The 62,273-nt window shown below is 38.1% G+C and overlaps 3 protein-coding genes and 1 long non-coding RNA gene across 4 annotated transcripts; 3 read left to right on the plus strand and 1 right to left on the minus strand.

Annotated features, from left to right (window-relative positions):
* The first annotated feature begins 28,181 nt into the window (after positions 1-28,181).
* Positions 28,182-29,417, plus strand: LOC118491606. Its single transcript, XM_035989503.1, has 3 exons — positions 28,182-28,353; positions 28,738-28,865; positions 29,276-29,417. The coding sequence occupies exons 1-3, from the start codon at positions 28,182-28,184 to the stop codon at positions 29,339-29,341; spliced, it is 366 nt and encodes a 121-aa protein (XP_035845396.1). The 3' UTR covers positions 29,342-29,417.
* Positions 29,418-31,262: 1,845 nt separating this feature from the next.
* Positions 31,263-35,533, plus strand: LOC110935162. Its single transcript, XR_002588914.2, has 6 exons — positions 31,263-31,508; positions 31,582-31,650; positions 31,847-33,884; positions 34,593-34,729; positions 34,827-35,018; positions 35,109-35,533. It is a non-coding gene; the product is annotated as an uncharacterized LOC110935162 (long non-coding RNA).
* Positions 35,534-38,783: 3,250 nt separating this feature from the next.
* Positions 38,784-41,240, plus strand: LOC110937540 (zinc finger CCCH domain-containing protein 1). The gene is made up of 3 exons (XM_022179969.2): positions 38,784-39,055; positions 39,142-39,989; positions 40,922-41,240. Exons 1-3 carry the CDS (start codon positions 39,013-39,015, stop codon positions 41,024-41,026), a joined length of 996 nt encoding a protein of 331 aa, XP_022035661.1. The 5' UTR covers positions 38,784-39,012; the 3' UTR covers positions 41,027-41,240.
* Positions 41,241-41,964: 724 nt separating this feature from the next.
* Positions 41,965-49,698, minus strand: LOC110937539 (phospholipase A1 PLIP1, chloroplastic). Its single transcript, XM_022179968.2, has 7 exons — positions 49,456-49,698; positions 48,970-49,043; positions 44,820-45,498; positions 43,887-44,339; positions 43,738-43,797; positions 42,749-43,165; positions 41,965-42,584 (listed from the first exon to the last, which is right to left on the minus strand). The coding sequence occupies exons 3-7, from the start codon at positions 45,453-45,455 to the stop codon at positions 42,150-42,152; spliced, it is 2,001 nt and encodes a 666-aa protein (XP_022035660.1). The 5' UTR covers positions 45,456-45,498; positions 48,970-49,043; positions 49,456-49,698; the 3' UTR covers positions 41,965-42,149.
* Positions 49,699-62,273: the final 12,575 nt, after the last annotated feature.

A 62,273-nucleotide genomic window follows, 5' to 3' on the forward strand; every position in this document is an offset into this window, starting at 1 on the left:
ATAATAAATAAAACACACTCATGGTGGTAAAGAATGATAAGGGAAACAAGAAACATGGCCCCATGCACAAGAACAAGGCCACCCGACAACAATTTCTCCATTACAGTAAGTTCAGCACGGGCCGTGCCCAGCCAACACGGCCCCGTGCTGAACACCCTGCAGAAAAATGCCCAGTTCAGGTAACTGGACACGGGCCGTGTTCACCGGACACGCCCCCGTGTCCAGTATTCTGTTTCTTTTCTTTAATTATCGTTACTGGCACCTGAACACGGGGCCGTGCCCGGTCACCACGGGGCGGTGTCCAGACCACCAGTAACATAAATTTTTGCTTTTAACACCATGTACACATTCAATCAACCTAAAAATTTATTTTTGGGACACATTGAGGACAATGTGTAATTTAAGTGTGGGGGGATGCTAAAACCTTGAATTTTGCAAGTCCTAATAACAAGCCTTACACAAAACTCTATTGGAACCGCTAATCACCCCAAATTTTTTCAAAACAATTTTCATTTTTTTACTTATCTAAAGTTTAAGTTGGGATTCTAAGACTAACAAGGTTATATTTTTACAAATTTACAACCGATAGCGTCGTGATAAAAAGAACCAACATAAGACAATTATGAAACGGCATGACAAGCTTAGTTAAAATTCGATTATATATACTTGATCACATAAAAAAAAAACATTCCCACAAAAAGTGAGTTTTGAGCCTTTATTGAGCATACAAATATACATCTTTACGCTAAATGCTCATTTTTCGTTTCTTGTGTGAATAGCCGCATGGTTCTTACGACTCTAGAACTTGCCACGACAATTCATTCCCGGTCCTTACCAACTTAAACCGAAGTAAGTATATGATGAAGGCATTAGGACTAACCCTTTTTTCTTTCAAAACCATTATTTTTGTTTTTCTTTTCACCTACCCAAAAAAAAAATCCCCCTAGTTAACCCCTTTGAGCCTAAACCTTTTCATTTCTTAACCCAAAGCCCTTTTTACCCACCCAAAACCCTTTTTATTTTTATCCTTTATTTTAGTAACTAGCTCGGTTTTCGTGTGACTAAAAAAAAACAGAGAGAGAGAATTTTACAATGAAGTTAGAAATAAACAAACAAAACTCCTAAAACAAAAGCTTGTTTGAAGAAATACTTCATTAAGAATAAAAAGTCACTAAAACAAAATGTTTTACGAAAACCGACGCTTTTTACGTTTTTCGCCCTTTTCTACTAACCACTAACCCAACTACCCACCTTTAGCCCAAGCCTTTACCCAAAAAAGTCCTCTTGATATTTACAAAGGTAACAAGTTAAAAAGGAGGGGGATTGATTGCTTGGCAAGCCTATGGTAGGAATAAGTCCCATGCCGCTCTCGAGTGATTCACTAAAACACACCTTCGGCCGAGTGTGAGTGATTTCTCCCGTGAGGTATGTGAACTTGTATATAAATGGAATTTTAAAAAGGCATGTTATGCCCAAATAAGTAATTTCTCTTATGAAACGTTCTAAATAAATCATAACGAATAGGATTGTAGATAAATAAAAATAAAACCCAATAAAGATCTTGGATTCCCGACACTCTATGACAAGCCAAAACCTTCTCTTCTACCCATTCCATTTGGGAGTGTAAGCCACATATTAAAGAGTTTTACTTGAGGACAAGCAAAAATTCAAGTGTGGGGATATTTGATGTGTGTAAAATGCAACATATAAATTACATCAAATGAGGCATAAAACTAACCCTTTTTAAGTACTAATGTTGGAAAAAGAGTGTTTTTGTCTTCCTTTTGTATTTTCAGGACTAAATGAGCTCAAATTAACAAAAGAAGCAAAAAGGCTGCTAAATCTAACATAAATACAAGAAAAGGAACATAAGTGGATTGCCCGACCCCTCGACAGCATCCTCCCAAGCAAAACAGAGAAGGCAGAAGACTGAACACGCCCCGTGCTCAGCCAGCACGGGGCCGTGCACAAGAAGCAGCAGATAAGACAAACCTATAGAAGCTTCTATTGCCTACCACGGGGCCGTGCCCAGTGAACACGGGGGCGTGGCGAAAGTACTGCAGGCGCATTAATTGTAATTGCGAATTACAATTAATGAGGAGAGAGATTGTCAGACAGGCACGGGGCCGTGCCCAGGCTTCTGTTCAGCCTATAAATAGGAGTGCTTGGTTTCATTGCAACTCATCCCTTGGCACACCACCTCTCTCACACTTCATCCACCACCCACCACCATCACAACACCATCATCCACCACCATCATCCATTGTCCATCATAGAGTGTGTGAGTCGTCTCGGGATCCAAGATTGATCATAAGAGTTCTTGACAATCAAAGGCCATGTTTGCCTAAGTCTCTTACATCACTTGGTGAAGACAAGTGTTTAGTATAATACTTTTTATTTTTAATCTTTTGCACTTTTTATTTGGTTTTGTATTAATGACTTTAATAACTAGTTGCTTATGTTGAAGGTGACTTTTCCTTATCGTTTGTCCATGGTGTCTCTCACACCCCCAAAATCCACCATGCGGAGTACCACCACTTGGAGGCGTGTCGTGACCAGGATCGAGCCACCAATCATATTGAACAACGTATTTAAGTAAATAAAACCAACCACAATACAATTGGTGACCAAAAGCCAGTTAACCAAGTTTTAAATTAAACAGCGGAAGCATAATACGTGATATCAAAATATAAGTTCATAGTCCATAAGTTTAAAGTCCAAAACGCAAGTTTAATAAGTTCATAAGGATTTAAATATTAAGCACGGAACATAACAGTCCGTACACCACAACGACTCCTTCCTCGTGCAAGCTCCAAGCATTTAACGACCTGTAAGGCATGTAACAACGAGTCAACAACAAAGTTGAGTGAGTTCACGTTTGGTTGTTTAGTTTTAAGTTGTTTCCGAAAACGTGGTTTGTCTTTCGTTGGCGTAATTGCCGTCGGGGTTACCCCATAGTTGAAAGTATGTTTAACCAGTTCATTCCTTATTACCCAAACCATATTCATGATTAGTGGGGGCTTCCCCGTGTGAACCACTAGATTGTACCATATCGACCACTAACGCAAATAAGTTGTGCCCTACATCAGTGTCTATCATCACTGACGGTTTGCCATAGTCCATTAGTACACGCCCGTCCGACTGGCACGGTGTGAGGTTTGTTAAACCTAATAGCGCTATTAACTAATGACCCGCTCGCCATTGGCCTCGGCGATTAAGTCGATATAAAAATGAGGGACTTATGATAGAGTTTTGTCTAGTAAGTTTTAAGGTTGTTGTCCTACCCAAGGAGGACGTACCGTACGTAGTTCTACCCAAGGAGAATACGCAGGAGTAATATTGGCATCCTACCCAAGGAGGATGGCCGTACATATCCTACCCAAGGAGGACATGTAGATTTAGTTTTAAATTCTTTAACCCATTCCCAAACCACCGGGAATCCCATACCTTAGAAAGTGTGTGAACTCACCTCGGTTTGCTCGGTTAGATTCTCAAAGATAGCTAACAGTCAAGGTCGGTCAGTCACGTCCTAGTATGATTACCACTTAATTTATTAGTGACTTCAAATAAGCACAAAATTCCTACACGCATCTAACACATAACATGCATCACTTTAACGGTTTATGCCCGTACAAGCCTCCCATCTATTCCCGTTCATAAGCAAGCATACGATATTGCATATAACACTTTTATTGACATATATCATGTTAGATTATTTACAGATAGCATACTCGACATTTAGACGCGCAAATTACAACTTATGTCGTTTCAGCTTAAATATTCAAAACTGGGCTGTTTTCGGGGATTTAAATAAAATAGTTAACTTGTTTTAAAAATTCCCAACTTTTTACAGAAGGTCATAAACGATCCAAATATTATTGTGTAAAAATCTCGGGATCCAATTCATTACCAATATTTTATAAAAAATCATTTACCGGACTGCACTCAGATTTATCTTTTTCTGACTGCAGTCTACGGAATAATTCATTGTAAGTCGGATTGACGAAATTCCAGTGGGACAATTACTACGACATCAGTGTCCATCTACTATACAGATTTCATGGGCTGATTCGACACATAACTCAAGTTATGACTAAAAACATATCGCTCATTTTCTGCAGAAAAATGCACCTCTAGCTGCTGTTACAAGTCGGGTCTTTAAAAATAGTAAACGAAGTCCAAAAATTACGATTCTAGTGCCATTAGAACCGTATTTCATAATACATAAATCTAGGCTTCAGAAAATGCATTTTTCGCTTTATTAAGGTTCGGTTACAGCCAACTGAAGTTGGCTGTAATCACCAAACAGCTTTCTGTTTTTCAGCTTTTACATTCTAATGCGAGTTATTTTGGTTTCGTTAACATGTTCAGCGAATAACAACATTTCTAGTAATCAATATTAACAAGTAATCAGCAAGAAATCAGCAACATTTCAAGACAACTTCATACTAACATAAATACATCATGCTTCATCTTCTTGTTTAAGCCCCTTTTTAGTGTTCTTGTAGATTTAACATATTAAATTTTTCTCTACACAAAATGGACATGAACAAGGGTTAAATAGAGACTTACTACTAGGTTGAAGCTAGGGAAAAATCTAGTGAAGAGGATGATAAGAAATGATGATGAACAAGCAAGAACAAAGATCCTTTGAATCTTCCACAAGTTGCAACCTTCTTGTATCACCCTTGAAGCTTATATGGAACTTGAAGATGGATGAATGGGGTGGTGGAAGGGTGGTGATGGTTTCTGTCACACCCCAACCAATGGCGGAAACATCGGGATGAGACGAAGTGTGAAGATTGCTCGAGACATCATAACGCTAATAATTGTGACAAGTATTTAAATAATCGTTTCATTTCATTTCTAAAGAATCAAGTACAAGGTTTTGAAACAAAATACAACAACATAAATAATAAAATGATACAATACAAATACAATTCTTTCTAAGTGTGTATCTAAGCATCCTACTAGATTCCATGCATCGTCAACATCCACCTGTAACATGTTAAAATAAAGTTCAATGCAAAAGCAAAGGCGAGTATACAGGTTTGATACGTATATAGCAAAAGATAAGTTTGAACAATTCCTCATAGCAAGCATGTGATTCAAGATGAACATTTAAATATGGTATGTGTCTAACATATCAAACCAAGGAAACGCAATATGCTCATGACATAACCGAAGATAAAGAGGCGGGTCGTTAATCCTATAGCGCTACATATGTCACGGTTTGGCTCGTACGAAGTTAATGATAAATTCAACACATAAGATAAATCCAAGTTTAAAGCATCAAGCAATCACGTATACAAGCATGTTATAGGAATGTTCATGTGTTTAAGCAAAATGTTCATGTGTAAGTTTGTTGATAGATAAACATGTTACACCCCAAAAGTGGTAAAAGTAAAAAGGGGAATACGAGTATACTCACGGTTTACAAGTTGTGACTTGAGAATCCGGGAGCAAGTTGGTGGTTGAATTAGCTAGTTGGAGCACCTTGTTTCTCTACACAAGGAAACAAAGCGTATGAGTTTGGGGAATTCGGAAGATTCGGAATTAAAGTGACATGAAAATGTTATAAAATATTATATCAAAATACTCATCTTCCCATATAACACTTGCATGACACTTGGTAACCACGAGGGTTATAATGATTTCATGAGTTGAACACTCATAAGAATCATAGCAAGGTTTAGGTCCTTAGATGATTATCAAAGATTTGAGTATACATAGGCATTATTTAGTTTGTAGAATATATATATTATTGGATTCGGATGTTTAAGTATTCAAGTAAGAGGTAGAAGATTTTGTCCTTCATTTAGGTACCTCAAGTTGAGTCATAGGTGTCATGGATGGGGTAGGAAGACAAGGCTTCCATTTAGGTACCCCTTTGATGTTCACCACTACACTTGATGTAAAAACAACCAAGGAGGGTCATGAACTAAGGTCATTACAAGTATGTAAAGTAAACTAACTAATAGAAATCATCAAATCACGTGAGGATTGTATGTTTGGGACAACCCAAGTTGTTCCATAATCACTCATGTATCAAAGGCTATGTTTGACATGATTTGTGGGTTGAAATCCTAGACAAAACACCAAGTTTATGAGGTTTAATCCTCTGATTTTAAATGTCTCAACCTTGTTTTTAAGCTTAACCAACCATGGGATAAGTTGTAAGCATTAGGACATAGGTATGAGATGTGTTGAACACAAGTTACATAGGTTTAAACAAGTTTTTGATGAACATAAAAACAAACAGAAAGTTTATGGACTATTTCGAGGCATTTCCAGGTCTGATTTCTCCAAGGAGAAGTCTAGGAATCGAACCCTATGATTATCCAAGCAAGTAGGAAAAAGAATCAAGTGAATCGGATAAGAATTGAGTGAGTTATGCTCATTTTCGTGAAGGGGTGTAAATCTGCTCGAACCCTTGCTTTCAGCTACGGTTTGGAGGAACTTTTGAGAGTTTTTAGTGTTGCAAAAGTGGTAGGGAGGCTGGTTATAAGTGGTATTTATAGGGGAAAGGATTAGGGTTTCAATGAGTTGGGCTTTGTAAGTGTTTAGAAGGGGTTACACCTTGAAACTAGCCCACAAACCCAACTATATGGGGCTGAATTTTGCTGAATTGGGGCTGCCATATTTCTTTATTTTTTTAAAACATTATAATGAGTAATTTTGTTAATTAAGTTGTGTAATAATATGCAACAATGTTTCCCCTAACTTGTAACAAGGTGAAATATGAAATAAAACATGATTTAACTAGGTAAAAAGTGTAATGTACAAGTATGTAACATGTTTGTAAGTGACAAGTATATGTCACATATTAGATGATTAATCATTGTATAAATAAGCATATTATTAGGGGTTTTTAGGTATCAACAATTTAAGGACAAGTATGGACATGCATCGTGAATAAGTATCGTATAAGTATGAATTACAAATAAGGATTCGATGTACAATGAATTCGAACGTATGAACATGTATGAATATGTAGATGGTGAATTTAAAGAAATACGAATTTTATTTATGATCCAAGTCTTGGATTTTACAACGAAAAGACGACTACAATAATACAAGATTTCCAAAAATAGCATTACAAGGCGAGCTTTCTAATTATGGAAAGTATGAAAAAGCAGGGCGTTACAGTCTCCCCTCCTTTAGGAAATTTCGTTCCGAAATTTATTTAAGAGGTAGATTTAAAGAGTTTTGGTAACAGTTCGAGACTTGAGATTATGAAACGTTTTGAAAAGTACGAGATTTTGGGAAGATAAAGATAAGTTTGTAAAATGATTTGTCGAGCCGAAATGGGTTTGAGGCATAAGCAGGGGTAAACATGTATAGGTAAAACGATTTGAAATGGCTAAAAATTAGAAAGTTCTAAGGATAATAAGATAAGTTAGGATTTGAATGCTTAAACGAGCTTGATTGTGAACGAGGTTCGTATGAAAGGAAGGAAATAGGAGCATGGGGCGAACAATTGACACTAAATGAACGCAAGTATACGAATGATATGGGCATTAGATAGATGAAAGTAGCATGTTAAGGATGAAGTCTCGTCATGGATAATCGGACATAATGTGTTTGTGAGTTGCTTAAAGCTTGTATTAGGTCCAAGAGGTCTGTAAAACACTGAATTTCCCATGGCACGTTTTACGAAATTTTGGTAACATGGTGAAAACACTTATATATAGGAAGTACCAGCGGCGTATCCACCATGTTTTGACCATGTTACGTCCGTTTCGTCTTCGGTGTCATGTTACGTTCCGTGTATTACCATACGCAGTAGCACACTCTATGGTTCTCATACGCCTATCACTATAATCCCGTGTGCACCCGTGATTATTTTGATCGTCGCATGATCCGCATAGCTTGTACTAGTTGCGTATGAATCAAGGTATACATAAATTGTGAAATTAAGATTGCGTGTGTATAGAAATGTAACATATAAGCATGTTTGCGTTCCAAATAGTACAAGACCAACGTAAGCGAATCCCTCGGGTTTCGCTCGCGTATAGGTGCGAAAGTATAAATTTCGAACATGAGCATAGTATAAGTTTAAGTATGAATACGCACAGGAGTACAAACATAAAACATATGAATAAAAGTTCGAGTATGAGTAAAAGTATAAGCATAACGTGTATGAAAAATGAGTATAAATGTGAGTACAAACATGAGTATAAGCATAAACACAAAGCGTATGAGTATTAATACAGGTATCAGTGTGAACATAAGATGTATGAGCATAGATGAGAACGTGAATATAGGTGTAAAACATGAAGGTTTAAGTATGAATGAAATATATGTGTATGATTATAAGTGTAGACAAAGTTGTACAAGTGTAAATGAAACATAAAATGTCTGAACGTGAATATGAATGTAGTATAAACATGAATGTAAGTACAACGTAAATGTATAATTGTGAGTGTATGTATAAATGTAAAACATATAAATTTTGAATCATGAGTATAACATAAATGTGTAAGTGTGCACATAAGTGAAGGCATAAAATGTACAAGTATGGATGTAGGAAATAATGATTTTGTTTATAGTATAAATCGAAATGCACGAGTTTATGCGCGTAAAAGATTAAAAGTTTTGAGTATGAAAGAAAAAGGGGACGAGTGACGCGCGTTAGATTGCGGTGAGATATTGACTAAAACGTGTAAAATGATATGCATATATAGTTGTTTGAGCAAAACGTGAAGTTAAAATAGATTGAGCTGTCATGGAGCGTAAAATCTAGTCTGTAAATGAAAAAGGGAGTATAAATCATCCATTGACTATGTAAATTTTACTTTGTAGACGAATGGGAATGCTACTATGGTTTTAGAAGAATTTATATAGTCGAAATTATTGGTTCCTACGAAGTTTCCTTACCCACGTGTTTCGAATTTAATTGACGTATCGAGTGAGATTTGAAAGGTTCTAGGGTTTAATAAGTTTGTATCGTTTTAAATAACCTTGTATATAAACAATTTTGAAGTTTATAGATTCTTGAGAAAAGTTGATCCCTAGAAAAGAAATTTGGTGCATGAACTTAGCGATTATTGAAAGCGTCTTTTAATAAAATGTTTTGTTGATTTTGAAAGAAGTTATAGTAAATGTTTGAATAAAGTTTTTAATATTTTATAGACGTGTGCAAAAAAGTTGGTTGATTCCCGATTAAAAATAAAAATCCCTAGTTTAATGTTGTGAGGTGAGCGTGTTTTAATAATTATGTTGAATGCGAAATTTCGTGGGCCATGGATTTTTTTTTAGACTGACTAAGTTGATGAGTAGCATTTCGTGAAATTTCGAATGTTGAAGAACAAGCGTCTATGAAAAAGTTAAGAATTTCGTGTATGTGAGCTATAGGAAAATAGATGGTAAGGTAAGAAATTCTTTTATATAAGTAATGCATTTTGAAATAATTAGAGGTTTGTAATGATAAACGATTTGGATATAAACATGATCGTATTTACATAAAATAATCTATTAAAAGAAAGCATTGGTAACGATCACCTAGGTAAGGGAAACACCCCTAATCCGTTGGTGAGGTCGTTATAAGATGAGAAAGGAGCGGAGTTAATCGTCAAGGTAAGGAAATCACTCCTATCTTGATAATATGTCTTCACTCGTTGTTACAAAAGTGTAATTAAAATTAAGTGAAATTAGGCATGCTAATGATGCATAGTCGTATGATGTATGCGCAAAAGTGAAATCTTAAAAATGGTTCAAAATTGACAAGAAAGAGTTTCATCATAAAAGATCGAAGATAATAAGGCGTACATCTGATAAAAAGAAACTTGGATGGTTCCAAAACGGAACGTTGACTAACCAAAGTGGTCGAAAGGTCTTTTGAATCTGAGAGCATGCTTTGGCCTAATAGGTGGCATACTCTTGCCGACAAGTCGGTTAACGGTATTCACCCTTCCGGTTACTACATGCTCCAATTCAATCGAAAATTCGAGACTTGGCGGGATTTATGTAAAATCAAGGAGTGGGACTAGTCGACTAGGTGCGGGTTTCACCCCTAGCTTGACGAGTTCGTACCCTAAGTGTGGTTGGTACTCGTTGGGTCAAAATTTAATTTCGACACGTTAACGAGGGTCCACTAGAAATTGAATTTGAAATTTGAAATTTGAAATTTCCATTAAGGTGTGGATTTCACTCCTAACTTAATGGTGTAATTTCGTGCAACAGAATGAAATCAAGCGGGATGAGAGTTGTTTACCAAATTGTGGCTTTCATGCCTATTTTGGTAAACTCGTCTCTTTTGTATAATATGAGTGTTTTCGAGTTTAAGAAAAATCGAGTAAATGCCTTAGGGAGAGCGTATGTTAAAAGGACAAACGAACAAGCATAAACACATAAGAAGGCATGTCGAGAGTAACACATAAGGATTAGAACAATAAAACAAGTATCAACACATAATATAACAAGTATCAAACATAATAAACAAGCATTAACACACAATGAAACAAATATTAACACATAAGGATGGCATGTCAAGTATTAACACATAAGTGACACATATGTTTAAAAGATCAAAGGCGAATAAATGAGAAGCGAGTAAAGTAGCATGCAAGTAGTTTCAAGCAATACATGAGAATAAAGCTCTAAAACTATAGACTAGGTTAAAGCATTCCTACTTTTCCTAATTCCCTATAGTTATGGCTCTGATACCAATCTGTCACACCCCAACCAATGGCGGAAACATCGGGATGAGACGAAGTGTGAAGATTGCTCGAGACATCATAACGCTAATAATTGTGACAAGTATTTAAATAATCGTTTCATTTCATTTCTAAAGAATCAAGTACAAGGTTTTGAAACAAAATACAACAACATAAATAATAAAATGATACAATACAAATACAATTCTTTCTAAGTGTGTATCTAAGCATCCTACTAGATTCCATGCATCGTCAACATCCACCTGTAACATGTTAAAATAAAGTTCAATGCAAAAGCAAAGGCGAGTATACAGGTTTGATACGTATATAGCAAAAGATAAGTTTGAACAATTCCTCATAGCAAGCATGTGATTCAAGATGAACATTTAAATATGGTATGTGTCTAACATATCAAACCAAGGAAACGCAATATGCTCATGACATAACCGAAGATAAAGAGGCGGGTCGTTAATCCTATAGCGCTACATATGTCACGGTTTGGCTCGTACGAAGTTAATGATAAATTCAACACATAAGATAAATCCAAGTTTAAAGCATCAAGCCATCACGTATACAAGCATGTTATAGGAATGTTCATGTGTTTAAGCAAAATGTTCATGTGTAAGTTTGTTGATAGATAAACATGTTACACCCCAAAAGTGGTAAAAGTAAAAAGGGGAATACGAGTATACTCACGGTTTACAAGTTGTGACTTGAGAATCCGGGAGCAAGTTGGTGGTTGAATTAGCTAGTTGGAGCACCTTGTTTCTCTACACAAGGAAACAAAGCGTATGAGTTTGGGGAATTCGGAAGATTCGGAATTAAAGTGACATGAAAATGTTATAAAATATTATATCAAAATACTCATCTTCCCATATAACACTTGCATGACACTTGGTAACCACGAGGGTTATAATGATTTCATGAGTTGAACACTCATAAGAATCATAGCAAGGTTTAGGTCCTTAGATGATTATCAAAGATTTGAGTATACATAGGCATTATTTAGTTTGTAGAATATATATATTATTGGATTCGGATATTTAAGTATTCAAGTAAGAGGTAGAAGATTTTATCCTTCATTTAGGTACCTCAAGTTGAGTCATAGGTGTCATGGATGGGGTAGGAAGACAAGGCTTCCATTTAGGTACCCCTTTGATGTTCACCACTACACTTGATGTAAAAACAACCAAGGAGGGTCATGAACTAAGGTCACTACAAGTATGTAAAGTAAATAACTAATAGAAATCATCAAATCACGTGAGGATTGTATGTTTGGGACAACCCAAGTTGTTCCATAATCACTCATGTATCAAAGGCTATGTTTGACATGATTTGTGGGTTGAAATCCTAGACAAAACACCAAGTTTATGAGGTTAAATCCTCTGATTTTAAATGTCTCAACCTTGTTTTTAAGCTTAACCAACCATGGGATAAGTTGTAAGCATTAGGACATAGGTATGAGATGTGTTGAACACAAGTTACATAGGTTTAAACAAGTTTTTGATGAACATAAAAACAAACAGAAAGTTTATGGACTATTTCGGGGCATTTCCAGGTCTGATTTCTCCAAGGAGAAGTCTAGGAATCGAACCCCATGATTATCCAAGCAAGTAGGAAAAAGAATCAAGTGAATCGGATAAGAATTGAGTGAGTTATGCTCATTTTCGTGAAGGGGTGTCAATCTGCTCGAACCCTTGCTTTCAGCTACGGTTTGGAGGAACTTTTGAGAGTTTTTAGTGTTGCAAAAGTGGTAGGGAGGCTGGTTATAAGTGGTATTTATAGGGGGAAGGGTTAGGGTTTCAATGGGTTGGGCTTTGTAAGTGTTTAGAAGGGGTTACACCTTGAAACTAGCCCACAAAACCCAACTATATGGGGCTGAATTTTGCTGAATTGGGGCTGCCATATTTCTTTATTTTTTTAAAACTTTATAATGAGTAATTTTGTTAATTAAGTTGTGTAATAATATGCAACAATGTTTCCCCTAACTTGTAACAAGGTGAAATATGAAATAAAACATGATTTAACTAGGTAAAAAGTGTAATGTACAAGTATGTAACATGTTTGTAAGTGACAAGTATATGTCACATATTAGATGATTAATCATTGTATAAATATGCATATTATTAGGGGTTTTTAGGTATCAACAATTTAAGGACAAGTATGGACATGCATCGTGAATAAGTATCGTATAAGTATGAATTACAAATAAGGATTCGATGTACAATGACTTCGAACGTATGAACATGTATGAATATGTAGATGGTGAATTTAAAGAAATACGAATTTTATTTATGATCCAAGTCTCGGATTTTACAACGAAAAGACGACTACAATAATACAAGATTTCCAAAAATAGCATTACAAGGCGAGCTTTTTAATTATGGAAAGTATGAAAAAGCAGGGCGTTACAGTTTCGGTTTGGGGGAGGCCGAGAGTGAGAGAGGGAGTAGTGAAGAGAGAGAGTGATCTTGAGGAAATGATGGAAGATCTAATGCCATGATTTTGTAGGATACTTATAACTATTATGGATACTTACACAAGCAAGAATCACCAATCAAAAGACATAAGATCTTCTTGGAAAATGAGCACTATGATGAGGTTGATATGGTGGGTCCATATGGGCTGAAAATCGGTTGGGGGGGGGGGTCTTGATTTAAAATTTCAACTAAATGGTAATTGATAGTTAGAGTGCAAGTAACTTGATAGTATATGTTTGTGTGATGATTTTTGGGTGGGTGTTATGGTACACGGGGATCATGACTAGCAAAAAATAATTAAATAATGTTCTTGACAAAATTTTAGTGTCCCGGGTAATGTCCGGTTGTCCCGTTAAATACTGTTTCGTTAAAGTGTTTAATTATTCCGTAAAGTGTCTAATATATATATTGTTGTAACACAACAAATTCCTAACACTCAGGAAAGCATACCAGACTATTTAGTAACTTTTCTGTATACTACTAGTATGTTAACACACACATGTAAGTATGACACAGTAACAGGAAACAATTAAGTAATTCAACACAGTTACTAAGCACTTTAATTATCATACATAAATTGTACGGAATACATGGAATTTTGAGGGTTGTCACATTCTCCCCTTGTTAAGAAAATGTGACACCCCGTTAAAACACGCTAGCTTGGCAGTGGCTGCCTTAACTTTCGGGACGAAAGTTCTTAAAACTTGGGGATAATGTGACACTCTAGGTTTTTCCGAACAAACACCTTGTAATATTTTGTGTATATATATATATATTATTAGATGAAAACGTGATCTTTATTTGCATAATGTGTGTTGTACGTACGTATTATATATATATATATATATATATGTATGAGAGTCGAGACCTAGACTCGAAACCATGACTCGCAACCACCCGGTTGCGAGTGGGCCACTCGGTTGCGAGTGGGCTCTTGGGCCGTAACCGGTTTGGGTCGAAACCCCAAACCCAACCCGAAACACCCCTTGTATATATATATCCCACCTTTCCTTATTTCCTTCATTTTACACAAACAACAAACACACACACTTCTAATCCCTCTCAACTAGAAAACCCCAAAACAACAACCAAACTCTTCCAAATTTTCGGTTCAAGTAAGGATCCCGGACAAGAAACTCGGTCAAGATCATCACTCGGACACTCCATCTTCTCGGTTCCTTTTTCCTTTGCTTCGGCTCCTTCTTCTTCTTCACAACCGGTTAGTATTATCCTTGTGCATAGGATCTATGTTATGTTGAATGGACTTGTATGCTTGGTTCATAGTGTTATGTATGATTTTAGGATGATTTGTGAAGTTTGAATATATATGTGATAACATGTTTAAATGGCAAGAAAAAGGGTAGTTTAAAAGTGTTCATAGCCAAACATATTATGCTTCATTATTCTTGCAAAAATGATGTTGCTAGACTTAAGATTTCGGCTACAAATAATATGTTTCTTGTTCTTACATGACAATCTTGTTTAAAATATATGATTTTTGGTTCAAAATGCATGGTTATGATTAACATGAAAACCCTAGAAAAACTATGAACTTGATGAACTTGTTGAAGATAGTTTGAAGATTTAAAATGGCAAAGTTTGATCTAGTTTTATTAATAGGCAGTTTAGGAAAAGTGTTAGTGCAACCTTATTGGTCATTTCCGGATTTGGGTCTGATTTCATATGTACAAATTGGACTGTCATATCTGCATCATCACGTGTGCATGAAAGGGACAGGATTACGACTCGCAACCGCACCATTGCGACTCGCAACCATAGCATGACAAGTCGAAACCACACGGTTGCGACTCGCAACCATAGCAGGACAACTCGAAACCACGAGATTGCGACTCGAGACTACGACCGTTGCGACTCGCAACCACAGCGTGATGACTCGAGACCACGCGGTTGCGACTCGCAACCATAACGTGACAAGCCGAAACCACCTGGTTGCGACTCGAGACCAACTGGTTGCGACTGGGCTGTCCACTTTGGTTATTGGGCCATTTTGTGTTAACTTGGACTATCTGTTAAATGGACTATGTGTTGCTGTGTTCTGTTTGACTGTGTTACTGATAGGGCCGGCCCAATAACCCCATGACTGCTTACTTGTATGCATGTTACGTGCCTGTATGTGTTTTTACGTGAATGCTTGTATACCGAACCTGACCTATACCGGTAACCATGTTAGGACGTGGTGACCAACGTGATTGACAAGTAACCTAAACCTACCGAGCAACCCAAGGTGAGTTCACAACTTAAAAGCATGCGTCCCGGTGGTTTGGGACACGAGACTAAAACAACCCTATCCCCTTGTAAAAGGGGGTACCATTTACATACCTCCCTAGTTATTGGGAACAAAACTTACTTTTCCTTCCCTGGTATTGGGAAACCTTTTGGTTAATTACTGTTTATACGGATTGCAACTAACGGCACTAAACGAAACTCTATCACTCAAGTCCCTACTACAAATACCGATTAGTCGCCGGGGTCAGGCGAACGGGTTATTAGTTGATAGCGCTATTTAGGTGTTTACCAGCCTCATACCGTGCCCTGGTTTGGGATCGGTCGTGAACTAATGTACTCAGACATCCGTCAATGATGATAGAACATTGACATCGGGGCATCCTGCGGATACGCAACGGTTACCTAGTGTTCGGTATTGGAAAAACAGTTTAGTCGCTAACTTTTTGGGGTAGCTCCCCAGGGCATGTATAAACGGATAAATTAACCGGTGAAACAAGTTTTTGGTAATTAAAACTGGACAACTAGTGAACTCACTCAGCATTATTGTTGACCCCTTACTGCATGCTTTGCAGGTAACCAGTGACGAAGGAGCTTGCAGCTTGGGAACGAGTAGTGTCTGTTCACCCTTGTGTTGGGTGTTACCTTATTTTGAAACATGAACTTTGTTTAAACTTCTTTACTTAAGCTTCCGCTACTTATTACTGTTTTGAACTTAAAACTTTAAACTCTGAACTTAATATTTGCTAAGCTTATGATTAGTAAGTATTACTTTTGTTATCAACTTAATTATTCAGTATAATTGGTGGCTGGATCCTGGTCAGTCACGCCCCCGAAGCGGGTGTTATCCGCAGGTGGATTTTGGGGGTGTGACAGAAAATTTCGTCCCGAAATTTAGCACGTGGTTACTGAGGAAGCTAGTTGAGTTGTGTGGTTTACTGGTTTTCCTGGGGTGTCACATCATCCCCCTGTTGATTTGGAATTTCGTCCCGAAATTCTGCAGTAGCTTCAACCTCAGTAGTGGTTGCACTTTTCTTAAACAGCTGGGGATACTTAAGTTCCATTTGGTCTTCTCGTTCTGAGGTATACTCTGGGCCACGACGGGAATTCCAACGAACTCGGACGAGAGGTATTCTTGTGTGCTTGAGAATCTTAACGTCTCGGTCAGTAATCTCTACTGGTTCCTCGACGAATCGCAGCTGGTCGTCGATAGTGAGCTCCTTTAAGGGAACTATGAGGGTCTCATCTGACAGACACTTCTTCAGATTCGACATGTGGAAAACATTGTGAACTCCGTTGAGTTCTTCAGGTAGATTCAACTTGTAGGCCACTTTGCCAATTCTCTCAATGATTTCGAATGGTCCGACATAACGCGGATTGAGCTTGCCTCGTTTGCCAAAACGAACTACACCTTTCCAAGGTGAGACTTTGAGTAGCACTTGATCCCCAACCTGGAACTCGAGTGGTTTCCTTCGCTTGTCAGCATAGCTTTTCTGACGATCACGAGCTGCCGCCATTCGCTGTCGTACCTGAGCAATCTTTTCTGTTGTATCTACTACGAGTTCTGGGCCAGTGATTTGAGTGTCACCAACTTCTGCCCAACAGAGAGGTGATCGGCGTTTATTTCCGTACAATGCCTCAAACGGAGCGGCCTGGATGCTGGTGTGGTAGCTGTTGTTATATGAAAACTCCATTAACGGGAGGTGCTTTTCCCAGCCATTACCAAAATCGTTTAAACATGCCCTAAGCATGTCTTCAAGGGTTTGGATGGTGCGTTCGGATTGCCCATCCGTCTGTGGGTGATAAGCGGTGCTCATATCTAAACGTGCGCCAAAAGACTTATGCATAGCTTGCCATAGTTCAGAGGTAAAACGCGCGTCACGATCAGAAATGATGGAGGTTGGCACTCCGTGCCTTGATACCACTTCTTTTAGGTAGATGTCTGCTAGAGTAGAAAACTTATCCGTTTCTTTGATAGGCAGAAAATGTGCAGACTTGGTCAGTCGATCCACGATCACCCAAATGGTATCATTTCCGCGTTGAGATTTGGGCAGGCCGGTAACGAAATCCATGGAAATTTGCTCCCATTTCCATTTAGGTATCTCTGGTTGTTGAAGTGGGCCTGATGGTTTCTGATATTCGACCTTGACCCTAGCACAAGTCAAGCATTTACCGACGTAGGTTGCTATGCTGGCTTTCATACCAGGCCACCAGTATGTGGTCTTGAGGTCATGGTACATCTTATCCGAACCAGGATGTACTGAATAACGAGACTTATGTGCTTCATCCATCACAAGCTCGCGTAGGTCTCCATACAGTGGAACCCAGATGCGTCCGTTAACATAGTAGGCGCCGTTTTCTTTTTGTTCTAGCCGTTACCTCGATCCTCGCAGGGACTCAGCCCTGATGTTCTTAGCCTTCAATGCTTCAGCCTGAGCATCACAAATCTGAGCGGGTAGGTTAGATTGGATGGTAAGCTGTAACGCACGTACACGCTTAGGTATAGTATCCTTTCGGCTGAGGGTGTCAGCCACAACATTGGCCTTGCCCGGGTGGTACTTGATAGCGCATTCATAATCGTTCAATAGCTCGACCCATCGGCGTTGTCGCATGTTCAATTCCTTTTGCTTGAAGATATGCTCGAGACTCCTGTGATCGGTGTAAATGGTGCACTTGGTACCGTACAGGTAATGTCTCCATATCTTAAGCGCAAAAACAACTGCTCCCAATTCCAAGTCGTGCATAGTGTAGTTCCTTTCGTGAACTTTAAGTTGGCGTGATGCGTAGGCAATGACCTTGTCTCGTTGCATCAACACACAACCAAGTCCTTGGATGGAAGCGTCGCAGTAAACTACAAAATCATCTGTGCCTTCGGGCAATGAGAGGATAGGCGTGCTACAAAGTCTATCCTTCAAGTGCTGGAATGCGGACTCCTGTGCATTACCCCAACGATAAGTAACACCTTTCTGAGTCAGTGAAGTGAGAGGTTGCACAATCTTAGAGAAATCTTTGATAAACCTTCTGTAATATCCTGCCAAACCCAAGAATTGGCGGATTTCTGTTGGTGTGCGGGGTGCAGGCCAGTTCTTGATCAAGTCAACCTTGGATGGATCCACATGAATCCCATCCTTGTTTACCACATGACCTAGAAAGTGGACTTCGCGAAGCCAGAAGTCACATTTCGACAACTTGGCATACAACTGTTCTTTTCGAAGAAGTTCCAGAATAAGCCTCAGATGTTGCTCGTGTTCCTCCTGACTCTTAGAATAGATCAGGATGTCGTCAATGAACACTATGACAAACTTATCCAGGTAAGGCTTGCACACTCGGTTCATGAGGTCCATGAAGACTGCAGGTGCATTCGTTAATCCGAAAGGCATAACCAGAAACTCATAATGGCCGTAACGAGTTCTGAATGCTGTTTTGGAGACGTCCTCCTCTCGGACTCTCAGCTGATGGTATCCCGATCTCAAATCAATCTTAGAGTAATAACTCGACCCTTGCAACTGGTCGAACAAATCGTCAATGCGTGGAAGAGGATAACGATTCTTCACGGTCACCTTGTTGAGTTCGCGGTAGTCAATACACATTCTGAAGGTACCGTCCTTCTTCTTCACAAACAAGACTGGAGCTCCCCAGGGCGAAGAGCTAGGACGTATGAAACCCTTTTCCAAGAGTTCTTGTAGCTGCGTAGATAGTTCTTCGAGTTCTGATGGAGCTAGACGATATGGTGCTCGAGCTATGGGCGCTGCTCCAGGAGCTAGCTCGATCTGAAATTCAACTTGGTGATGAGGCGGAAGACCAGGTAATTCCTCAGGGAATACCTCAGGAAAGTCGCGCACAATAGAAATGTCTTCTATCTTCTTTTCCTCTGAGGATGCATCAGAAACGAGGGCTAGAATAGCGGTGTGGCCCTTTCGCAAATACTTCTGGGCCTTAAGGAAAGAGATGATGCTCACAACAACACCACTCTTGTCGCCACGAATCACGAGGGGTTCTTTACCAGAACGAGGGATACGTACGATTTTCTCCTTGCAAATAATCTCCGCTTGGTGTCGAGATAACCAATCCATTCCAATAACGACGTCGAAACTACCCAGAACGATAGGAATAAGATCGATGGAGAAGGTCTGACCAGCTAGGACGAGGTTACAACCCTTAACTATGTGTGTGGCTTCAAGACTTTTACCGTTTGCTATTTCTACCGTGTGTTTGGTGTTCAAAAGTGTTGTAGTGCGCTTAAGCATTTGGCTAACTTTTAAGGACACGTAGCTAGTATCGGCACCCGAATCAAATAAAACAGTAACAAAGAAATCATCCAGAAGAAACTTACCCATCACAATGTTGGGATCGTTCCTTGCTTCTCCCTGACCAATCACGAACACTCGACCTTGGGCGCCATTGCCATTATTGTTACCTCCATTGTTGCCTCCGTTGTTATTTCCATTGTGGTTCCCGTTCCTTTGGTTGTTGTTCTGATTCTGGTTCAGCTGGGGGCAGTTCCTCTTAAAGTGGCCTTCAGCGCCACACTGAAAGCATCCTTTATTGCCCTGCTGATGCTGCTGCTGGTGGTTCTATGGAGCTTGTTGTTGTTGTTGGCGATTCTGATTCACAGGACGTGGGCTCCTGCAATCTTTGGCTTCGTGACCCAGCTTGTGACACCTCTGACAACGACCCTTGTTGCACTGGCCGCTGTGGTGCAGATTACATCGATTGCACTTAGGGTGATTTCCCTTGTACCCACCCTGACCTTGATTCCCAGAAGGCTGCTGACCGGGGCTCCTGTACTCGTCTGTCTTTCTCTGCTGGGATTGAGCCGAAGTAGAACCCTTGCCCAAATTTTCATCCCACTTGCGCTTATTGTCGTTGGGAGCATCAGAAGTAGTGGCGCTAATGCGTTTGGGCAGTTTGTTCTGCTCAACTGCCTGATCAGTGAGATGATGAGCCAACTTGACGATTTGCTGTATAGTGCCAAGGTTAGCTGAGGTTACGTGGCTTTGAATTTCTGGCACCAAGCCCTTAAGGTACAGCTCAATGCGTTTGTAGGGAGGGTCCACCATAGTAGGACACAGGATGGCTAGCTCGTTCGACCTCTTCGTGTATGCCTCGATCTCAGACCCCGTCATCTTCAGATTGAAAAATTCCACTTCCAGCTTGTGGATGTCGTCACGACTGCAGTACTCTTCTCTAATAAGTTCTTTGAAACCGTTCCATGGGGTGGCATTAGCAACCGCCAACCCAAGCAATTGAACCTGTGCTTTCCACCAAGTTAATGCAGCTCCTTCGAGTGTTCCAGTAGCATATTTCACCCTTCGATCTTCGGGGCATTCACACATCTCAAAAACAGACTCAAGCTTCTTGAACCAGTGAAGTAGACCTACAGCTCCTTCTGTGCCGCTGAAGGTGCTAGGTCGGCAACCCATGAATGTTTTAAACGTACACACAGGAGGCTGAGCATGATGACCTATGGTGCGAGGATAAAAGACAAGGTTAAGCACAAGAGTTGGTTCGCGAGAGTAGGATCTAAACATCCTAGGATAGGTCGAAATAGCAGGTTATACCTCCTGCAGGAACAGCTGCGAGTGCCTCAGCAATTCGTTCGTTGATCAAAGCCGTCAACTGGGCTTGAGTGAGGTTGATACGTCCTCCGCGTCCGTTCATGATCTTCATAACGAAGCAACATAAGTGAGGGAAGTGTCGTAAAAGTGCGTAAGAGTGAGATGATAGAAGAGAGCAGGCACACAAAGTTCAAATGGCAGTTATCACGTTAACTAATGCACAATGTGAACTATCTAACCGACAATATAACATAAACCATACCACCTATTGCGTCGACACTTGCACGTGGAGCGAAGCGTCGTTGTGGATCGTTGAGCACTGTACAGGTTATAGTCTGGTTTTATTAAAAAGCTTTTCCCTTTTTAAAACCGAGTTCACTATAACCAATGGCTCTAATACCAATCTGCCACACCCCCAAAATCCACCATGCGGAGTACCACCGCTTGGAGGCGTGACGTGACCAGGATCGAGCCACCAATCATATTGAACAACGTATTTAAGTAAATAAAACCAACCACAATACAATTGGTGACCAAAAGCCAGTTAACCAAGTTTTAAATTAAACAGCGGAAGCATAATACGTGATATCAAAATATAAGTTCATAGTCCGTAAGTTTAAAGTCCAAAACGCAAGTTTAATAAGTTCATAAGGATTTAAATATTAAGCACGGAACATAACAGTCCGTACACCACAACGACTCCTTCCTCGTGCAAGCTCCAAGCATTTAACGACCTGTAAGGCATGTAACAACGAGTCAACAACAAAGTTGAGTGAGTTCACGTTTGGTTGTTTAGTTTTAAGTTGTTTCCGAAAACGTGGTTTGTCTTTCGTTGGCGTAATTGCCGTGGGGGTTACCCCATAGTTGAAAGTATGTTTAACCAGTTCATTCCTTATTACCCAAACCATATTCATGATTAGTGGGGGCTTTCCCGTGTGAACCACTAGATTGATCAAACAACTTACAGTTCGAACTAAAATCTCAATGATAAAATGCGTGTGTGCGCGCATGTTTACATGTGTTTAAATGTAGATCATGGAACCCATAGTATATGATATACGTCATTAGCAAAACAAGTATCTTAAATGAATATATTGTTGGCGGTAATTCTCTACTCATCACAAGTCGGTGATAGGAAAGGGTGACAAAGGAGATCAAGTCATAAGTCGGTGAACTTGAGGGACCGAATTTGACAAATAAGTTAACTTGGTTAAGTTTCCTAATTACATTATAATTATATTTGGTAATGTGTTGGCCATCAAGTTAGTGTTAACCTATATAAACCATGTTAGGGTTAGACATTATTTAAAGAGTCAAGACTAGAGAGAAACCGAGTTATGGTTTATGAGTTATTGTAATCAAGTTTTTGAGTTATATTTTCTTGATTATAATAAAAGTTCTTGGAGAGTGATTCCATCCGTTCTTGTTCTTGTATTTGATTATTTGATTGGGACTTGATATATGTGTATTATTAAGTGATAATACATTGAACAAAATATTGGAAGGTCTGACTCAATATTTGATAAGCATTGCCCAACATGCATAATTTTACATAGTAGGTGATGAGGTCCTAACGCTCCATAACTGGCGCCTCGAAGGTAGCTTTGCATGTTGAGTTTTTAAGAGTGTCGTTGACTACTTTTTTGTTATATTATGCGAAGAAACAATGATACGTGTGGACGTTTTGGTGTAATAAGTAGTGTACTTCTGGGAGGTCAAGGTAGTTGTCTCGTTTGGTGTTTGTTTTGGGCAAGTAAATTGAGGCTTAGCACCTTCCCACGTTAGACGTACTTTATTGATCATGTTATAGTAAGGATACACGTACAAGCACATGCATTTGAGGGGGGATAATACATTTCAGGAGCATCTTATTACATACTTTTTAAACATTTGTTATCTCATATTAAATGATTTTGATTAGAAAGTGTGGGGTGGCTTAGTATACATAATATAAGGTCAATTTCACATGTTGTAGGCAATTGAACCTCTATCAGTGATATGTATCTCTAAAATGTACAAATAGCCTTCATGTTTTTGTAGTACAAGTAACATACGTTGGGGAGCTAAAGAGGTTATGTTGGCTCCCATCCCAATTAGTTTACATTAAATTTTCTAACATTGGACATTCATATTCGACCAACACCTTTTAACAACACTGCCATATATGACCACTGATGTGTGTAAAATGCAACATATAAATTACATCAAATGAGGCATAAAACTAACCCTTTTAAGTACTAATGTTGGAAAAATAGTGTTTTTGTCTTCCTTTTGTATTTTCAGGATTAAATGAGCTCAAATTAACAAAAGAAGCAAAAAGGCTGCTAAATCTAATATAAATACAAGAAAAGGAACATAAGTGGATTGCCCGACCCCTCGACAGCATCCTCCCAAGCAAAACAGAGAAGGCAGAAGACTGAACACGCCCCGTGCTCAGCCAGCACGGGGCCGTGCCCAAGAAGCAGCAGATAAGACAAACCTATAGAAGCTTCTATTGCCCACCACGGAGCCGTGCCCAGTGAACACGGGGGAGTGGCGAAAGTACTGCAGGCGCATTAATTGTAATTGCGAATTACAATTAATGAGGAGAGAGATTGTCAGACAGGCACGGGGCCGTGCCCAGTGGACACGGGGCCGTGCCCAACCTTCTGTTCAGCCTATAAATAGGAGTGCTTGGTTTCATTGCAACTCATCCCTTGGCACACCACCTCTCTCACACTTCATCCACCACCCACCACCATCATCCACCACCATCATCCATTGTCCATCATAGAGTGTGTGAGTCGTCTCGGGATCCAAGATTGATCGTAAGAGTTCTTGACAATCAAAGGCCATGTTTGCCTAAGTCTCTTACATTAGTTGGTGAAGACAAGTGTTTAGTATAATACTTTTTATTTTTAATCTTTTGCACTTTTTATTTGGTTTTGTATTAATGACTTTAATAACTAGTTGCTTATGTTGAAGGTGACTTTTCCTTATCGTTTCTCCGTGGTGTCTTGGCATTATTTTACTGTCTATATAAAATAAAAGATTTTCACCATTCATATCTCCACGGTCTATATGGAGGTATGTTGGCTACCTGGTCGGGGGTTAAGGGAACGGTTTGGTAAGGGTCTTCCCCTTGTTCAGCGTTTAGAGGTCCTGCAAGGGACCTGGGTCAAATTTAATAGGATCTCCTTCAATACCCAAAGGTATTGGATGGCGGGGATCCAAACTCTTTGACCCCCTCATAAGTTAACTACTATTAATACTATAACCCGGCTATTTAGGACTGTATCCCTGCTGACTCAGACTATTTAGTCGAGGGTAACGTCACCTCCAAAAGACGGGCCTACCATAATTTGCATTAATAACTTAATTCATTATCTTTCAATAATCCGACCCTTTAGGATTGTATCCTTGCTGACTCAAACTACTGGGTTGAGGGTAACGTCGCCTTCAAAAGAGGGGCCGGCTACAATAACTAAGATAATCTCTTAAACAAGTGCAAAAGTGCGAAAATAATCAAAGGTTATACTAATACACGAGTCGGATCCAATTGATTCATCTTGTCTATTTGTTTTTAATTTTATTTTATTTTTCAGCATTTAGTTAGTTTTATTTTCTTAGTTTAAAAATCTTTTTCTAACATTTTGATTTGGTTAGACGTTGAGGATAAACCGGTACTAAAAGCTCTTGTGTCCTTGGACGACCTCGATATCTTACCAACACTATATTACGTCAACGATGGGTGCACTTGCCCATATGTGTTAGTGTTAGTAAATATCGTGTTTTATAAATTTAAAACTTGGCTAAAAGTGTAAAAAGGGCTTAAAATATACATCTAAAATATAACACACTTCACGCACATCAACCACTGCCACCACACAATCATCCTTTTAAAAAACACACATATATGCACCAACACCATCGAACATTGCATTTGTAACACACACGTGAAGCACACTTACATGCCAATTTGGATTATAGTTCATTTTCAGTTGGGCCATTCATGAAACATACATGGGAAATTTTAGTTTGCGTGAAACATATATAGATAACATGGAACCTAATTTGGGTAAGGGTTCAATGTTTTGGCTAAGAACCACAAATTCAAATAATACACATGTTTATGTTGGTATAATTGATTTTTATATTGTATGTTCATGTGGTATTTGTTATCCCCTTAAGAGTGTATGATTATGTTGGAATGATTTGAACGATGCTATAGTTTTTGACCCACCTTGATGCCACAAAGCCAAGACAAAGAAGAGTACAGTGGGTGGTAGTTGCAATTGCATTAATGATTAGGAGTCTCTTGGTGATGGTTGTGGACTTGCACAAAAGAGTATATTGGTATGGATGTGACTAGTAACTCATATCAGTTCTGATTAAATGCGTAATGAATATAGCAACCCCAACACAAAATGCCAAGTCATTACTAATTCACGAGAAGAAAACACGTGTTGTTTATGCACAACCAACAACAATAAATGGCAAATCATTAATATATACAAATGTGAATGTTTAGTCTACATGAACATTACATGTGACAACATGGTAATTTTACATTTAAACGAGTTAATAAAAGAGATGTGATTGCAAAGTATTTGTAAAAGCTAAAAAGTTTAATGGGTTTGCTTTACTTTAATATTAACTATTAGGCCTGAGATCATTAGAATGGATGATCACCAAACACAAGTAATTGCCAGTGATGGTAATTACCGCTGAAAAAAGGTTAGTGTTGTGACTGAAAAAGTTAAAGTGTCACTACCGAATGTTGGAGTTGATACAAGTGGGTTACGTCTGATGGTGTAAGAGTTGATATTAAAAAGCTTTACTATCAAGCAAGCAAGCTGCTACGAATGGCAACCTGTTATGATTGAAGATCAATATGTTTTCGTGTTGAAGAACAATACTACCAACATAGCAATCTGTTGTTGATACAAATTATTGGTACAAGAATGCAATTAAATAATAATAATAATAAAAATAATTTATTCTTATAAAACAAAACATAAACATATATTCAAAAATCATGCATAGTAAAGAATAAATAATGTTTACATTAATAAAACATTAAATAGATCATCTAAAAACAAACCAAACATTCTTTTTAATGTCCAATAAAGCCCGATCACTCGGGTACATCCATTAGCAAAAACCCATGATCACAAACAGAGTTGGTGACCTGGCCTATCACCAATTCCAAAGGAAACCCATTGCCTAAAGGAACATTGTGGTAAAACCCTAACTCACACATAACATTTTGTTACGAACAAGATTCCAACCATCAACATTCCTTAGAGAAAATCAGCAGTATAACTCGGACCCTTTATACAAACCAAACATATTGACATGTAAGTATACAAATGTGAAATGTCATGTATTAAACTAAGGGGTTGTTTGTTTACCTCTGAATGGTTCTATTAAGAGGCTGAATCGGTCAGAGATAGGTGTGTTTGGTTCACTAAAACACCACCTCTTAATGGTTCCATTCACCTCTTAATGATTCAGCATATGAGAGAGTCTAAATGAAAAATAAGACCTCTATACTGTCACACCCTCAATTTCCACATGCAGAGTTTTACCGCGAGACGTGTGACTGGGCAGGATCTACCCACTAATCATGTTGAACCAACTATTTAAAATCATAAAACTTCACTAATAACATGATTAGTGATATAGTTTAATTGTCCTAAACACAGTTTATGTTGCAATGGAAAAATAAAGTAAAACCCATAAAAAACTTAAAACTAGAATTTTAATAAAATGTTCAAAATATAAAGTTTTAACGAACTACCCACTCCAGCCGATTGCAATGCCCGTCCATAGCTGTATCTACTGACCTGCAAAGCATGCAACTACGTGCCAACAATAAAGTTTGCAAATTCACAAAATTTAAGTTTTATCCAAAATAAAGTTCACAATGTTTTTGATTTAAGTATGACTCGGGTAGCTAACCCTCATCACATGACTAAATTGTGTACTGAATGCTGACGTTTTGTTTGTGCCCTCATTAATGTCTATCAACATTAATGCAATAACGAAGGTTATAAGTTCACGCCCGGCTTCCAACACGGTGTGAAGTTTGTCGAACTTAATAGTGCTATCAACTAATACCCCACGTATGCCCACCCGACAATCTAATCGGTAAAATGCAGGGACTTTTAACATAGAGTTTTTGTTTTGTCCCAGTGTACTATCTACCTCCAGTAGATAGTATGTTTTAGTGGTTCACACAAGGAACGCGCGCGTAGCCCCAAACAGGGCTACCGTAAAAAGAGTTGTTCCAACAAGGAACACATACTTTCGGAAAATGATTGTGAATTCACCTTAGTTTGCTCAGTTGTAAACTTGAAAGGTAATCAAGAATGTTAGTATCTTCATGATAGGTTTACCGTTTCAATTAGTTTAATTTATGAATTTCTACACTGAAAAGGTATGGTCCCAATTCCATATCCACATGGCAGGGACCACACCACTTTTCCTGTCCAACATGGCGCCTACATCAGCAAGTAAATCCAGAAGTTTCTAGAAGCTTCTGGAAGACGTCAAGGTGGCACCAAAGATGCTCCTTCCGACAGAAAGGACGACACGTGCCACCTGTAATCGAGCGCCATGTAAACCTGCGACAAATCTAGGGGCAAACCGACAACAGCAGTATGTTTTCTCCAGCATGGACGAATATCGGCGCGCCACATGGACCACTATCCTGACCACAGCAGAGGAGACCAAGGGGATATTCCCCTTGGTTGGACAGCTGGCGCCCGATAACAGCTGGCAAGGTCGCTCCTCCCTCCTTCACCCTCCGGCTATAAATAGGACCCTTCATCATTCAGGTTATTCATTCTATTCTCCTCACTTTCACTCATAACACACACTGTTTTCTTTCTCAGAGCAGTACTTATTCTCACGTCGGAGCCCGGTTAAGAGGGAAACCCCCATATTCCCCTCTTAACGAGCCAACGGTGTTACTGTTTTGCAGGACTCCAGTCTTTGGCGAGTAGAGAACGAGATTGAACCCACCTAAGAGACGACCCAGCTAGTTAACCATCGGTGTTAACCAGTGTTTCATCATATACGTAGTCTAACACATAGCCACGTAATCACGTTGTCATGCAATTACTCGTTTAGGTAAGTTTAGGCATATGATCATATCTATTATATATAATAAATGTGTTAAATTTTGCTGATGTGGCACAATATTAGACCCTCTCAATATCACATTCGGCTCCAAAATTCGGGTCAAAGATTTTTGTATGTGGGTTGACACGGGATCCGTTTCCTATTATTATGACCCGACTGTGTACGTTTCATTTTGTAAAACCCTAGATCTGAATTCTCCTTCTCGTGTACTCCTTCTTTCTCTCCATCTAGCGCCCAATTTAGTGTCTCCCTCCTCTATTCAATCATCGATTTTACATCTTGAAGGTACATTTACTCTTTCAATACATGACGTCGGTAGATCTGGTTGTTTTGGGTTTTTTTTTATGATATGTGATACATGTGGTTCGATTTTTGGAAGCAATCTTTAAGATTAAGGTCCCGGAATCAATCTATGAATGTTCTTCATTTTTCGATTCAGTTTTTACCATATATTTTCTTCGTTTTTTGAAATCAATATATGAATATCAGGGTTTCCGAAAAAATCTATGAATATTGGGGTTTATTGAAACCAACATATGAATATTAGAGTTTTCGAAATCAGTATAGGAATATCAGCCGTTCAATGTCTTTACATTATATGAAATCTCTGGTATAAATAGTTGTATTTTGTTTTTATATGCATCCGTCTAAGGATACAACAAAATGTAGGTCTGGTGGTGGTAGCACTTCAAACCGTGGTGCCAGAAGTGGCACAAGTCATTATGCTGGCCGTGGTTCTAGATGGTGTTTGGATGTCAAACAAGCATATTGTCGAAGAAGCGGCGGTGCAATGCAAGGTATGATCTTTATCAGCTAATTTAGATATTAAATTAATTTGTATACACTCTAAAATAAAACCTGGTAATCAAAAGTCAACTATAAGCAAAGCGGAATATTCTTATTTGTGTAGTGGAAGTGGAACAACACTTAATTATATTTAACACTTATCATATTATGGAACTTGGCTCTTGAGTGCATTAAGGTTTTTTTTTTTTTTTTTTTTTTTTTTTGAGAAAAAGGGTAATGTTGGTCTTGAAACTGAATGGTGTTACTTTCAATCACTAGATAACTTGATGCTTAAGTTTTAATCTATAAGCATTTGAAATAGCTAGATTTGTTTGATTTAATTTTGAGAAAAAAATATCATGGTTTAATTATCTATTTAAATAATAAGTTTGTTATTGTCAGTATTTCATAATAATAGCAGCTCAAGACCGGAAATGGTAGTTCTTCTAATTATGCAAGCTTCTCAATTGGGTTATGTGGATTATGATATAGATATAACCAAAGGTGAAAGGAACTGTAGTTTAGAGACCATTAAGAAGTTAGGTTCGATAAAATGTTTGTTAGTTTGTTTTTTCCATAAAATTTTGCTTGCCTTAAGATTTGTCATAACTGATTGCATGCGATGTTTTTTTTTTTTTTCCAGATCTGGGGTCTCTTCTACTGCATTGCTACCTAGGTTTCTTCATAAGGTGAATTGCTAGAAGAGTATAAACAAACCATTAGCTACCTAAGGCCCGTGAACAGAAACAATTTTCGATGGCAATGACAAAGGTCTAGCAAGTTGATGATGTAGGCAGCAGTGATGATTTGAGTTTGAAAAAAGTTGAATTTCATGCCCAGCAGAATGATTTGTTGTTTAAACAGAAACCTGGGAGAACGTAGGATGGATAGTATAATTTTATATTCACTTAATTAAAAGGTGTTTGCTCAAGTTGAAGTTGGATGGTCTCTTGTATCCCTTGAATAGTTGGTGAAGCTAGAGAAGAACTCTGTCATGAAAAGACACTGAATTTTGAAGATTTGAGGTGATTTTAATGATATGTTTCACTTATTTGATAGCATTTTGATCCTTTTTTATAGTTTGATTAGCATGTCAAGTGTCATGATTTGTAATTAGGGCCACCACTCACCAGGTCTCAGACTCTCAGTTTATCGGAATTAAAAAAATATGAAATCCAATAACCAAAAACAAGACCGATAATATAGTTTTGGGAGCATATGTTTATCCGCAGCCTAAACATTTGACATTTGCCATGCAGATCCTGTTTCATCCATTTGATTATCGAGGTGTTAGCAGTTGATGTATAGGCTTGGTTCTAATGACATTGAACTCGGGTGTGATAGCTAAGCAGCTAACAAATGTCTCTTAAAGTTTTGCCTAAGTTTGCATCTTAAAAGAATATCCACTAAACTTAATATTTTTAAACTTATCCCACTTTTAGCAAAAAAATAAAAAATTATTTGACCCGTTTGAGTAATGGGTCAAGATTGCCACCTCTACAAAATGGCTTCATGTCATATTTTTTTTAACATACGGTTTATAATAGTTTAAAAGCAATCTTTATTCATCTAGAATTAGGGAAGAACACAACTAGGTTTCAATCTTTATCATTGAATGCGTGATATTTCTCTTATCATCTTTAGACGAAGCACATTAATCTGCTTAATTATTTGGAGACATGCTATAGTGTTACAAAGACACGCTTCGGATTCGACGAATAGTTTCAGGTTAGCTTTGGTTCTTTCTTAGGTTTTAGTATCTTTGTTCATGTTTCATTGATTTTGACGATGATTTTTGTACTGTAGATCTGGTACAGGTGGTCTCCTGAAATACTCAAAATCATCTCAGGAAACACTATAACATCTTAGGTACATATATGGTAAAATTGAAGTTTTTGGTCAACATTTTATATGGTAAAATTGAAGTTTTTGGTCTTTACTGTGGACAGAGGGATTAGCAGACCATAGAGACTCATTGGGTGCACCACTTTTCCCTGCAGGTATGTTGCAATCCTTTTTTATTTTACGTCAAAAAAATCTCTCAAATGTCTCATTATAAACTTGATTTTAAATTGCGCTCTTCAGGAGTGCATAATGCGATCGCATGATGCGGTGAAATATCATCTATAAGTAATTTTTTAGTATTTTTTAATAATGAAGCCTTGCACACACGACGTGCGCACCTCGTGCATCGGCTTTTGGGATCAAAACGTATTAGAGCGTTACACGCCTTCTAAAACAAGATTATTATAAATCAAACGCGTTTTTGTATAGATCAGATAATATGTGATCTGGTATATATTAACAGGCACTATGATGACAAAGCAGCTGAGGCAACACAAGGCTTTTGGAATTGCCCATGTGTTCCTATGAGAGAAAGGTAACCGGCATTCTTTTTGCTACATAAAAATGGTAAATTATAGATTTTGGTTCGTTTACGACTTCAATTAGACATCGGATAATGGGATGATTTTTTTGGGTGAAATTTGGTGGTATTGTTTATAGCTTTAAGTTTTTTGCTGGCAAATATTTTCACTTGGGGTGTGCACGGTTTGGTTTGGTTTGGTTTATTATGATCCGTTTCCCTTTTCATTTGGTACAAGTGGTTTACTGAAATACTCAAAATCATCTCAGGAAACACTTCAACATCTTAGGTACATATATTGCTCTATAACTATTTGGCATATGTTACTACTTGGTTGTAATAGGTCACAATTTTCTTTGCAGGAAAGTGAGGTTAAATGGAGATGGTTAGGTTTGGGGCTTGGACGAGTTCCGATGATAATTGTACAAAAAGTATGGTAATTTATTTGGTTTATTTTATAATTTTGTATTTATCTTTTATATATAATTAGTTGATATATGATTATGGAAGTTCAAAGATTCAAAGGTTTTTGGTTAAATTGGTGAGATTTATGGTCTTTTTACCGTTCGTTTTAAGGTTATTTAAGGGGTTTGACAAAAGGCATACATATGTATATATCCTGTACAGGTGGTGGTATCAATCTATGAAGTAAAGGATGTCGGCTCCAACCGTGTATTCTCCACCAGCTCCTCCTCCCCTACAAAAGGTATACATATGTAATCTCTCCATCTTTGCAATCTCTCCATTATCATCTTCGCTATTTCTTTCCTTCAGATAATGGATTGTTGTTCAAATCGATTGTAAAAAAGGTATGATTTTCATTCTCATCCCAAGCCATACATAGAGAATCATCAAAGCATCAATCAATTCGAGGGTCTTGGTTATGCTCTGTAATAGGTGATGGCATATTAGGTGATGAAAGTTCAGATGTCTTTGCTGCGAACTCAAATCGACAGGATCTATTTATTAATTCTATATTGAATGATGTTTCGTAAATAAGTTAAGGATAAATTAATGCTTTTTTTATCAAACTTGCTGGTATGCTTTTTATCGAACTTGCAACTACATGTTAGAATCTGTTAAATTTCATGATGTGGTTAAGCTGGAAATTTTGACCCGTTTACTTATAAATGGGTTGCCATTTTCCTAACAAGTCAAATGGTACAAATATAATATTTACATAAAAAGCGAAACGGGTCGAGTGGGTTAAGATTAGAAGTCACCTAAAGTCAGGGGCGGAACCAATTAAGAGTGAGCCGTAGCACGGGCTACGACTCAACCCCGTATTCGCAGTGTTTTTTTTTCGGTTTTATACATAGCATACCCCAAAACATATACGAGGATACCCCTAAGAGAAAATTATGAAACTTGATATTATTCATTAAGCCCAAAACTTGTAAGGTACAAAGCCCAGATAATTAGGTTTATGATAATTAAGCCCAAATTGTAATAACTAATAAAGCCCAAATAATAAAGTAAGTAATCTTGCACGTCTTATGGTTGAAATGGGAACACATAGTTCTTGTCCTTTGGTTTATCGGGTAATGAAGCTAGCTTTGGTTTTACCGGTTGCAACCACAACCGTTGAAAGATGTTTTTTTCGAAGTTGAAGCTTGTCAAGACGGATTTACGCAGTTGAATGGGCCCATAATTTTTGAACAATGCCATGTTTGTGCGGTCGAAAAATATTTTTTTTTCATAAAGTAAAAGATGACGATGTGATGGAACGATTTCAAGCTATGAAAAAAAAGAGGACAAATCTATTATGTTTTTGTTTTACTTTATTTATTTATTTTTGTTTTTTTAATATTGTATAATTGCATGGTAAAATTTTTTTTGGGATACCCCTGATTTAATGGGCTAGTTCCGCCATTGCCTAAAGCAGTGGATTTTAATGCTTACAGCCTCTTAAATTATATTTAGAGTGAATTTCAAGGATTGTCCTTTATCTTTATACCCATTTTCAGGCGCTGTCCTTTATGTTTAAATTGACGAGTTTTGTACTTTACGTTTTCAAATCATACACGTTTTGTCCTTTAGGCCTAAGCCAGTTACTTTTTTCAGTTAAATTAAGTAACACAAGGGTATTTTAGTCTTTTAACCAACTTATTTTAAAATCCTTATCTTTATAAATAAAAGTCATTTATACATTTTAATTTAACTCCCATCCAATGTTTTCGTTTCCATTCCGTCATTATTCACTTCCTACTTCCAATTGCTCTATCAAAAACCCTAAAGCCATTGAGATGCACAACTGACGGCAACCGATTGATATTGTTTTGATTATCTACAATCCAATCTTTTTCAAATCAGTTGAGAAATTAGGTGATCTTTTTTATGGTGGTCTTCTTTGTAAAGAAAACAGGAGGCAAGCGATTGATGAACCGATCGTGAATCACTGCTTGTCGATTGAAGAACGGATGATGTGTATCACTGCTTGTCGATCGTGAAAACAGGAGGCGAGCGACTGATGAATTGGGGTATAAAAGCCATTAAAATGGGTGAAGAACTCACTGATTATGCTACAATCAATGGCCACCCCCACCTCCGACAAACTGGAAGGGTTTCAACCAAACAAAAATCGCTTCTGAAACTCTCTTCAACCAAACCCCCACCTCCGGCGAACTAGAAGGATTTCAGATCGTCGTTTTGGTTTGAGAATAAGGTTAGTTCTCAGATCTAATTCTATCCCTATTTGATTTGGATATTAGGAGTTGATTTAAGTAGTTCTATTTTTTTTATTGGTACTGGATATTTAGGGTTTGTGAAGTAAGAAGAAAATGATGGTGGGCAGTTGAAGTCTCGAGAGAGATATTGAGTGGAGAGATTTAATGTGATAATGTTTATAGTGAGAGAGATGATATATAACATTTTGTATTTTTAAGATGTTTTCTATTAAAAATAAAAATAGGGTAAAAAGACAATTATACCCTCATGTGCTTTGGTAATAAGATCAAATTGTCCTGAGTGATTAGATTTAACTGAAAAAAGTAACTGGGTTAGGCCTAAAGGACAAAACGTGTATGATTTGAAAACATAAAGTACAAAACTCGTCAATTTTAAACATAAAGGACAGCGCCTGAAAATTGGTATAAAGATAAAGGACAATTCTTGAAATTCACTCTTATATTTATTTATAAAAAATTAGATCATTACCATAACAACATATAACATAGTTTTTATTCATATTTATAAAAGAATATGATTATTATCATTAAATACTTTAGTCAATTTTCACCCTCCAAAAATGTTTCTAAAAGCAGCTTATTGCAGTAGTAATATAGAATTAACACATTTTTTGTATTTGTACTCAATCTAATGATGAAAATGTTTGTGTGCCACCGGAGCTGACGCGTTCTAATGACCAGTACAGATTTCATGGGTTGTCAGAGTTTGAGGGGAAGAAGAGGAGTTGCCGGCGGCGACTTTCCAACCACAATGCCCACTGCCGTAAGCCGTAGCAAGAAACGATCCCCTACAACCCGAGCATTCCGTCTTCGTCATTTTACGGTACTCAAATTATCTTCAAATTAATCAACCAGTTTATTTTCACCTTATGCTTTACCACATCATAAACATATAATTTACCATTCTTTTTCATTTACAGATGGGCAAGAACAATTATGGTTTGTGTTTAACAATGTTCCTTTGAATTCTGTTTGGGAAACCACATGCAACCCACAACAAACAACACCCTTAGTAAAAGCTGAAAAACCTGAAGCTTTTCATTTTCCAGATGCTTTTACTTTCAATAGGATTACGCCGCATAAGGCCACCGCAGCCGGCGCTTTTCATCAAGGTACTGCAAATTCAGAATATTTATCTGTACTACAACAGATATCAAGCGTGGTTGACTAAAACATTATTGTATGGTTTGTTTCTTATGTAGGTACGGATGCAGAAGCACTTGATTTTACTAAAAGTGGTGCTTCCTAATTTCCTTTTATTTCATTTTTATTGCATCTTCTCAATATGTATCATATCATATAAGGTTGTTCATGTATTATATATAATTAATAGTATGGTGCACATGATAATGTATTTATAGCTTATCGTTTTTTGAAGCACATGTTGTTTAATGTTTAGCTTCTTTTGACATATTATGGGGTGTGGCAACCTCTATTGCGACTATGGTGGACTTTCGTTTGACTCTATGACTCCGAGATCTTATTCTGTACCCCCATCCCCACCCTACTATCGGTGGTGTGGCAAGTTAAGACCTGAAACAAGTAACAATTGCAACTAAAGGATATTGTACTTGGGCTTTTTCAAGTATATTCATAATGTTTAGTACAAGCTGCAACTTTATTTTTTTATATGTGGAGTTTGGCGAACTATAGTGTTTTATGAATTTGATTTCGTTCGATTTAACTTTAGATTTAAATCATATATTTTTTTAGAATATGGACTCATAGAGTTCATTGTTAGTGATATATGTGAAGTCTTAAAAGCGCTTCCCAATCGTATTGCAACTTTCTAACTGTGAATCGGGGTGTAGTTATATTTGTAGTTTTAACTTTGAATTGGGGTTTAATCGAAGAGCTTGATCTATGTCAAAACTCTGTCATGCAACAAACATTGTTTTGTCTCGGATCAGGTGAAATGGTGTACGTAAGGCTTTTGGTGGGATTGGCTATGGAAAAGACTACCGGATTTGGATACGAAAGTAAATGAATTGGGTTTATTGATCAGCATTATACAAGAGGTGTGGATCAATCAAGGAAAATATACATGCGCGTGGGATCTGGATTCGAATGGGTTCTCGGTAAAGAGTATAAAAATAGAATTTGTGACATGCAGTAATGTTACTTTATTTGCATTATTTTTTTTGATGCACTTATGATTAATGTAATTTAAATTTTCCAACCCGTGTTAGTCAGTGGTTCTTTTTATTTTGAATAATCAAAAATAAGTTTTATTTTTTGTTTTATTAACACCATTTATTCATAATTTTCGATTTATAATAATGAAATATAAATGATTTTGTCTTAATAAATGACATATATTTCGTGATATTGTATCCAAACCCTTTTTGTTTATTTTTCTTATTTTTTTAGTTTTTATGTGTTATCAATTCTTATTTTGATGTTTTTCTTATAAATCACATAATTCTAAAATGGATATTACATATATTATATAACAGATTATAATAACCAAAAACCATTGACTTGCGTACCTCAATTTTTTTTAATCCAAGAAAACATTAAAACTGAAAATATTATTCAAACATAGGAAACACTTATTATTCCGAACAAACAAGCCATAACTCAAATGTTCCAAAAGACTAATTCTCTTTATCACCAATGTTGCCAACGTAGAACATACGTTTTGAAGAAAAGGTAGGCAATGTAGCATCAACATCATTCAGTTCACTAATAGTGCGTTTGCCATTTTGATTCGTCTGCACATCAGCACTGATGTTCGATTCAATTTTAGTCGTGTTATCTTCGTCCATTGCCTCATATTCTTCTATTTTTGTGCGATACATTTCAGGAGGAAAAAATTCTTTATAAACGACTTTATATAGCGACGGGCAATCCTCCCAGAGACTTTCCTGCGTCCATAAAGTCCAAATAATTTTGAAGTAAAAAAGAACAATGTTGATAAAAAGTAATTTAAATTTGAATGTAAGTAAAAGACAACTATAATATATTACCAGATAATCTTCAGCATAGTTAACGTGTAACCACACAAATGACCATGATAATAGCCCTTCATGCCATTGTCTACATACACATTTGTACTGATCAATGGATCTAGCATTGAACCTCATTAAAATCTCAAACAATATAATATCGAAAGGAATATAAACCATTATGTAAAAACTTGAAACCTATAATTCAAGATGCTATGTGTATCCTTTATATAATAGATTAACTTGGACCTAATTGAACAAAAAAAAAAAAACGAATTCAAATTCATATATGGTAATTCGATTATAAATGTTAATGTAGATTCTTTTTATGTTTTTTAATCATAATTCAAATATTGAACAAGCATAGTGATTTAAGTCAATCGAAATTTTTTGTTTATGAATGGAAATGAGATTTTATGTTTAAGAATTGATTTGTTATTTAAGGAATTTTCTAACCAACAAAAATGTTATTTTATATTTGAAAATTTTCCGAATTTATGTTTTATAAAAGTTAATTAACGCATTTATCTAAAGTAATGAATAAAACTAACCTAATAACTAAAACCGAATTATTCATTTGTCAACTATTTCAAATATAGAAATCACATATTTAAATTATTGCTAAGATATACATGGTTCAACATATTCAAAAATTCCAATATTTGCAATAACTTTGAACAAATATTTCAGTGATAATATACCATTAACATTGAATTTTCGAAAAACCTTTATATGACAATTAAATTTTATAATTTTCGAAATTATTGTGAAGTAATCAATTTCATATTTGATAGCGTGATTCTTATATAATACACCATAGACCCTTCTTATAAATCACTCATGCAAATAACATTTCATACAATGGTTGATCTTTCTTTTAAACTGATACTTTTCCAAATTTTAATCAAGATTGATACCAAATCAATACATTGATTCAAGTTGGTATCTAAACAATGGCGTGATGGCCTGTCATCTTCTGAATTTGCTTTCAAACGTGGCTGTTATGTTGAAGACTATCTGATAATATTTTATTGTTTTATACTCTTTACTCAACAATACTATTAGTTTTGTTAACAACTTTTTTTTTCCGATTAATTTCATATTTATATAATCTATTTTTTTAGGAAATGCTACAAGAACAAGGTTCCTTTATTACTTCGTCTGTTTTGCTGGAATTGTGGTCGCGTCAACTCATTGAACTCTATACGTTTGATGATCAACAGTTAAGTCAGACAAATGCAAACGTTTCTGAGGAGGTGGTGATAATTGAGAATGGTCAACGTACTGTCTATCAAGTTTACGATGATGACAAGTAACAGTGTCTTTAAAATCAATATTAAAAGTATTGTTTGCGTTGTTTCTCATTTTGAAATCAATGCTACTTGGTTCTCGGTTATAATCTAAATAATATATATCTATTTTTCTTCTTAGTATTAGTAATTATATGGTAATTGTTACCACTCATATTATATATATCCCACAAATTTTATAAAACGGACCATTGTAATAAAACTAATAAAATATTAATATCCTTAAAAATAGAGCGACCCGTGGGTACCACGGGTTATAACCTAGTTATTCGATATACGCATTCATTATCACCTACTAAGGGGGTTCGGAGTGGTGTTGGCAAAAGGCATCGGCACCGATGTCTTGCCCAATGCCCACCTTTTTACCGGATTACTTTACCGATTCGGGAAGAGGGATGAGAGGGGAGAGAGTGGGATGTGTGGTGGGGTCCATGCTATCTCAACTAATCACACATTTTTCCTTTAAAAAAAAATAGTTTAGCACTTCAGTCTAATCATTGCCAACATTTTGAGCATAGTTTACTACTTTGACATGACACACTCTCATTGGTTGATTTTTTAGTTTGTCACTCTCAATTGTCTAACCGCTCCCTACACCTACACCCTAATGTTTCTAGTAACATTGGACGCCTTTGATAAACGTTGTTCAAACTCTCAAATCAAACTGTTTTTATCAGTTTGATACTTTGATCAACCTAACCGACCTAACCCTCCTTCCACTCTATTGAAATCGATAACCCTCATCCTCCGGCCACCCTATCGACGGACGTCCGTCCAATCAACGGCGGTTCAATCGACGGTATTAAGTCACCCGCCGCATCCAAAACCCTAACTTCAAATCGACCAAAATGGCTGAAAAATCAGAACAATCACCACCAAAAACCGAACAAGGTATGTCGTTACCCTAATTTTCACCTTATTGCATAATTAAATCCGATTATTTGTTAATAACTTTTCAATTTTCCCAATTTATACAGTGTGCAACTTTTTTAGAAAACCCTCAAAGAACAAAAACATACGAAAAAGACCTCATAACGAACAAGAAGATGATTCAACAACCGAACAAGAAGAGGAACCTTCAGTTATAATCAACAAGAAAAAGCAAATTACACCGGATAATAAACTCCACTTTGCAACAGCTCCATCAAAACGGTCAATAGTTGACCAACAACATCCAGACCCAGCAGACACAAAAGCAACAATATTCCAATTTGATTCATCAAAGGAAATCCAAGTTCAAAACGACAGTCGAGCGACCGCAACGTTAGAAACGGAGACCGATTTCTCGACGGACGCGAGAGCGATAAGGGAAAGAGTGTTGAAGCAAGCCGACGAGGCGTTAAAGCGGAAGGGTGATGCGGGTAACGGTGAGAAGTTGTATAAGGGGATTCATGGGTATACGGATTATAAAGCGGGGTTTAGGCGAGAGCAGACGGTGGCTAGTGAGAAAGCGGGTGGGTCGCATGGACCGTTGAGGGCTTCGGCTCATATTAGGGTTTCGGCGAGGTTTGATTACCAGCCGGATATTTGTAAGGATTATAAGGAGACCGGGTATTGTGGGTATGGTGATTCGTGTAAGTTTATGCATGATCGTGGGGATTATAAGTCGGGGTGGCAGATGGAGCAGGAGTGGGATGAAGCTGAGAAAGCGAGGAAGAGGAAATTGGCGATGAAAGGAGATGATGATGATGACGAGGATGATGATCAGGAGGATGATGACGATGAGGATGGACTTCCGTTCGCTTGTTTTATCTGCAGACAGCCGTTTGTTGATCCGGTTGTGACGAAGTGCAAGCATTATTTCTGCGAACACTGCGCTTTAAAGGTAACTGTTTTACATAATGGTGCACTTGATTTTGCTGTGTGCTGGTTAAACCAATTATATTTGACGTATCGATATCGAGTTTGAAGTATATCCCATGAGTTTTCTGGTGACTGTCATTACAGTTACCAAAAAAATGTACCTTCTTTTGGCATTGTATTATATAGGAACTTAACTAATAATCATGCTGGTTTAGAACATGAATAATTTGTTTTAGGCCTGTAAATGAATCGAACGTTCATCAACTGTTCGTGAACATGTTCGGTGAGAAGCTTGTTTGTATAATAAATGAACGAACATGAACGCAGTTTTTGTTCATTTAACTAAACGGACGAACATGAACACACGTTTTGTTCGTTCACTTATGTCCGTGAACGTCCGTTTATGTTCGTTCATTTATGTTCGTTTATTTACTCTTGCATATGTTTGTTCGTTTATGTTCGTTTTAATTTAAATACATAAGTATTTATATTTATATAAATATTAAACATAAAAGGAACTTTCTACTACTTATATAAATATAACTAATTGGTAATTGGGCTCTAGTAATAACAATGGGTTTTCCAATGGAATCTGTCCTAATTATTCACTAATTTATATAAAAATTACTTTATGTTTGTTTATGTTTGGTAAATTATGCTCATTTGTCTTCATTTATGTTTGTTCAAGTTAGCTCATTTGTGTTGTATATTTTTAGTTAAAAAAAGTAAGTTTGTTTATGTTCGTTTCCGTTCATAAATAGTTCGCTTAGGTTTTAAATGAACGAACACGAACATGACCATTTTCTTAATAAACGAACATGAACAAAAATATGTGTTCGTTTAGATGTTCATGTTCGTTCGGTTCATTTACAGGCCTAATTTGTTTCATGTTACTTTTAAGGTATTCATGATTGTCTGCTAACAAGGTTTTCTTTTGGGATTTCTATTGTGCAGCATCATGCCAAGAAGAAAAAATGCTACGTGTGCAACCAGCCGACACTTGGGATATTCAACACTGCTCATGAAATTCGAAAGAGGATAGCTGCTGAGGGAAAATAGTCAACATGTAACTTTCAACCCTTCTTTGTTTTGTTTGCTGATGCATATGATGTACTTTGCTACTACTGATGCAATTTTTAGATCACTTTTGGAGTTGGTTTTTAGTTATGTGATGGATTTCAGCATTTGGGCTGTTGTTGTCTTCTTTATATTGTTACTAAAAGATTTAGGCTGGTGGATCTTGTTTATTTTGTTTAGCATGTCGCTTTTGGGCTGTTGTTCTCTTCCGTTATATTGTCACTACAAAGTGTAGGCTGTTGGATTTTATCTATTTTGTTAGGCATGTTGCGTTAGGAGTGAACATGTAGACCAATTAACCGAACAATAACCTAAGAACACGGCTAACGGATGGTTCAATGCTGAATATTTGGTTCAGTTTCTGGTTACAACCAACCACAAAACCAAATTAAGTAATGAACCAATCAAGTATTTTGAATTAAGGAAACCAAACTGAATATTGATTTATTTTTGAAGATTTAGCAACTAATGGATGGGATATATTGAATTTTTCTTTTTGCATTTAAAAAAAAAAATTTAGACCCAAAATCGTATTTAATTTGTTATTATATATATATTTTTTTTGTTGTGTCAAAGCCCAAACTTGTATTGAAGTATTAAACCTGCCCAATTGTGACAAGCCTAAGAAATGAAGCTCAGTAGTCTGTCAGTTAACCTAATCATAGCCGAGGCATTTTGTATATTTAACTGATAACAAAACACCAAATTAATCGAACAGACCGCTTAGGCGTATCTGATAACATAAACTGTCGGTTATGGTTCAGTTATTGGCCAATATAAACATTGCTAAAATGATTTTTATTTCTTACATGTAACACACTCCTTCTTATCAAAGCCTTATCCCTTGTAATCTTCTTAATTACAACATCAGGCTACAACACAATTCGCGTGATATGAACAGTGCTCCTAAGAGATTGAAATAATATATGAACAAACTAATCAACTATAGGGCTATTCACACTATGTTTATTAGTAAATACATAATATAATAACACAATTTACAATAATATAATTAGGTGAACAAATTTGAAGCCAAACTTCTTATGAACATCACCCCATTTAGGTTAGTTCTAGTTTCCACTCTCGCTACATAACGCATTTGATTTCACGCCACCTCTGTAGTAACCAACCTCCTTTGATCCGAAACAGTCAACTGCTTTTCTTTGACTTTTGTTTCTTGACTCCAATAATGTGGAGATTGTGAGGTCAGTAACGGCCACAACAAGTTCCTCTGTTGTTTAGGTTTCCTTATGAATGTTTTTGTGTGCTGTCTTATGATCCCGTTTACTGCCTTTAGGTAGTTGCTTGAGTCATGGTCTCTAAGGATTGTGCCATCTGAACCGTAGGCTGTCGGATGTTGTAGGGTTTCTATTGGATGTGGGGAATTTAGAAAGGCCCGAATAGCAGTTTTAGTTAAACCTCGGTTTGTATTCTCCATAACATATAACGCACTTCCAGCCGGGAGTAAAGGATGATGTGGTGATGACTTTTCATCTGGTTGGAGAATGAACATTTTTCCCAATGGTGTATATAGAATACTCTGCATGTGTCAAAGATTATATAAATGAAGTTAGTTTGATATAGAATGCATCATATGGAAACTTATGTAGTTAATATCGCCTTACCGATATGTCAAATATCGGTCCTTGACTGATATCTGATTTTTTACCGCATTAACTTCTAAGAATTGGAAAGTATACTTACATTTCTATTGAGGCATGGATGAGAGCGAAAGGTACCACACAACCTTTTAAGTAATTGAGCAACATGTTTTGGGTAATTGCATGAAAACGCTCTTGGAACAATGTCTCTATGCATCATGACACAATGAACGTGGTTCTCGTCAAGGCCCAATTGATCAAGAATCTTTTGACCATTACAGAACACAAATGGTGAACCAAAGGTGACTACTGGTCTTAGAGCCGACGGTTTGACCACCTTTCTGGTCAATAACATCAAATTAACTAGTAGAGAGAGACTCCCCCCTAGAGAATGACCTGTAAACTGGAGCTTTGCTCTTTCACCATATCTGTTAAGATGTTCTTGAATATGTGGCATGAATTGCTCGTATATTCCCTTTGCCGCCTCGTAAATTCCCCTATGAACTGGCACGCCTGTTTCCTGTAACAGTTCTAATGGTTAGTTCATATGTTTTTTGACGTGATTGCTATCACGAAGGTCAGGTGGCAATACAAAATGGTCTTAACGTGCGAGGTACGCGAGTGAAAAAATAACGTGCGTAATTAGGGTTAACCCAACCCCGTGCGTAATTATGCAAATAATGTGCATAATTAGGTTTTAACCTAATCCATGCGTAATTATACAAATAACGTGCGTATGTGCGTAATTCACTATTGCACCGTCACACGTTGAGGAGCAATTGTACGTTAACCTTCCCCTACATACAAATGGGTCAATTTGAGTTATTCTATATCTCTTGCGAGCCAAATGTGCTGAACTAAAAGATTTAATTAAAAAGGAAACGGGTCAGTTGGGTCGAAAGTCATTCCGATAAGTATTCAGTACCACAAAACTTCCTAAATCATTTTATTAATAGACCTTAGATCATTATAATAGTAATATAATTTTGCTACTGTATATCAATCATGAATATAAAAAGTGTTTGCGAGTTTGCCAAACACAACCCATTTTGACCCGTTGCCCAACCCGCCGTTATTTAAGAAACGTTGTACCTCAAACTTTGTCGGTTCAAAGAAGAGATTTGCCTGCCATGATGCCACCGAATCCGAACCCTAAAATTTCCGAGAGATAAAACAGTAAGCCATTAACGACTTCATATTAGGTTCTATTAATTAGCATGTCTTAGGGGATATTCGGGTACCTGGATGACAAAACACCGAGTGTATATACTCGAATCATCACAAATAAACCACTCACAAGGGGATGAATGAAGTGACTGAAGATCCCTTGCAGCCTCCTGTTTTTCTTTCTCAGGTGCTGCAACTACTGCTGTCATAGTAGAAGCCGCCATATACGCCGCCATTTCCGAATTATAAACTCTTGAAGAAGGATCTGTGATGTCATCGTCTTCCTCAGCGAGCGGGTCGGATTCAAGGTTGATCAGTCCACCTGCTTGGGATTGTACATATGTTGCTGCCGAGGCCGCTATTTCATACGCAGAAGTACGAGTTGTATGCTTTTCGGGCCTCTGGTTGTTTGTTGAAGCAGTCACCGGTACGCTGTTCAACTCGCGTGGAATCTCTTGGGCCGACACTTTCTTCTCCAATGAAGATGTTACAAATGTCAAGTCGTAGTATCTTCTCAAGTCGTCCTCCTACAACGTTGTCATACATTTTGATCTTATTAATATCTTTTCACCCATTATATTATATTATATTATATTATAAAAGAAGGGCAACCTCTACTTTTATATTATTTTTCTTCATCATATTTACAACAATGCCATCCAACTCATGTTTTTTCTTTCTTTTTGTATTTCAACCCTTCAACTTTTAGCATTGCCACTTACATCCCTTAGCTTTCTAAAAACTTTGTAAAATATCATTTTGACCCCCCTCGATTTTTACGTGCTTATTTTTATGTACGTTTTTTGTTGGTCTACGTTTTGTTCAGAAACGAGTCGGGTCAAATATAATACGTTTTCACTAGGCGGTGCGGGTCAAAATACTATTTTGTAAACAAAAACAAACAATGGCTTGAAACATGCGGCAACAACAACAAACAATGGCTTGGAACATGCGGCGGGTCAAAATACTATTTTGTAAACAAAAACAAACAATGGCTTGGAACATACCTCAATCTCTGGAATAACATAGGCCATGTTACAAAGGAAAGCCAATTGTGAAAACTGCTTTGTATCAGACCAAGAAACTTGTTTCAACATTCCCGAGAATGTTTCCTGATTAACGATTACGTTGTCTTCATCATCGCTATAATCTACCTCACAACCCTCTCCATTTCCATCTTCATCACATCCTTTCTCTTCTCCGTTTTCACCATCGAGTTCGTTATTTTGTTTCTGAACCCACCGGCTTCTAATTTCCACTAGCCTCTCAATCCAATTAGCCCGGTTTTTCTCTTCTTTCGTCATTTCAACGTCACTAACATCTGCCACTTCATCTCCCCGTTCTGTATCTGTATCTGTATCCATACCTGTGCTTGTGTCAGGATCGAATAGCAATGTCTTAAGTGAGTTTGGGATAAACGAACTCGATAGATTTAAGTTGAAAATCCCAACCGAACGGCTGTTTTTCAACTTGGGTTGATTCATCGACGCCTGAACATGATTAGCAGAATAACATAAATTGTTGTCGGAGTGTGCTCTTCGAATTCGTGCATGTTGTCTTAAGTTTTGACTTGAGATTGACCGGTTAAGGATGTTTGGGGTCGTTGGCTGGCTGGAAACGGAGATACTACTGCATACCATCATCACCAACAATAGAAGCGCGCTTCACGTTTCACGTCCAGATCGCCTAAGACATGTTTTCACTAGAATATGTTTATTTGGTTTCATAAATTAAAAGATTAAAGGCATTGAACATTTTATAAAGACATAGATTAAAGGCGACAAACTGGGACCTAGGTATCAAAGACAACGTGAGTTCATTCTAGATTATACCAAAAGTGGACATGCATTCTGAGGGATGCCCGGCTTTATAATTAGTATTGATGCTATAATACTTATAATAGTAATATAAACACGGCACAGCATCTTATCTAGGACTTTCGTGTATGAAATTTTGTTTTGGGTTGGGTTGCACACGTCATTTATAAACTTTGACAGGACTGTGTCAACCGGTAGAAACTAATATTCAGGACTTCAGGTACGAGGAATTACTCACCAATGATCATGCCACGTCAGATAATAATAATAATCCATGGAGCGTACTTGTTTAATTGGTGGTTGGTAACAACACAATTAAGATGAGGGTGTTCAATATTAGGAGGGTGTAAGGGGTGCACCCAAACCGTTTTAAAAAAACATGATTGGTTGAAAGATGCTAGGCCCTACCCCTCTCCCAACGGTCATAATCAATCCACCATCCATCTCCCCGCATGCGGCATACAGTCCCCGCATTTAGCCTCCCCCGCGCGGCAAAAGATGTTGGCGCCAGTGTTCCCTGGGTGGCAAAGGGCCTTGCCGCTTCCACCTCGTACACCCTTTCAACCGATAACTGTTTCGTTTTAATTGAACCGAGCTCTGAATTTGGTGTTCAAATCGAACTTGATTTGTGATTTTCAAACAGATTCCAATCCAATATTTGAATTATATGTGTATACTTCTAATATATATTACTTGTATATTTTGTTTCTCAATTTAGGGGCTGTTTGGCAACTTCTGAATGGTTGCTAAACCAGTAAAATGTCTGAATCATTAAGAGCCAATATAATGCTCAACAATTCAGAGGCAAATGTCTGACCAATTCAGATAAAAAGTCTTAACCATTCAGACTCAGTATAATGTTTAACCATTCAGACATCTACTCACGAAACAAATAGTCTGAACCATTAAGTGTTGAACTAGTAAGAAGTCTAAACCATTAAGAGCGCCATTAAGAACTAGACAATCAGCTCCTTAGTTTATTCGGATCAGCCGAATTAGAATCCAGTTTCAAAATTTTCAAACCCAAACAAACTGAAAAAACCGAAAACCGAACCAACAAACAACCCTAATTATATATGTATAATTGTATATGTATAATAATCAGTTTTTGCGTTTATGTTAAGTTCATCATTTACACGCTTCAACTTATAGGATTTCGTTGAATTGATCCAAGTTAAAAAAATAAAAAAGTCAATCTCGAATTGTGCATTTTGTCCTAAATTTTGTTGTAACAAAGCAAAACCACAGACCAATCAGAGTACAAGCATATGATATATTTGTCTTCTAACTGTCCCCTTGAGTTGATACCAATGCGAGGAGACTAGAGTTTTAACGTTCTACCCCAAGGCCTCTTTGTTTTAAGCATCTCTTCTCTTCCAATTTAAAACAAGAATTACAAATAAAAAATAAGCAATTATCAGTGACAGCTGTCAAACCCGAGTTGAGTCCTATAGGTTTTCTCACAGCAGATCCGTACAAGTTTCTTGAATACAGATATTAATCCGTAAAAAGTTGTTCTGTAAGAATCTAACTATACTACATCAATATGTCCCGAGAGAGGCGATACCTAAACTTGTCTCGCCTTTAAATGATAAAAGAGTATACAAAAAAGGTTGTACAAGTTTTCTCTTTAAAAAAAGTCACGGTGAATATTCTGACAAGCTATATTGTAGTGATAGATTTGTCCTAAAAGTTGTAACAAGATGTCCTAGTACATAATCATCTATAGACTTGAGCTAAATGTTGGTACTTTTAACTTAGAGAGAATACAAGTATAAGCATTAGCTTAAGGCTGGTGATGAAGATGAAAATGTAAGCGTTTAAATCTTATCCAGTTAGATGTGAGTATGTGATTTTATTGATGTCGAACACCAACTTTTATTCAACCCAAACTCGTTATCATAAAGCAGAAATGTAAATTTGTTAACTTGATTCTCTTTTTCCCAATCTACAAACTTCCATTTTATTTCTTATATCTTGATTCTATCTCCTCTGATATTAAAATCTTATGCCAACCCATCATTAAGTGGCATTCACATATTCATACCTCCAGGGATAGAGCCAACTTACGAGTAACGGGGTCAAGAATGAGAGTGAAAATTTATGCACTTGAGCTTGTTTTAAATCCTGTGGTGGACATAATGTGTAGATTTTAAGAGTAGGCTCAGAGAGTATATGAGTTGGCCGTTTTAAAGAAACAACTTGAGTGTAGCTCGTTTTAAGAGCTTTTTAAACTTAAGTTTGCAACTTAAAGGTTAGCTCACAAGTCCTTTGTAATAAGTGTACCCAAACACCTTCAAGGAGGACAGGAGGTTGATGTGTTTTGATAATCTTTGTAACCGTAAACAAGACAAATGTTTGATAATGTGACGGGGCTAAATTTTTAAAAAATCGTATTTACTCATAATATGCTTTAAATATGGTTCTTGATCACTCCCGCGTACCCTTTGAGAGCGCGTCGGTGATTAAGGAATGTGTGCGGAAAGCGCTTACACTTCTTGATGCTCAACAGATGCATCCTGATTCACAAAATAGTGTGGGTGTGTAAAAAAATGGTTGTTAACCATCTAAAACACATTCATGATGCTCAACAGATGCATCATGATTCATGCATGAGTCTTCATAATTAGGGCCCCTAACATTGTTTCTTAAATTATAAAACTGACAAGCTGCCACGAGGTTTGTGAGAATCTTGTCCCACTAATACTGTCACTGATCAATTTTCAGAAGTGATTATATAAAACCAATAAAGTAAGAATATACCAACTAAGCAATAATTGCAATAATCCAGATTATTTGCTCTGTCTAATAAATGATAATGAAATATAAAAATAATTTTCATGCTTTAAAACTTTTCTCAAAAATTGCAAATTATTTTGAAACATCTTTTAGGAGTATTTTCTCATTCTTTATAATTGGATTAAAAACTTATATAATATTATATAGCATGCAGTGTTAAATAAACATCACAGATTATAATATACATAATTCAAAAATAAGACACATACAATGAGACGGTGTATCTATTTTTTTTAAATATAACTACACTGTCAACTAAATAACCACACATAATTAACCCTAAACCAAGCCGTATATTCTGATTTCAGTGCCAAGGAGCAATAAAATATTATTCATTAAAATGAAGACATCACACAACTGCCATATTACATGAATATTTTATTAACTGTCACATTATATAAAGTAGATTTACATTAGCATGAGACAACCACAACAGAATTATTGAGCCGTTCTAATGTAAAAACAGTCTGTTGATTAATTAGCACGTATTCTTCAAAGCATTAATTTGACATAAATTCACAAACAGATAACCGAAACATACCTGAAAAACACAGATCGGCTATCAACTCCAGCGGTTTCTGTACCGTATGAGATCGGACTTCGCATCGAACAAATCTACAAAAAGAAATACACAACAATTACTCCGTGTTAAGATCATCTGGATCAAATCATTGATTCCTTTACAATATCTCAATGAATTGTTTGATTCTATGTTTTTGCATGTGTTTGTGGCTTCGAAAGCTCCAATCGATTGAAAACTCTTGCCAGTAAAATTTAGAAATATGAATAAAAACATTATCAATCGGATCAATTTGCTCCAAATCCTCCACAATTTAACTCGGAATTCGAATCGTTTAGTAGACATGACATTTATATGAATTAACCGCGTGTTTTTGTGTGTGTAATCACTGCTCAGTAATTAACAACGAAACGATCAATTTGCTTCAAATCCTCCACAATTTTACTCGCAATTCGAATCGTTATGTAATTGTGTGTGTGTGTGTGAGAGAGAGAGAGAGAGAATTACACATGATTTCTGCTGCTGCGAAAGCTCCAATGAATGGAGGACTCTCGCAGCAGGATTGCGAACGAATGTACGTATCTATGATGATTTGAATTTGATCGAACGCCTTTCTTCTTCCAACGATCTGATTAATCGGTTGTCTCACCGATTTCTCACACAGATTTTGATAATTCAACACATATTTATGTATTCTTTGAAGAAGTAAGAGAGAGGAGAGGGTCACACTCTTTGGGTGGTTACTGAGATCTGGTAGGACTTGTTATATGGCTACCTGAGAGAGAATCTCCTCACGTGGTTTTTCAACCTTGCCACGTACCATTACCATTTTAACAATATTCTTTTTTTTTACCTTTATACCCCTTATGATGACGTGAGCCGAGCTGGCTCATTTTGTAACCAAGCCAAGCTCGGCTAGGTTTGATGGTTCTTAGGCTCGTTTAACTCTAAAGCTAGAGCTTTAGCCAAGCCGAGCCGCCTCAATTAATTTCGAGTTTGAGCTCGAGTCCACCCTGGCTTAACTCGGCTCGACTTGTTTACGGTTATGAACTTCTTACACATTATGACATTTTGTAATTATTAAAAAAGTTTAAAGAGTATCAAGATTTCCTTTTTTAAAGACAACTTATATAACCAAAGACATCCTTTTAGCAAAAAAAAAAAAAAAAAAAAATACATGACTAACATGAGATTGTTTATCCACTCGACCAATACAATCTTTGGTTAACGTGTAATATACTAACGTATTTAAGTTACTACTTTTCAAATATTACAAATGTATACATTTTATAAAACTTGTATAAATGCAACCGAACACTGTTCAAAGGATATACAATAGTAAATAGTGTATTTGTTCAATCGGTCATAAATAATTATGTTTGATTGCTAGGTACCCTGTCCACGTAGGATTCATCGGGTGGTAACATTGCCGTTGCTGTCGCAGGTATGTTGTGCGAGTTAAGGATGTGGGTTGTTAGTCACCGAAGCAGGTATGCTTAGTGATGCAGAGAGGAGAGAGACCTACAGGTATGTGTTTTTCTAAGAAGGAATATCGTCGCCGGTGGAGTGATACGCTGGTTGTGGTCTCCAAATAGTTGACATGACTCCATTGTATTGGTTGATATGTGTCAGAACTTCAAGAACAGATTCAATCACACAACAGGAACAATTTTATTCAACTTCTTTCTAGACCAATACAAAGAAATCAACCAGTCATCACAGATTGATTGGTGAACATAAACAACCAAAAGATTGAAACCGAACAAAGCCAACAGCCTCACGAATGTACGTGTGAGGGAAAGAAGGCAAGAGCACAAGTGTATTCGAGAAGGATCTAAGTGAGGCGGTGTGTTTGAACCCGAGGCAGAGACCTCTTTAAATAATACAAGCAGCTCCAAGCCCATAAGCACAAGCAGCCCAGCAAGAGGCTCTAAGCCCAACCGACAAAACCTCAAAAAGAAACAAAAACTAACGGTTAGAATATATAGAGGGAAACAAAATAAATAGCAAAAATAAAACATTTAAACTGACTATATTTTTAACATCCCCCCTCAGTTTGAATGTTTAAACAAGTTTGTAAGCCCCAAAGACTTACACATTTCGTCATGGTTTCTTGGCAGCAACCATTTTGTAAACACATCCGCAAGTTGAAAATCTGTTTTTATACCGGCTGTCTTGATAATACCAGCAGCTATTTTTTCTCTCAGAAAAAATAGATCTACCTCAAAATGTTTCGTTTTATCATGAAAAACGGGATTAGCCGCTATAGATAAAGCTGCAGTATTGTCACACTTGAGAGTAACCGGAAGATCAACCTTGATTCTTAATTCCCTTAATATGTTTATAAGCCACAAAATTTCACATGAGGCACTGCACATAGACCTGTACTCAGCTTCTGCCGAGGAGCGAGAGACAACACTTTGTGTCACACCCCGATTTCCACGTGTATCACCGGTGGGCCCGGTGGGGGATTATCGTGACGTAGTTGGCAACAATATAGTCAAACCACAATATGTGAATGCACAGCGGAAGCATAAAGATAAATATAATTCAACCATTTACTGCAATATCCAAATGTATCACAAGTAGTTGAATAATATCCACAGGATGGATCAAAATAAAATAAAATGTCGTTCAACAGATAAGACATCAAGCTTGCGAGACTTCTTAATGATGCTATGGAGCTAATGCCAGCCAATTACGTGTAGTACCTGCACTTAATCTTTTTGGGAAAATACGTCAGTTTACACTGGTAAATACGATCAACTGACTCATTTTGTAAATGATTGAAAATTGGTTTAGATGCACAAGGCATAAACATGTTTGTTTAACTTGGGAAAATTATTTGATATTATAATCTTGTGAACGAATTACATGTTCCTTCTATGCGTTCAGTAGCCCGGATCCTGTCCGGGTTAAAGATCAATAGACACACCACATTTGCGTAAAACCGAGGTGGGTAAACCATCGGCTACGTCTTTTAATAGTATAGACATCATACCGGGTGTACGCCTACACCCGGGTGTCAAGGTCGTGGCCATTTCGTAAAATGATGCCAAGGATATCCGGGACATGGTCATTAACCCCCCAAAGGCTTTTAAGTAACAAGACTGTTTAAATGAGCCGATCAAACTATTCAATTAACCACCTAAGCGATGGAATTATTTGATGCTCAATCAAGCGGTATTTCATATACCGTAACCCAAGCCCGTATAAGGGAAATTAAGTTAAAAGTATTTACCTTTGCAATGTATATTCCTTAATCAGTTAAATCACATGTATCTTTTACTGGGGCTCCTTATTCTGGAACGAAGGTTTTAAAATAACCTATTAGAATCCTAACGGGTCTTTATATTAGCCGTAGCCTAGACCGGTTAGTTTCGAGGGATAGTTACGGTTTAATCGCGTGAAAGGCGAAAACCGAGAATGGAATGTGATTCTGACCCAACAAGTTTGGAGACTCGTTTTATATGGTTTAATATTCACACTCTGGATTTTGGGGTCAAAATGATATGGTTTGACCCGTATCGGCTAATTTATGTAAACTAGTTACATCAGCCGAACCGTGCGCGCAATAGGCGCAACGGGTAACCGTAGGAGTCCTACACTGTTTTCCTAAGTCAATATACTTTAAAGAGGTTGTGGTATCAGTAGGATACCTTCCATAATGCCCGTAACGAGTTTTAGTTCATTATACGCCCCGTAGGGGTTTTCTGGTTATTTTAAAGACTTTTAAAGGGATTACCGAGTTCTACAGGAAACCTGAGTTTCCCGATCAGTTTAACAAGTCTAAAATATCTTATTTATTATTTAAAATCAGTAGCAACTGGAATCGGGTCAAAAGACCTTGTATAACTCAAGTTTTGGCCGAAAAGGGCATATTCGGTATTTACCGAACCGTAGCCATAACCGCAGGTTATGAGCAGGTTAAAACTTGTTAAAAATCTTTAAAAATCCCAAAATATTATTTTATTACAGTGGGTAATAGTTTTGGTGACCAAATCTTGGTCTAGGTAGGCGTTATGCTAATTGCGCCGTTTATTACTAAAGTTTACTTTAATTGCGCTTTTTAGCATAACTCCTATTCTAGACCTCGGATTGACGTGAAACTTTAAGAACATGCTTAGCATTTGGTAAGCATAGTCATGGTCCTTTCACGTATCCGAAATACTCGTTTTATTTTAAAAAGGGCGTTACGGTCAACTTTTTAAGTAATTAACGGAAACGCGTAAAAGACTCGGACAACATCGAACCGGTCACAGAGGCTTATGCCATCATGTAACCTGGTCCTAAGAGAGTCCTAAGGCATATCTATATTGCACTAAAACGGGTCAGAACTGAAGTCAAAGCAAAAGTCAAACTTTTGCGACATTCGGTTCCGAACCGGGTCTATATAGCAAATGGCCGAATCAAACGAGCGTAAACAAGTTTATATATTTATTATCATGTTTTATGAGTGTCTAAACAGGTTGCATATCGTTTATATTACAGATTATGCATAAATCGCAAAAATAGCTTTCTGTTGACTTTTTAAGTACACGTTTGACTCGACATTTGAACTAGTTAGAGTGGTGATCATGGGGAACCCTTTCAGAAGTTTATTACCCACATAAATACCAACACATAACCACTTTTGATTCGACAAGTGACTGAGCCATTAAGGATTTATCTTGAAGTCAAACCGTAGTTGCGACGGTTTGATTTTTAGCTATTAAAGTAGGAAAAACTTAACCACAAAGGATTTGAATAACTTACAGAAGCTTGACACGAAATAGGATGCTAAGAGAAAGCTTTGAGAGCTCCAAGTATGATCAGAAGAGTGTGTTTGAGGTGTGGTGAACATATGCACACAGTGTGTCTATTTATAGTGTTCAAATGGCTCTTAGATCATTACACAATAGCCTACAAGTGATCATGGATGAATGGCATGTGTCTCTAGGTGTTATGGGTCGAGTAGGGGGCGCCCATGCCTCTGGGAAACCCATCCATAATTGTTTTGCCGTTTAAAAGAGCCAACAGCCATATTTCTGTCGCTGGGCGTCGCTTACGGACCGTATGGCTTAGGCCTTGCGGTCCGTAAGCCTGTAGCGGATCTGAGTTTAATCATTCACTTCCTTACGGTCCGTAAGGCATGACCCTTGCGGTCCGTAAGGGTTAAGAAAAATATCTTTTTTGAATCTTTTATAATGATTATGAAAATCTTTGGTAATTAATACCCTGACCTTTCGGGTTTGAAGGGGTAACTTTGCGATATGGCCCTCGGTTAATTACAATTAAGGACCTCGCGTTATTTACCCGTGTTATTAAGCCCCCGGATAGTTTACTTATTATCCGAAAATCCTTAATTTATATAGTTGACGCTTTTAACCCCTCTCGTACGAATTTGGTCATAAGTTTCTCGTTTTAAAACGGAACTTCGCGGAATTTATATATTATATTTTAGTGAGCGTATTTTACTGTTACAAGGCTTCGGGTATGTCAAAGGGTCACTCAGAGGTATAATTAAACATGTTGACACAGTTAACCCATCGCAGCTTGTAATCTCTCGCTTTCTTCCGCGTTTCGCTTCTGTACGATCCATGATTTATTCGTTTGAAGGTACGAGCATCTTTTAGGGTTACTATACAATATACTTACCCTTGTTTGACATTTATAACCCTCGAATTTACATACTTTCAAGGTTTGTCAATATTAGTCCTTTATTAAACATTAAATGCCACGTGTAGACTCAAGACACGTGTCAATACATCATTGGACTCAAAATTTCGAGGTGTTACATCCTCACCCCCTTAAAATAAATCTCGACCCGAGATTTACTCAAACAAATAGGGATATTTCTCCTTCATCGTGGATTCAACTTCCCACGTGAATTCAGGGCCTCTTCGAGCATCCCATTTAACTTTAACTATCGATACATGTTTTCTTCGGAGCTTTTTCACCTGTCGGTCTTCAATCGACAAAGGCTTCTCCACAAACTTCAAGCTCTCATCTATATGCACATCTGTGTGTGGGATCACCAATGATTCATCAGCGAAACACTTCTTTAGATTGCAGATGTGGAACACATTATGAATTCCATTGAGCTCTTCTGGTAAGTTTAATTTATAGGCAACTGACCCGACCCGTTCGATAACCTCAAAAGGTCCTATGTATCGCGGGCTCAGTTTACCCTTCTTACCGAAACGCATCACCCCCTTCCAGGGCGATACTTTTAGCAACACTTTTTCACCTACCTCAAAGTGAAAATCCTTACGCTTCGGATCAGCGTAACTTTTCTGCCTATCACGGGCAGCTTTGAGACGTTCCCGGATCTGGACAATCTTGTCCGTTGTCTCGAAACCTATCTCTGGTCTCGATAATTGGACCTCTCCCACTTCCGCCCAACAAACAGGCGATCTACACTTCCTACCGTATAATGCCTCGAATGTCGCAGCCTTTATGCTGGTATGGTAGCTATTGTTGTAGGAGAATTCGATTAGGGGTAAGTTCTTATCCCAACTACCACCTAAATCGATAGCACATGCTCGCAGCATGTCTTCTAACGTTTGAATGGTACGCTCACTCTGACCGTCCGTCTGTGGATGGTAAGCCGTACTGAAGTTCAAACGCCTGCCCAAAGATTGCTGGAAACTCTTCCAGAAATGAGACGTGTACCTAGTATCCCTGTCGGAGATAATAGACACAGGTATGCCGTGTAAGGCGACAATCTTATCAACATATAACTGGGCCAATGTATCGGAGCTATAGGTCTCCTTGATGGGTAAGAAATGAGCTGACTTAGTCAGTCGATCGACTATAACCCATATTGTGTCGTTTCCTTTGCTCGTTTTTGGTAACTTGGTGATAAAGTCCATAGTTACACACTCCCATTTCCATTCAGGAAGTTCAGGCTGTTGTAGCAAGCCAGATGGCTTTTGATGCTCAGCCTTGACTTGCGCACAAGTCAAGCATTTGGCTACATAGGCGGCTACAGACTTTTTCAAGCCTATCCACCAATAATTTGCCTTTAAATCCTGATACATTTTGTCTGCTCCAGGATGGACAGAGTATTTGGAACTATGGGCTTCCTGGAGGATGACATCCCGTAGTCCCCCATAGATAGGAACCCACATCCGCCCATTCAATCTCAAAAGTCCATCCTTGTGAAGAGTTAACTGCTCCTCAGTTACTCCCAACTTTTCCTTAGTATAATTAGCTTCCAACACAGCCTCTCGCTGTGCAGCTAATATCCTTTCAATCAAGTTATTCTTTACTTCCATCCTCCTCGCATTGATGCGGATGGGTTTCATCCTTTCTTTCCGGCTCAGGGCATCAGCGACTACATTCACCTTGCCGGGATGGTACCTGATCTCACAATCATAATCATTCAAGGTCTCCATCCAACGGCATTGCCTCATATTTAGCTCCTTCTGATTGAACAGATGTTGAAGGCTTTTGTGATCTGAATAGATCACAAACTTGATTCCATATAAATAATGCCTCCACAGTTTTAGTGCGAATACAACGGCACCCAGCTCCAAGTCATGGGTGTTGTAATTCTTTTCGTGTACCTTTAACTGTCGTGAAGCATAGGCAATCACTTTGCCTTTCTGCATGAGCACACACCCCATGCCTGTGTGTGACGCGTCGCAGTAAACTACGAACTCTTCGGTACCTTCCGGTAGCGTCAACACAGGAGCGTTGCTCAGCCTCTGTTTCAAAATATCAAAGGATTCTTGCTGCTTAGGGCCCCAAATAAACTTTTCCTTCTTCTTGGTTAGAGAAGTTAAAGGCGCAGCAATCCTTGAGAAATTCTCAATGAATCTTCGGTAGTATCCTGCCAATCCTAGGAAACTACGGATCTCTGTGGGCGTCTTTGGCTCTTGCCAATTCATGACCGCCTCTACCTTAGCGGGATCCACCTGGATACCACGCTCGCTTACGACGTGTCCAAGAAATTGGACTTCTCTTAGCCAAAATTCACACTTGGAGAATTTGGCACAGAGTTTCTCGCGATGTAGTAATTCGAGAATACATCGTAGGTGTTTCTCATGGTCAGCTTCGTTCTTGGAATAGATGAGAATGTTGTCGATGAATACGATGACGAATTTGTCTAAATACGGCTTACAGACACGATTCATGAGGTCCATGAACGCAGCCGGTGCATTTGTGAGCCCAAAAGGCATCACTAGGAACTCGTAGTGACCGTAGCGAGTCCTAAATGCTGTTTTGTGTACGTCTTCATCTCTGACCTTCAGCTGATGGTAGCCCGACCTCAAGTCGATCTTTGAGAAACAGCTAGCCCCTTGCAATTGGTCAAACAAATCGTCGATTCTTGGCAATGGGTATCTATTCTTGATCGTGACTTTATTAAGTTCACGATAATCGATGCACAGACGCATCGATCCATCCTTTTTCTTTACAAACAGGACAGGTGCTCCCCAGGGAGACGAACTAGGCTTGATGAATCCTTTTGCTAACAGTTCATCTAGTTGGGTTCTTAATTCCTTCATTTCAGTTGGTGCCAGCCTGTATGGTGCTTTAGCAATGGGAGCTGCTCCAGGAATGATATCTATCCTGAATTCCACCTGCCTATCTGGTGGCAACCCAGGTAGGTCTTCAGGGAATACTTCTGGATACTCCGAAATGACAGGAATGTCTTCTATCCTTGCTTTGGGTTCTTCAATAATTACTTATGCCATGTAGATGACACAGCCCCTTTTAAGCACCTTGAAGCTTTAAGCATAGATACGTTCTCAGGCAGTCCATACTGCGTATCCCCTCGAATGGTGAGCGATTCACCAGTCAGGGCCTTTAGCACAATTTGTTTTCTATTGCAGACTATCTGGGCCTGGTTGTGCGCTAACCAGTCCATGCCCAGAACAATGTCAAAACCAGCTAGATTAAAGGGAAGTAGAGATAGAGGAAAAGAATGGTTCTTAATGGATATCATACATCCCTCTAATATAGTGGAGACGGTTTCTACAGTGCCGTCTGCTAGCTCTACTTCGTACTTTACATTTAGGGTTTTAATAGGTATGTTCAGCAACTTGCAAAATTTTTGGTCTACGAAGGATTTATCAGCTCCTGAATCGAACAGTACTCTTGCAAAAATATTATTCACGAGAAAAGTACCTGTTATTACGTTGTCGTCTTGCAGGGCTTCCTTCACATCCATTTTGAAGACTCTAGCGTTATTCTTTTTGGGTTCGTCAGTCTTCTTGGCGAGTTTGGGGCAGTTGCTCCTGATGTGCCCCTTTTCACTACAGTTGTAGCAGGTCGCGTCCTTGATCTTCTTACAATCCACAGTCTTGTGGTCTTTAGACTTGCACAGTCCACAAGTGTGCGTCTTTGACTGGGATTGTGAGTTTGGCCCAAACCTGCACTTCCCAAAGTGGAATTTCTGGCAGTTCTTGCATTTGGGCTTCTCCCCCGATCGTTGCTCGTCCCTTCTCGTCTCGGTCCCTTTCTTGCCATCACCGTTTCCACGGTGTTTCTTTCCTGACCTTCGCGAGGTATCATCCTCGCGCTTCCTCTTTTCGGCCTCCTTGTTCCTCTGCGATCTCAGTCGGACCGCGTCCATCGTGAGGGACAAAGAGAGGTCAGTCACGGACCTGAAGGTCGTTGGCCGAGAGGCCTTCACACTAGCCTTTATCGCGGGTTCTAACCCCCCAATAAAACGAGCAATCCTCCTTGGTTCCGGGGTGACTAGATAAGGAACCAAGCAAGACATCGTATTGAAGCTCGTCAAGTAGGCCTGGCAGTCCAGATTTGTCATCACCAATGACACAAAATCGGACTCTATTTTCTCCACCTCATGCTGAGGGCAGTAATTTTCCCTGATGAGAGAAACGAATTCCTCCCACGTCATGCTGTAAAGCACAGCTTTTCCTGAGGCCTGAACCAGTGCCCTCCACCAAGCTAGGGCCTCGCCCTTAAATGACTGTGACACAAACTTCACAACATCCCTTTCAGCGCAGCCATTGATGTCCACAACTGTGTCCATCTCGTCCAACCATGTCATACATTCGACAACACCCTTCTCCCCCGTAAAGTCTCGGGATTTACAAGATACGAAGTACTTGTACGTGCAGCCCCTAGCACGGGAAGCATCAGTATACTCCCGTTCGCGAGGAATACTATTTTCGTTCGACGAGTGATTGTCGTCGTCTTTCTTGGGTTTGGACGAGTGTTTATCGTCGTCCTTCTTTGGTTTGGATAGTGGTTTGCTGTGGGATTTTGATTGTGTCTTGGGTTTTGATGGTGGTTTGGAAACTGTTCTGCTTCGGGATTCTGTATATTGTCGATCCAGAGCTGCTTGCACAGCATTGTCGACAAGTGCCTTACGTTGAGCGCCCATTAGATTTATTTGGGCATTATCATACTCATCTTCATTTGTATGATTACTTCCTTCATTAGGATTCGCCATAGTAGCTTGTATCTGCTGCAGAAGATAATGAAAATTCTATTTAGGAGTTTGTCATTGAATTGTCTTTTATGGCAATTCATTAACCATGGTATTGAAGACCATATCGGGTTAATTTGTTACTCACTTTTCATTTAGGATTTGAACATACTTATCCTAATCACAATTAATATTGCTAGTGGCATAAAAGCCTAGTCACGAGGACGTTATTATAATATTAGCCGAGATTTCAGAGAATCACGGTATGAAGGTTTGAACCGTAGTCCTTTTACTTCTTCTGACAGGGAGTCCTAACCCACCACTGTCTTTTGTCTTATTATGACAACAATTATGGCCCATAGGCACTACATCACTAACAGATGTTTGATAATTCGGCCCTTAAGCACTACATCTCTAATGGATGTTTAACAAATGATCATCTTTATTGATGATTCCACCCATGATCAATTATATCATTAATTTGGGCCTTGGAATCCTTTAAGGGACTCTTGTATAAGAATGACGTGTGTGACTTTAACGAATCACATCTGTCATGATTTGTTAGCATGCTTACAGAGGTTAACAAGGAATCAGAATTAGGTCTTACCATCTTGGCCGGATCTTAAAAGACACCTGGCTAGGTTTCACTCTAAGATTCTTTATTTAGGCAGATCAAATTAAAAGGAATAGTTTTGATCTATTTCATATATAGTGATAACAAAATGAAATTCATAATATAACATTCCATAATTTTAATACGATTACACACCGCCCTAAACGGGACTTTTAAATAGTACGTACCTACATAGAGGTTTTAAAACAAGAGATAAGTCCACGCAGGGACTAATACCAGATAAGTGTCCATGCAAGGACTAAAAGATAAGTCCACGTAGGGACTGAAATACGATAAATGTCCACGCAGGGACTTCTTTTAAAATAAACATTACATTGGAACATACATAAGGACTAATGGTCACGTTTCTTCTTCTTGCCCTTTAGTAGGTTTGCTAAGCCCTTGAGGAATCCTCGGTGGCTCTTACGTTCTTCCTCGAATTCTCTCTCCACACGGCTCAAACGGTGGAGTATTTCTTCTTGTTCGGGAGGAGAGAAACGTGGTTGTGGCGCCTGTTGCGGAACTGGAGGTCTGGGAGGTGCTGGATACCCATGAGGTGAGTAGTCCGGTGCTCCCATGTTCCCATGAGCTCCGTCGGGATATCGTGCATTATACCTGGCCGACACCACATATGGGTCGCACTCATAGTTGTAGTTGTAATGTGCTTGCGATGACGGTTCGAACGGGTTGTAAGCCGTTGGACCCGTGTACGCAGGTATTGGGTGGTCATACCCAAATGGTGGCGAAGTTGGTGCAGCTGGTGCGGAGTTCGCCTCCTGTACAGGACTTGAAGGTCCTTCTTCTTGTAGTGGCGGGTAGTGGCTACTACTAGAGTGTCGAGGGGTGCTGAAGTGGAAATCCCCTCCTCCTCGTGTGGACATACGGGCATTTGTCCTCCTACGCCTTGGCGGATCAGGCATTACTGGCTGTACCGGTGGCGGAGGTGGTGGCGTAACTGCCACGAAATGTGGATCCTCGGAGGGATCTCGCGGATGTTGCGGCTGTTGTGGTGACTGTGGCGTATGGTACCACTCGTGTTGATTAAACAACGCCATGAAGCTATCTGGTCCCTGATAGGGTGCACCATGGAAGGATGACCCATCAGAGATTTCGATTGGGTGCGTGGGCGTACCACGAGCAGGTTCTGTCGGATCAGTATCCTCGTCCATATGATCTTCGGAGAAGTGGTCTTGTGGCCCTAACGGAACAAAGCCTGAAGGTTCCTGGATATAGTCAGCTGGATTAAACTGACCTCTGAAGTATGGAGTAGGGTCGTCAAAATTTCGGTGTGATACCGAACGCTGTAGAGGTATGAAGGAGGGTTGTGGGTTGTTGGGGTCATTCTCAGAATTTGGCCCGAATGAGTGCCGGTATGATGGCGTCGAGCTGTGCGAGGTGGAATGCCTCGCAGGTTCGTAAAGGTCTCTTCGCCTTTGCGGTTCTTCACTCCTTGTGGTTGAAGGAGCTCGCGTATTTGAAGGTCCGGCTTCGTGATCGTGATGAGTAACGATCTCTCCTCTGCCTCTTCTTCCCTTCCTCTTCCTCGGAAAATCACTGGCGGCATATTTCCTGCTTTTTAAAACTTTAAATACCATAATAAAAAGGAAAAGACAAATTTGGAATAGCAATTCGAATTTGTCCTATGTTCTTGTCTAGACTCAAGTATGTGCAATTGTGTCACTGAGATTAAACATGTTAGGATAGTGTTTAATTCACTCAATGTTGGCTCTGATACCAACCTGTCACACCCCGATTTCCACGTGTATCACCGGTGGGCCCGGTGGGGGATTATCGTGACGTAGTTGGCAACAATATAGTCAAACCACAATATGTGAATGCACAGCGGAAGCATAAAGATAAATATAATTCAACCATTTACTGCAATATCCAAATGTATCACAAGTAGTTGAATAATATCCACAGGATGGATCAAAATAAAATAAAATGTCGTTCAACAGACAAGACATCAACCTTGCGAGACTTCTTAATGATGCTATGGAGCTAATGCCAGCCAAATAGTGTAGTACCTGCACTTAATCTTTTTGAGAAAATACGTCAGTTTACACTGGTAAATACGATCAACTGACTCATTTTGTAAATGATTGAAAATTGGTTTAGATGCACAAGGCAAAAACATGTTTGTTTAACTTGGGAAAATTATTTGATATTATAATCTTGTGAACGAATTACATGTTCCTTCTATGCGTTCAGTAGCCCGGATCCTGTCCGGGTTAAAGATCAATAGACACACCACATTTGCGTAAAACCGAGGTGGGTAAACCATCGGCTACGTCTTTTAATAGTATAGACATCATACCGGGTGTACGC

Source organism: Helianthus annuus, chromosome 4 (assembly GCF_002127325.2).
Source record: "Helianthus annuus cultivar XRQ/B chromosome 4, HanXRQr2.0-SUNRISE, whole genome shotgun sequence".
Taxonomy (NCBI): Eukaryota; Viridiplantae; Streptophyta; class Magnoliopsida; order Asterales; family Asteraceae; genus Helianthus; species Helianthus annuus.

Excerpts from the sequence above, each read along its gene's own strand:
- LOC118491606 (XM_035989503.1), top strand. The coding sequence starts at position 28,182 with ATGTGGGTTGACACGGGATCCGTTTCCTATTATTATGACCCGACTGTG. Across the intron at positions 28,354-28,737 it reads ATCGATTTTACATCTTGAAG|GTCTGGTGGTGGTAGCACTT; the intron begins GTACATTTACTC and ends AACAAAATGTAG. Across the intron at positions 28,866-29,275 it reads AAGCGGCGGTGCAATGCAAG|CTCAAGACCGGAAATGGTAG; the intron begins GTATGATCTTTA and ends TAATAATAGCAG.
- LOC110937540 (XM_022179969.2), top strand. The coding sequence starts at position 39,013 with ATGGCTGAAAAATCAGAACAATCACCACCAAAAACCGAACAAG. Across the intron at positions 39,056-39,141 it reads ACCACCAAAAACCGAACAAG|TGTGCAACTTTTTTAGAAAA; the intron begins GTATGTCGTTAC and ends CAATTTATACAG. Across the intron at positions 39,990-40,921 it reads GCGAACACTGCGCTTTAAAG|CATCATGCCAAGAAGAAAAA; the intron begins GTAACTGTTTTA and ends TCTATTGTGCAG.
- LOC110937539 (XM_022179968.2), bottom strand. The coding sequence starts at position 45,455 with ATGATGGTATGCAGTAGTATCTCCGTTTCCAGCCAGCCAACGACCCCA. Across the intron at positions 44,340-44,819 it reads ATGTTATTCCAGAGATTGAG|GAGGACGACTTGAGAAGATA; the intron begins GTATGTTCCAAG and ends ACAACGTTGTAG. Across the intron at positions 43,166-43,737 it reads TTGAACCGACAAAGTTTGAG|GAAACAGGCGTGCCAGTTCA; the intron begins GTACAACGTTTC and ends GAACTGTTACAG.